Source organism: Neltuma alba, unplaced genomic scaffold (assembly GCF_004799145.2).
Source record: "Neltuma alba isolate B1F8T4 unplaced genomic scaffold, ASM479914v2 tig00005827_pilon, whole genome shotgun sequence".
Classification (NCBI taxonomy): domain Eukaryota; kingdom Viridiplantae; phylum Streptophyta; class Magnoliopsida; order Fabales; family Fabaceae; genus Neltuma; species Neltuma alba.
The window spans coordinates 1-68283 of NW_021634245.1; the positions used below are offsets into that span (position 1 = coordinate 1).

The 68283-nt window shown below is 35.0% G+C and overlaps 12 protein-coding genes, 1 non-coding gene and 3 pseudogenes across 16 annotated transcripts in view; 2 read left to right on the plus strand and 14 right to left on the minus strand.

The window, feature by feature from the left end:
* Positions 1-1744: 1744 nt before the first annotated feature.
* LOC114748818 (tetratricopeptide repeat protein 38) lies at positions 1745-7347 on the minus strand. The gene is made up of 12 exons (XM_028937274.1): positions 7252-7347; positions 7006-7158; positions 6820-6918; positions 5949-6050; positions 5150-5293; positions 4589-4683; positions 4380-4506; positions 4186-4290; positions 2762-2868; positions 2630-2681; positions 1904-1998; positions 1745-1822 (listed from the first exon to the last, which is right to left on the minus strand). Exons 1-12 carry the CDS (start codon positions 7345-7347, stop codon positions 1819-1821), a joined length of 1179 nt encoding a protein of 392 aa, XP_028793107.1. The 3' UTR covers positions 1745-1818.
* Positions 7348-10149: 2802 nt separating this feature from the next.
* LOC114748805 (glutathione S-transferase U17-like) lies at positions 10150-11211 on the minus strand. Its single transcript, XM_028937259.1, has 2 exons — positions 10878-11211; positions 10150-10788 (listed from the first exon to the last, which is right to left on the minus strand). Exons 1-2 carry the CDS (start codon positions 11193-11195, stop codon positions 10402-10404), a joined length of 705 nt encoding a protein of 234 aa, XP_028793092.1. The 5' UTR covers positions 11196-11211; the 3' UTR covers positions 10150-10401.
* A 174-nt stretch (positions 11212-11385) lies between these two features.
* Positions 11386-14635, minus strand: LOC114748808 (glutathione S-transferase U17-like). Of its 3 annotated transcripts, XM_028937265.1 has the most exons (4): positions 14586-14635; positions 13172-13512; positions 12680-13082; positions 11386-11433 (listed from the first exon to the last, which is right to left on the minus strand). In XM_028937265.1, the coding sequence occupies exons 2-3, from the start codon at positions 13487-13489 to the stop codon at positions 12696-12698; spliced, it is 705 nt and encodes a 234-aa protein (XP_028793098.1). In that variant the 5' UTR covers positions 13490-13512; positions 14586-14635; the 3' UTR covers positions 11386-11433; positions 12680-12695. The 3 variants fall into 3 exon arrangements, with proteins under 3 accessions (XP_028793098.1, XP_028793096.1, XP_028793097.1); XM_028937263.1 differs by lacking the exon at positions 14586-14635 and having other exon boundaries at positions 13172-13585; XM_028937264.1 differs by lacking the exon at positions 14586-14635 and having other exon boundaries at positions 11403-11427; positions 13172-13585.
* Positions 14636-14858: 223 nt separating this feature from the next.
* On the minus strand, positions 14859-15918 carry LOC114748807 (glutathione S-transferase U17-like). The gene is made up of 2 exons (XM_028937261.1): positions 15495-15918; positions 14859-15403 (listed from the first exon to the last, which is right to left on the minus strand). Exons 1-2 carry the CDS (start codon positions 15810-15812, stop codon positions 15017-15019), a joined length of 705 nt encoding a protein of 234 aa, XP_028793094.1. The 5' UTR covers positions 15813-15918; the 3' UTR covers positions 14859-15016.
* Positions 15919-17446: 1528 nt separating this feature from the next.
* On the minus strand, positions 17447-18551 carry LOC114748809 (glutathione S-transferase U17-like; annotated as a pseudogene).
* Positions 18552-19250: 699 nt separating this feature from the next.
* LOC114748819 (glutathione S-transferase U17-like) lies at positions 19251-20108 on the minus strand (annotated as a pseudogene).
* Positions 20109-21883: 1775 nt separating this feature from the next.
* On the minus strand, positions 21884-22865 carry LOC114748806 (glutathione S-transferase U17-like). Its single transcript, XM_028937260.1, has 2 exons — positions 22513-22865; positions 21884-22423 (listed from the first exon to the last, which is right to left on the minus strand). Exons 1-2 carry the CDS (start codon positions 22828-22830, stop codon positions 22037-22039), a joined length of 705 nt encoding a protein of 234 aa, XP_028793093.1. The 5' UTR covers positions 22831-22865; the 3' UTR covers positions 21884-22036.
* A 4353-nt stretch (positions 22866-27218) lies between these two features.
* Positions 27219-28332, minus strand: LOC114748810 (glutathione S-transferase U18). Its single transcript, XM_028937266.1, has 2 exons — positions 27984-28332; positions 27219-27891 (listed from the first exon to the last, which is right to left on the minus strand). The coding sequence occupies exons 1-2, from the start codon at positions 28299-28301 to the stop codon at positions 27514-27516; spliced, it is 696 nt and encodes a 231-aa protein (XP_028793099.1). The 5' UTR covers positions 28302-28332; the 3' UTR covers positions 27219-27513.
* A 1562-nt stretch (positions 28333-29894) lies between these two features.
* LOC114748817 (glutathione S-transferase U17) lies at positions 29895-40980 on the minus strand. Of its 2 annotated transcripts, XM_028937273.1 has the most exons (3): positions 40925-40980; positions 31125-31421; positions 29895-30513 (listed from the first exon to the last, which is right to left on the minus strand). In XM_028937273.1, exons 1-3 carry the CDS (start codon positions 40949-40951, stop codon positions 30148-30150), a joined length of 690 nt encoding a protein of 229 aa, XP_028793106.1. In that variant the 5' UTR covers positions 40952-40980; the 3' UTR covers positions 29895-30147. The 2 variants fall into 2 exon arrangements, with proteins under 2 accessions (XP_028793106.1, XP_028793105.1); XM_028937272.1 differs by lacking the exon at positions 40925-40980 and having other exon boundaries at positions 31125-31466.
* On the minus strand, positions 35995-37626 carry LOC114748816 (glutathione S-transferase U17-like). Its single transcript, XM_028937270.1, has 2 exons — positions 37288-37626; positions 35995-36536 (listed from the first exon to the last, which is right to left on the minus strand). The coding sequence occupies exons 1-2, from the start codon at positions 37609-37611 to the stop codon at positions 36168-36170; spliced, it is 693 nt and encodes a 230-aa protein (XP_028793103.1). The 5' UTR covers positions 37612-37626; the 3' UTR covers positions 35995-36167.
* On the minus strand, positions 37982-38052 carry TRNAG-GCC (transfer RNA glycine (anticodon GCC)). Its single transcript has one exon. It is a non-coding gene; the product is annotated as a tRNA-Gly (tRNA).
* Positions 39568-40966, minus strand: LOC114748815 (glutathione S-transferase U17-like). Its single transcript, XM_028937269.1, has 2 exons — positions 40628-40966; positions 39568-39978 (listed from the first exon to the last, which is right to left on the minus strand). The coding sequence occupies exons 1-2, from the start codon at positions 40949-40951 to the stop codon at positions 39610-39612; spliced, it is 693 nt and encodes a 230-aa protein (XP_028793102.1). The 5' UTR covers positions 40952-40966; the 3' UTR covers positions 39568-39609.
* A 1927-nt stretch (positions 40981-42907) lies between the features above and the next one.
* On the plus strand, positions 42908-43907 carry LOC114748814 (uncharacterized; annotated as a pseudogene).
* Positions 43908-48086: 4179 nt separating this feature from the next.
* On the plus strand, positions 48087-50441 carry LOC114748811 (LRR receptor-like serine/threonine-protein kinase FLS2). Its single transcript, XM_028937267.1, has one exon. The coding sequence runs from the start codon at positions 48273-48275 to the stop codon at positions 50202-50204; it is 1932 nt and encodes a 643-aa protein (XP_028793100.1). The 5' UTR covers positions 48087-48272; the 3' UTR covers positions 50205-50441.
* A 134-nt stretch (positions 50442-50575) lies between these two features.
* Positions 50576-54980, minus strand: LOC114748812 (uncharacterized). The gene is made up of 9 exons (XM_028937268.1): positions 54612-54980; positions 53620-53700; positions 53080-53508; positions 52499-52634; positions 52193-52355; positions 51952-52080; positions 51650-51844; positions 51072-51194; positions 50576-50948 (listed from the first exon to the last, which is right to left on the minus strand). Exons 1-9 carry the CDS (start codon positions 54802-54804, stop codon positions 50838-50840), a joined length of 1560 nt encoding a protein of 519 aa, XP_028793101.1. The 5' UTR covers positions 54805-54980; the 3' UTR covers positions 50576-50837.
* An 11800-nt stretch (positions 54981-66780) lies between these two features.
* LOC114748820 (chromosome partition protein Smc) overlaps positions 66781-68283 on the minus strand; it is a 2465-nt gene continuing 962 nt past the window's right edge. Inside the window, exons 5-10 of the mRNA XM_028937275.1 lie at positions 68172-68283; positions 68010-68066; positions 67622-67758; positions 67462-67521; positions 67297-67374; positions 66781-66858 (exon numbers count right to left, since the gene is read on the minus strand). The exon at positions 68172-68283 is cut by the window's right edge and continues 63 nt beyond it. Coding sequence (XP_028793108.1) covers positions 66781-66858; positions 67297-67374; positions 67462-67521; positions 67622-67758; positions 68010-68066; positions 68172-68283 — 522 coding nt within the window. The remainder of the gene's footprint in view (positions 66859-67296; positions 67375-67461; positions 67522-67621; positions 67759-68009; positions 68067-68171) is intronic.

The window sequence follows — 68283 nt, forward strand, 5'->3', positions numbered from 1 at the left end:
AGAGTGACGTGTACAGCTTTGGGGTGGTGTTGCTGGAGCTGATTTCCGGTTGAAGGCGGTGGATCAGAGCCGGGACAAGCGGGAAGTCCGTTGGCCGATCTGGTGGTGGTCTCCAGAATCCCACATGGGTCACTGAATCAGGTAGTGGACCCCGTTTTGGCGAAGGAAGAAGTGATGACGCCGTCGCCGCCCGGCTGGCGGAGCTGGCCTCCGTTGCGTGGCGGCGGACAAGGACGACCGCCCGGACTCAAAAGAAGTGGTGGAGGAGCTGAAGCGCGGGTACGGATCCAGACCCAGCGGGGCTTCGATCGGCGTCGAATTCCCACGCAGGTGCTGCCTGAGGGTTGTGGATTGTGAGATTGGATGGGCCCAAAATGCCCTGTGGTGTTTGACTATCTCAGTTCACTTTTGTCGACTAGTCAAACGGACCCCACGAGAACGATAATTCCACGTTGGACTTACTCGCACGAGGGATTTGTTTGGTTGGATGAAAGCGTCAGCGGCCCCTCCGTACGGTTTGAGAGGTTTTAAATTTACACCAGAGCCTTCTCCAACTCCTACCTCATGTCACCTCAGAATATTTTGTGAGTAAATATCTTGTATTTCCACTCTCTGTGCTTTGGAGATCAAGCACATTTCGTCTTTGTAATATATGCCATGCTACTCTTCAAGCCCTTTTAATTTGCAAATTGTAAATTGATGGGCGAGTTTAAACCATTTTGGGAGGAGCATACAGAATGAGATCCAGAGCAGCGGGTGACTAAGAATAAATGAAATATAATAATGAATAAACTTTGAAAATACGAACGTGAAACTCTCACCCACCATTTAGTTTTCTTGCGCAAATGTTAATAAAAACTCGTACAGAAGTCAGAACCTCTCACATGTTTACGTAACTCGGCCGATGCTCTTTGACCCCAAAAAAAACCCAAAAAAACAACTCGGCTCATGCTCATTAAAGCCCTTTGGTGTCTTGCGAGAGATATTATTATTTATTATGACACCATTACGCTGTAAAGAGAATGAGGCTGCGAAAAGTGGAAGTATTGGAGTTGGTGACTGGTCAGCATTTCGTGCAGCCCCGGGCAATGCAAATTCATGGCGTGTCGACAACGCAAATAAGATATCTATCTCCATGACCTTCCCGTGATTTGCGCTAAGAAAATGACCCGACAGGGCTACCATGTGTCAAAGTCAATAAGAAACACGGCACTGCACATGCCACAAGGTTTCACAGCCTCCAAGGATGCAAAGCTACAACTTTTTCATTCTTTTTTATAAGTTCTATGTTTGCATTACACAATAACACTCTTTTTTGCATCGACCATTGCAGTGCACTCTAGGATACCTCAGTATTCATTCAACAAGCATAGTTTCATGTAAAGGAGGCGATTATTCCTTCGTTAGAAGTATGCACTCTCCAACGCCCTGGCCTTTTCTTTGCTTTGCCGCTTCTGGCCTGTTCGCTAGTCTGTAGCTTTCTGCTCTCCTGATACAAAATTTGAAGTAACAGTAATGATTATAAGAATAATCATGGTTTTGAACAGTCATTAGCTTTTGGCTCTCTACTATAGGCAAGGCAATTGGCAAACTGTACCAGTAGGCGCCACATGAATGGAACACCTTCCCTTTTCTTGATTTGCTTCTCGATCACCTCGATTGCTGCATGTTAGTTACCATTGTTAAGCATAACTGAAAGGTTTGAACTTTTAACTTGCAGTGGAGTTCGAGACTATACCCTTCCTGTTTCTCCAGCGTTCAGTAACATCGTGTACCAAACTTGATTGAACACTTCAAGTTGTTCATCTGACGCTCCGATTATCTTTACATGACAAAGGAATTGGAATCGTCAGATGGAAAACAAAGCTAAAAAGAAGCATCAGTAAAGTCTAATCATTACAACCTTGTAATTACAGGCATCAAAATCAGAATCCAGTAACTCCAGTCCTTGCCTGTCGTTACCTCTCCCATATGCATAAAGAGCTTCTGCGAGCTGATCTAGAAAGTATCAATAGAAGGGAGTTTCAACTGTAAAAGAATGATAAGAGTTCACTCGCAAAGTCGCATGAGCAAAGGATCCCATGTTTGTAATAATTTCTACTGACGTTAATCATGGAAGTTTGGGAAGGGTTGTCATAAGCAACAATATGGACAAATTATGCGCTTCACCATATACTTGAATGATTCTAAGAAACGGATACCAGGCCAGTAAGAATTAAGTAGGATTTATGCTAAAGAGGCGAGAGATGGCGATCCAAGGTAATCCATATGAATTGTAGTCCTATTTGTCACATATTCAGCCAGCACCACATGATGACTGTTGCTTCAAGCACCTAACTGATTGTTCTGAGTAAAACATCCAAAAGTGAAGGATGACTACAATTTACGGCAATCTGGCCCACATTTAATGGCTGCATTGCCCAGGGGAAGAGCCTCAAATTTTTCCTTGATACATATTCTGTAACACTACTGGTTATTGTAATGAAAAGCCTAATTCACAAATCAAAATTGAGTGCAACAAAATCGGATTGTCAAACATCAGAAGAGATTCACAACAAGCAATTAGGGATCATGAATACAAGAAGGCAACATTTTCACGTGGTCGTGGAAACAGCAGCCTAGGGCATACCTGCATTCCCTTCTGCATTGATTGTTGCTTCTTTGTGCCCATTCTAGAAATCCTACAGTAAGAAAACTTGATAAAATAATGCATAACATATCTCTACAAAAGTTTCTCTAGAAGATAAGATGATGCTTCTACCTGTATTTTAACTCATTTAGAAGATCCTCAGCTTTAGAGAATTTTCCAGTCTTTGCTAAAGCCCAGACGGTCATTACATCAAGGTGCCACTCTATATTCCAATTTGCCTAAACAAGTCGTGCGTACATTCATAAATTGCAGAATTGAAGTTATTTCAACATTGTACTTTTTTTCTTTTTTTTTTGGCCAAATTTCAACAATGGACTTGAAGCACTATATAAAAGCCATATGAAAAGCATCATTAATGGACATGGAAAAGATACGTCTCAGAAAAGTAGTAACTTGTAAGAGAAAAATACATTTTCACCAGCGATTCATAAAATTCCTTAATAACTTAAAATATATCCTGACAGAGCTGTATCTTTTAATCATAATTTTTGGCATCTGGTATTTGCACCCCCCATTACAAAATCTTGATTTACTGTAGAGACATAAAATTCCATGTTTCATACCACATTGTGGAAATATCATTAACGATAAAAACAACGATTTCATTTTAAAGAAGTTCCAGTCCGAGATAGAATCCTAACAAAAATCAAGGTTCTCCTGATAGAAAAAGTTACAAAATAAAGTTACTTCATTACTAAACTTGTGTCAAGTCTACCTTCTCATGGGACAAAACACCCTAACACCTGTATATCACCCAGGACCATAGTAGCTGTTCCATCACCAAAGCAATGGTTACTACGGTTCACTGGTTGTGCTTAGCATGTTTCTGTGATCATCTATTGAATGAGTGCAAACAATTAGTGAGTTAGACCTAAATCTAGCCAGGGACTTAAAAATTGGTTTAGAAACCTGAAACTTTTAACAAGCTTATTTCAAATTATTTCTTACGCTTCAGACACTTAAGCTTCTATACATAACACATTTGGTCCATGTTAGCAAAAAGTTTTATGCTTTAAAGCGTCATCAGTCCTAGACTACATGAAGGCACACACGATAATAGCATCAAAGATACGCAGGCAACAGTATTGGTCCTTCGGTATCTGCTTTGTTAACCACTTTGACACTAAAAGATACTATGGACACAAAAGTGTTTAGTAGACCTTAGAACTTCTGATGTAAAAACTTTAAATAGGATTACCACCTTTGTTTTCATATTGGAATTGTAAAAATTTTAGTAAAATTATTTTTGAGATCATTACAGTATTCCAAATTTTACAAGAACCCTTCTAATTTTCAATACCAACACAAATTTCCCCGGCACGAATCCCCAAAGAAACTGCCATGGATTTTCTTGAGTGTTCACACTTTCTCTGTTCAATGGAGGTTTATGTAGAATAAGGCAATGAACTAGAGGTTGATGTAAAGATCCAGTTCAAGGTTGCAAAAGGAGGTCTACATAAATTCAAAAAAAGTCCGTGACAAAATCAAGTATTGCATTTTGAAAATTATAAATGTAGAATTTTTTGGGAACTCACTTGGTCACTTAGGCATCCTGCTAGTATCTCGAGACGATCCCCAAGGACATCAAGCTCACCATGAACATGCAATCGCAAAAGAAGACCCACAGCATTTAAGTAAACCTATGCGCAGATTAAGTTAGAATTGACAATAAAAGGAATGAAGAAAATTTAAAGCTATTGATTGCAGTAAAGTCGGCCAAATAATATACCTCTCCGGCAGCATCAGCTCTTTCTAACTCTTTCCATATATGATGGTCATATAACTCAAGGACTCTTTGTGCTGGGGCATTACCTTCTAAATAACAAAGTGCTACATGCCACCAATTGTGGGTCAGCCTGGAAAGAAAAAAAAAAAAAAAGTTCTAGCTCACTATGACAAAGTGGGATGAAGCTTTGTAATAATGAAAAATATGCTTACATAAATGACAAACAAGAATTCCATGAAGACGCACATCCTTCCATGAACTGAACTGCTTCTTTAAATTTGCATTCATACTGAAAAACATGGCATAACTGCAGAACAAAATTTGATGGTTTCAATAGTCATCTAGGTTATAACTAATTAGAGGTTCTTGAAGCAAATACACTTGACAGTAACTTGTGTTTATATATGTTACTGATTATAAATAAATTATATCTGAAACAAAAACATGAAATGATTGCTCAATCAATGACTGAATTGCCGGTGATAATTGAAGCCTAGGTGCCTAGCAAGCAGGAAATTTAATTTCCAGAGCACTGGGGAACCTATTTATAACGTTTGGATATGACAAATATGAACATTTTAGAATTGTTAAGTGCTGTACAGGATGTGTGTTAGTATTTTGTATAAATAGTTTCCTATGGTCTTGACAAATTCGATTTCCACAAGCAAAATGCCGCCTCATTGTCAATTGAGTAGCATGGGAAAAGGAAGCATGTCCTGTATAATAATGACACGGTAAAATATTTCTAATGTTTAACAAATACATCAACCTACAGCATGCTGCGCCCAGACGTCTTCCTTATTGATTTCAAGTCCCCTTTTGGCAGCTTTCTCAGCATCTCGCATTTGTCCAACCTCTAATAAAGCAAAAGAAAGCATGCCGTATACGTAATTATCTCCTTCATTTTCAGGAAGAACCTGCACAACTTAGAAGCATAAGGAATTGAAATGCCCTTGAATAGATAAATGATGTACTCCTCCAGTCCTAAATATAAGACCCACTTTGTACAAAGTGGGTCTTATATTTAGGACTGGAGGAGTAATTGAAAATCATCTAGGGATTAAAGAATTAAATATCTGGATTAAAGAAGAGTGTGATTTCCAGTGAGCACTAGGCAGCAAGCACAATGGTGTTTGGTACGGTAACTTAGAATGGTGGAAAGATAGTGTTTGAAATAGCTAGGGGGAATATGAATTTATCCACCAGGCACGAGATTCATAGCCAATTTCAATTACTTGATGCAAATGAAACAGAACAAGCAAAAAACCAACAGAATACATTCTGGTTTGGTGATTCATTCTCGACCTTTGTGCACTTCAATTTGGTACGAGTCATAAAATTCAGTTCTGTACTATATGTCAAATGTTAATAAAAAAGCTATTATATATCTATATTGGCAATTTTTCCATTTCTTTAAACATGATGAAAGATTGCTGCTAATAAACCCAAGGTTTTCATATTCCACCTAAAAAGGTGCAAGAAAGTTTTTCATGACCAATGAAAAAAAAAAATTGCTGTTTACATGAAAATTGTTGCAGAAAGAAGCAAAACCGTTTCAGATAAGAAAATAACCTGGCGAATAAGAGACAGAAAAAGATCAGGTTGACCCATGTAGAAGCACAGAACTTGAGCTCTCTTCAGGGATGCCAGATCTCTTGGGAACTCTTTCAGAACCTGCAAAGCAAACGGACGTTGTATAAATCAAAAAGGCATGAGAAAGCATTATAAATTAATTTCAAAAGTAGTACAGGCACTAGAACTGGGGAAGTATCTGCAGCATCCAATTACTTTTCTCCAACTTTAACAAGAGATTGTACAAGCCAGCATTAAATTATTTGACTACATCCTTAACGCCTTCTAAGTTTACTGGTTTGGTTCACATTGTGTTCTCTAGTATTTAGGTCTTCCAGTTAATGCCAAAGTAACCAGCAATTATCACCTCAAGACTCGTAAGAAAAATGAGAACTTTTACAAAGAACTTTAACGGTGCTTTTATATTTTGAATCAATCATGTCTTACAAAATATACCTATAACTTCTTTAGATATACTGATTATTACATTGATATGCAAGAAGGAACTAAGATAGTATATACAGATTGGTTTTTAATAGATTTTGTGTTAAATGCAAAGGTTTTGGGCCCATTTGAAGCTCCAATAAAAAAATTTAGGCATTTATGCAAAGGAAGTGAGGAACTGCCAGCAAATTCTACAGGATGGGAATGTGTGTCAAGGTGATATTCCATACAAAACTATTTGTTAGCAATTCACGTAGTAATGAAGTTCTGAGATATTTATAAGAGAAGAACTTGAATTTAAAAGCCAGGGGATAATTCAGTATCTATTGTTGTCACCAAACTCCCACAGACCGTAATGATAGATTGAAAAGCAGAAGTTTTGGGCAAAAGGGGGGGGGGATAGCATCCATTAACGAGGGCCAATCACCTTAAGATGTAACTCAACAGCGACATCATCATCTCTGTCTTTAGAACCCAAATAACTGACGGCATCGAAAACTAGTTTCTCATACCGAGTAGCTTGTTCCTGTCACAACTGAGCTCCAATTATGCACAAGAAAGAAAAATTGAGGCAAAATCATTTTCAACGGTAGCCAAGTTAATGAAAGATTACAAGGTTGGCCTTGGCAGCTTCAAGAAAAGAAGGAGCTCGTGAAGGATCAGAGAAGTTAAGGAGATGGGCTGCCAAGATGTTGGCCAAAACGCAGTCTTTATCATGAGCTGCGGCTTCCAGAATCACACACCGATCTCTGCCATACCCGAGAAACTTCCCGGTCCCAAAGACACCAATTTCAGAGAATTGAAGTTCCGAGCACAGAGTAAAAGAAAACAGCGAACAAGAGAGGAGTTAGAAGCAGACCTGATCGTAGAAGGCGTTGATAGATGAAATGCAGTCCTCGGAAGAAGTTCTCACTTCGTATCCCCATTTGTCCAGTTTGACCCCTCCTCCTCCCATCTTTTCCCTTTCCTCTTTCATTCTATAATCTGCTTTCTCCGTGGATTGTGAAAATCTAAAAGAGCGAGGGTAGAATAAATGGTCTCAATCTTGTCCGAGGCTAACCTCCCGTACGAAAATATCAATCATCAATCAATATTATCAATGTATACTTATCATAAAGATCCTCGTCAGCATAACCGCAAGAAAATGTTGATGTCAATCATTGTCGTCATCTACTTGTTGATTTGTGGGCTTGCCACCGAGAGTAGAATTTTCATTTTTGGCACTGTTTGGTAGGTGGTTTCTAGATATTTTACGGACAATCAATGGCTGCCAAAGTCATCATTCATCAATTTACCACGCACCGTTGGAGGGGATTGGGGGGGGGGGGGGGGGCGAAGGAAGCTCGGCATGCCAAAGCTTCATAGTTTCAATTTGGATTAATACAATGATTAGTCCTTATACTTTTCATTTATTTTGGTTTTGGTCCCTGAAGTTTGGAACCTCCAGTTTTGGTCCTTTAAGTTTGCTCCGTTTAAAATGTTAGTCCTTATATTTTTAAAAGGACTTGGTGTCACCTTTAACACTGTTAAATATGCTGATATGTTCCTAACTCTGTTAAATATGCTCATATGGAACTAAGTGGATGAGCTAAGGTGGCTTATAAAAGATTAAAAAAAATTTGACAATTAAAAAAATGGTAGAGAAAGGAACAGGCGGTAAAATGTAATACCCAAGTCGAAGGCCAAAACCATTCTTTGCAATCGAAAAAAGAAAAGGAGAGGGTTAGGTCAAAAGCGGTCCCACTTGGTAGTCGCCGGAGTTGAGCTGGCCGTTGCCGGAGGTGGGGAACTGACCGATCAAGGTGCGACGACAGTGAAGGAGGAATCGCATTTGACAGCAAAAAAAAAAGTAAGCTCTTCTCAGACAATCACCGCGCATTCTAACTCAAAGCTTATTTTCAACTATATTCTTGAATATATATTAGAGAAATGGTCTTCTCGAATACGTATTTGAGAACTGGTCTTCTTGAATACATATTCGAGAACTGATCTTTGGTCTTCTCTGCTTTGTCCTCTTCTCAGACTTCACATGCGCCCCACCTCGCTTTGCTTTGCCCTAGCTCTCAATGTCGACGATAAAAGCGACCTTCAATGACAACATTGACCTTCAGTCAGTTCAAGAATATAGCAGTTTCCTTTGTGATAGCGCGGTGATTGTTTGAGATGAGCTTACTTTTTTTTTTGCTGTCAAATGCGATTCCTCCTTCACTGTCGTCGCACCTTGATCGGTCAGTTCCCCACCTCCGGCGACGGCCAGCTCAACTCCGGCGACTACCAAGTGGGACCGCTTTTGACCTAACCCTCTCCTTTTCTTTTTTCGATTGCAAAGAATGGTTTTAGCCTTCGACTTGGGTATTACATTTTACCGCCTGTTCCTTTCTCTACCATTTTTTTAATTGTCAAATTTTTTTAATCTTTTATAAGCCACCTCAGCTCGTCCACTTGGTTCCATATGAGCATATTTAACAGAGTTAGGGACATGTCAGCATATTTAACAGTGTTAAAGGTGACACCAAGTCCTTTTAAAAATATAAGAACTAACGTTTTAAACGGAGCAAACTTAAAGGACCAAAACTGGAGGTTCCAAACTTCAGGGACCAAAACCAAAATGAATGAAAAGTGTAAGGACTAATCATTGTATTAACCCTTTCAATTTTCATAAAATAAGGATAAATTGATTGTCATACCTTTTTCAAGATGTAGCTTTTTTTTTCCGCAAAAAAGGTCAATGGGGTTACAACTCATAATTCATCTATCTCTCGACTGTCATCTGCCTCATAACTTTACATTCTGTCGTACCCCCGGAATCTCTGTAACTTATCGATGCCAAATTGGTCAATTTCTTTTGCTCCTAAAAAAGGGAGGCTTGGGAGGTAGGCTTACTCATAAAGTAAACTGAGCTTTACTGGTTAAACAAATTTAAAGAATTATGACAGCAGAGCTTGATTCTCTTTTCCGCAAATATTGATGGATCTCTAGGTTGCAAACTGAAAAGGCCTTATATATGCCTATATGGTTTTAAAGCATCGTGCTGAAAGTTTGAACATTAATAAGGTTTCGGATCTTATGTTACATAGCCCTACTTCTTGGGAGGCAACATGTTGAAATATACCTTTGGTTCGAAGTCTGTATGATTTTGCTACAAGTAATGAAAATTTTTGAAGATTCCTTTGTCTTTCTGCCAATCACCAGACAGACTGATTTGAAATCAAAGTGCTAGCGGTGTGCTCTGTTAAGAAAGGATTTGAACTCTGCGTTAAAACAAATGACCCTTCATTGAATGCTGATACTGAACTTCGTGATCTGCTATGAGAGTAACAGCTGCCTTTCAAGCAATTGTTAATCAGCAAAATGTTCATTCTCATTATTATGTCTTTGGATGTCAAGTTCAAGAATCATTGGAAGATGTTTTCTGCAATTGCTCTGATGCAAAATCCATTTTGTTTGGAGCCCATTACATGTCATCTACACAGATAGGAGAGGGAGGGTTGCTCCATTGGATCCTATCTAAATTTCCTTTATCATATAAAAGAAATCAGATTCATGTTTTAAAAGGCGACATCATTCTCCTGCATCCATTTGGAGAAAAAGAAATATTGCCTTTCATCAAGAATTCAAAGGAAGCTTTCATTATGTTAATGATGTCTGTTCATGGTCTCATTTCCCGGAAAACAAATACAGCAGAACAATTCTTTTGTCCAAGAAATTTGCAGTAACTTTGGATTGTGAAGAATTTCTTGAATCAGGGTAATGTCAAGAATCAACGTGGGATCATTTGCTACCAGAAGAAACATATTCATTGACTTTTCGTGCTGGACATTATTATCCAACGTGCGCTTCGTCTCTCAAAGAATTTTGATTCATATTACTTAAAAAGTCAACGGTGAATTCAGATTAGGCCAGAAAAGAAACTGCTTATTATTACGCTCCCAAAAGCTCATCAAAAGAAAATTATTTTAAAGACCAAATGCAGTTCGTCATCTTGTTACAGAATTGTAAACGAGTTCGATTACTTCGCAGAAGCCGCGGCAGCTTTCCATCTCATATGAAGAGCCTCCACATATTCAATGAGTTTCTCAGTTTCAGGCATCAAACCCTTCACGTTAGGATCAGACCCGAATCTCTCTGCCCATTTCACCAAACCAGGATGTTTGGCTTCAATCATCAACTTTCTTCCATTCATAGTCTCTATCACACTCAACCAACGCAGCAAGCTTCCAAAAGTAATATCAACCAACCCAATTTTCTCTCCTCCAAAAAATCCCTTTCCTTCTTCTCTGCAACATTTCTGCAACTCACCTTCCATTGTCACAAGTGCATCTTCTACTTCCTCCAGGTATGACTTCCTTGCTTCTTCGTCTTCTTCACGAACAACATTTCTCATCGCCACAGTACACTATCCCCAGTGAAACTCATTAGCATTAACCAAAAGGGATCGGAATAAGAGTAAAGATAAAGTGTGAAGAGAAATTAAACGTTTGATACCTTGTCATCGATGTAGGCAGCCCAGAAACGAGCCATGGCTCGATCGTAAGCATCTGCAGGTAGGATGGAGGGACCGGAGTTCCAAACCTCGTCTATGTATTCGACGATGACTCTGGATTCACAGATGGGTCTGTCTCCGTGAAGGAGGACTGGGATTTTCTGGTGAACAGGATTTGACTGGAGAAGAAGCTGGCTTTTTGGGTTCAAGGTGTCCTCAATGTTTTCATATTCCAGAGATTTGATGTTGAGGGCAATCTTAACCCTCCAAACGAATGGACTGAACCATGCACCCAGAAGCTTGAGGCTAGTGTTTGCCATGAGTAACTAGTATAAGCTATAAACTGTGAAGGAGAAATAATTGTGAAGGCAACACGCGTACAAGCAAGCATGAGGTGTTTATGTAGGAAAACGGGTAAAGTGGGAATCACCAAATTCAACAGAGGACACCTACCGTATATTATATTAATTCACCGAGCAGCCTTGGCCTTAAGGGCGGAAAACAGTGGGCAAAATGGAATTGACAATTGACTCTGTGACACCGACGAATAGTCTCCGCCTTGTAATTAAATTTTAATATTAATTATTCAGATCTTAAATGGAGTACAGGACAAAAGATTATCATTTTTTTTATTTTTTTAACTTCAAGAATTAAAAATAGAAATATAATAAATTGTAATTTGTTTAAATAAAATTAGAAAATAGAATTTACGGTCAAAAATTTTTTTTGCAGCACATAAAATAAATACATAAAAAGAGTTTTATTTTGTTGTATGTAAAAGTGTTTACCAAAAACTCTCTATCTCACTTTTAAGAGTGTTTGGGTAGAAACTAAAATCATAATTTGAGAGTTTTACAAGAAAAAAAAATTCATAATTTGGGAGTAAAAACCAGGATTTTGAAAAAAGTAGCTGAACTGCTTATTTTTTCTCAAAATTAATTGAAAAACTTGGTTTGGATATGGAAAATTATGGTTTTCCAAATCGTTTTTTTTTTTGGCTTTCAAGGGTAGAAAATCATGGTTTGGTGTGTAATAATTTAAATATGAAACAGTAATTCTCATAATAATCATAAACATTTTCAATTTGTTAGAATTACTTTTTTTCACATAATCTATTTTGTTAAAATTTATTCTCAAAATAATTTTTTATTATTTTTTAGAAACTATTCTCTAAAAACTAATCCAAACATTAAACACGATCAAATCCATTACAGTTGTTTGCTACTGCAAATGACAGTACAGCCCAAAAGAGAAGAAAATTCAAGCAAGCTTGCAAGAAACACTCAGGATAGTAATACTCAGGACAGTAGGTCATCATTTTATTTATTAGCCATACAACACCGTAATAATCAATCAACATCAAAATAAAATATATTGATATTTTTTATATATCTGAAAAAGTGAAAATGTCTGGTTTGAGCCCAAAGTCAACCTGAGCGGCTTTGACTATTTAACTGTTACTGTCCATTTCACATCATGACACTGACCCCAAAAAAAAAAAAAAAACTGCTTTCGGGAGTATTTGTTTTAAAAACACGGCGTGTTTAGATAAAAATTAAATTATAATTTTAAAAATAATTTTATAATATATAAAAGAAATATTTATTTTAATTTATAAAAAAATATTTTTAAAAAGTATTTTAAAAATTACCAAACACCCTCGCTAAATAAAAGAAGTTTATTCCGATTGCAGAAAAGTAAAACGTACTTTTTATGCTACTCAAACATCCCTGTCATTACATCCCAAAGCTTAGAAGAAATTTAATGCAAAGACCAAATGCAGTTCATGTTTATCATCTCTTACAGAAATCTTGTTCATTTCACTCTGCAGAAGGCGCAGCAGCTTTCAATTTCATCTGAAGAGCCTTTGCATATTCAACGAGTTTCTCAGTTTCAGGTATCAACCCCTTCACGATAGGATGAGACCCGAATCTCTCTGCCCATTTCACCAATCCAGGATGCTTCGCTTCAACCATCAACTTTCTTCCATTCATAGTCTCTATCATACTGAAGCAACGCAGCAAGCTTCCAAGAGTAATATCAACCAACCCAATTTCTTCTCCTCCAAAAAAACCCTTTCCTTCTTCTCTGCAACATTTCTGCAACTCACCTTCCATTGTCACAAGCACATCTTCTACTTCCTCCAGGTATGACTTCCTTGCTTCTTCGTCTTCTTCACGAACAACATTTCTCACGGCCACAGTACACTATCCGCAGTGAAACTCATTAGCATTAACCAAAAAGGATGGGAATAAGTGAAAAGATAAAGTATGAAGAGAAATTAATCGTTTGATACCTTGTCATCGATGTAGGCAGCCCAGAAACGAGCCATGGCTCGATCGTAAGCATCTGCAGGTAGTATGGAGGCACCGGAGTTCCAAACCTCGTCTATGTATTCGACGATGATTCTAGATTCACAGATGGGTCTGTCTCCGTGAAGGAGGACTGGGATTTGCTGGTGAACAGGATTTAGCTGGAGAAGAAGCTGGCTTTTTGGGTTCAAGGTCTCTTCAATGTTTTCATATTCCAGAGATTTGATGTTGAGGGCAATCTTAACCCTCCAAACGATTGGACTGAACCATGCACCCAGAAGCTTGAGGCTAGTGTTTGCCATGAGTAACTAGTATAAACTATAAACTGTGAAGGAGAAAAACACAGGATAAGAAATAATTGTGAGGCCAATAGAAGCAAGAGGCGTTTATGCCGGAAAACTGGTAAAGTGGGAATCACCAAATTCGGACACCTAGCCTATATTATATGAATTCACTGAGAAGCCTTGGCCCCAAGGGCGGAAAACAGTGGAGAAAACGGAATTGACAATCGACTCTGTGACACCAACGAATAGTCTCCGCCTTGTAATTAAATTTTAATATTAATTATTCAGAAAATTATCATTTTTTAGTTCAAGAATTAAAATAGAAATATAATAAATTGTAATTTGTTTAAATTAAAATTTGAATATTTTAAATAAAATTAGAAAATACTCTACCAAAAAAAATAGAAAATAGAATTTACGGTCAAAAATAATTTTGCAGCATATAAAATAAATACATAAGAAGAGTTTTATTTTGTCTTATCTAAAAATGCTTACCAAAAACTCTCTATCTCACCCTTAAAGATGTTCAGGTAGAAACTAAAATCACAATTTGAGAGTTTTACGGGAAAAAAAAATCATAATTTGGACGTAAAAACCAGGATTTTGGAAAAAGTAGGAAGACCGCTGATTTTTTCTCAAAATTAATTGAAAAACCATGGTTTGGATATGGAAAATTATGGTTTTCCAAGTTTTTTTTTTTTTGCTTTCAAAGGTAGAAAATCATGGTTTGGTGTGTAATAATTTAAATATGAAACAGTAATTCTTATTATAATCATAAACATTTTCAATTTATTAGAATTACTTTTTTCACATAATCTATTTTTATAAAAAAATTTCTCAAAAAAATTTTTTATTATTTTTCAGAAGTTATTCCCTAAAAACTAATCTAAACAACGCAATCAAATCTATGACAGTTGTTTGCTGCTACAAATGACAGTAGAGCCCAAAAGAGAAGAACATTCAAGCAAGCTTGCAAGTAACACGTAGGTCTCAGGACGGTGGGTCATCATTTTATTTATTAGCCATACAACACCGTAATAATTAATCAACGTGTATTGGCAAAAAAAATAAATAATCAACATCAAAATAAGATATATTGATATTTTTTATATACCTGAAAAATTGGAAATGTCTGGTTTGAACCCAAAGTCAAGTTGAGCGTCTTTGACTATTTAATTGAGAGTGTCCGTTTCACATCATGACAGTGACCAAGAAAAGAAACTGCTCGCGGGGTGTTCGTTTTAAAAGTATTAATGTTCATATACAAACCGAATCATAATTTTAAAGATAAATTTATAATATATAAAAAATATATATATAAAAATTTATCTCACTTTATAAAAATATATTTTTAAAAAACATTTTTAAATATTACCAAACACCGCCCAAAGAAAAGAAGTTTATTTCCACTGCAGAAAAGTAAAACGTACTTTTTATGCTACTCAAACATCCCTGTCATTACATCCCAAAAGCTTAGAAGAAAATTTAATGCAAAGACCAAATACAGTTCATGTTCATCATCTCACTACAGAAATCTTGTTCATTTCACTCTGCAGAAGCCGCAGCAGCTTTCAATTTCATCTGAAGAGCCTTTGCATATTCAATGAGTTTCTCAGTTTCAGGTATCAACCCCTTCACGTTAGGATCAGACCCGAATCTTTCTGCCCATTTCACCAATCCAGGATGCTTCGCTTCAACCATCAACTTTCTTCCATTCATAGTCTCTATCGCACTCAACCAACGCAGCAAGCTTCCAAAAGTAATATCAACCAACCCAATTTCTTCTCCTCCAAAAAATCCCTTTGCTTCTTCTCTGCAACGTTTCTGCAACTCACCTTCCATTGTCACAAGCGCATCTTCGACTTCCTCCAGGTATAGCTTCCTTGCTTCTTCGTCTTCTTCAAGAAGAGCATTTCTCATGGCCACAAAACACTATCCCCAGTGAAAGTCAGTAGCACTAACCAAAAGGGATCGGAAAATAACAGTAAAGTTGAAGTATGAAGAGAAATTAATAGTCTGATACCTTGTCATCGATGTAGGCAGCCCAGAAACGAGCCATGGCTCGATCGTAAGCATCTGCAGGTAGGATGGAGGGACCGGAGTTCCAAACCTCGTCTATGTATTCGACGATGATTCTAGATTCACAGATGGGTTTGTCTCCGTGAAGGAGCACTGGGATTTTCTGGTGAACAGGATTTAGCTGGAGAAGAAGCTGGCTTTTTGGGTTCAAGGTCTCTTCAATGTTTTCATATTCCAGAGATTTGATGTTGAGGGCAATCGTAACCCTCCAAACGAATGGACTGAACCATCCACCCAGAAGCTTGAGGCCAGTGTTTACCATGAGTAGCTAGCATAAACTATAAACCGTGAAGGAGAAAAACACAGGATTGTGAGCAACAATTGTGAAGCCAATAGAAGCAAAAGGTGTTTATGCCGGAAAACTGGTAAAAGTGGGATCACCAAACTGTATTATATTAATTCACCGCGCAGCCTTACCCGAACCGGATAGGGGCCGAAAACAGTGTGGAAAGGATAATTCACTCTGCAGAATAGCAAGTACGTTTGAATTGGAAATAGAAGAAGCAATTTATTTTTAATTTAATTTTTTAAAAAAATCAGATTAAGCAATGTGATTTATATTTAAATATTTTTATAAATAAATTAGTTTATAAAAATAAATTATTTAAATTATGATTGAATAAATAATTTTATTTTATAAAAATATTAAAATGGGTATAATTTTTATTAAATAATAAAAAATAAAAAATATCAATTTATATAATATAATAATTTTAAATTATTTATAAGTTCCTGCTGAACTCATATATATATTTTTATCATTTATTATAAGAATATATTTAAAATAAAAATATATTTTTAACTTATTTATTACTTTCAACTAATTTTAATTGATTTTTGGTTATTTATAAACTAATTATTTGATGTTTATAATAAGAACAAGATGAATTAGTAAATTTTTTAACTTTTTCTTTTTTCATATTTTAAAAGCCATAAGCAAATAATTTCTACTTGTAGCTTATTACAATTTTTTATGTAAAAATCAGATAGCTCCATGACGGGCTTATGGTTAAAAAAAAAAAAAGGGAAGTAATTTATGGACCTCCACTCATTTTCCGGATTTGATTTGAGCATTTTACCCACGGTGCTTTATGTTTCATTGTGATGATCTGAACGAATTTTAGGAACTTTTTAATACATCAAAAATTAAAAATAGAGATTTCATAAATTCTAATTTGTTTATATTAAATTAAATATTTTAAACAAGATTAGAAAATAGAAAATTACAGTCAAAAATCTTTCTTTATTGTGTATGAAATAAGTATATAAATAATATAAATATACCAGAAGAGTTTTATTGCGAGCGTCTCCATTTGACTCTTCCAAAACACTTATTTGTTGCTACAAGTGACAGTACAGCCAAGGCAGAATAAAATTTAAGCAAATTTATAATCTGTTTGAGACAGTATTCAACAATATTTTTAAACACATTTTATGTAAGTGGAAACAAAATTTTTGTCATATATTTACCTTATATTCTATAAACTATAACTAAAAAATTATTTATAAACTATTTCAAATGAGATTACAGCAGTTTGTCTTTTTCTCGTGAACAGTAGATCATCATTTCATTTAGCCATACAACACTGTAAGAATTCATATTAAATGCCAACAGTGAATTCATATTATTATGAGCATCAAAATAAATTATATAATTACCGATATTGATATTTTTTATATACCTGAAAAAAAGTGAAAATGTCCGGTTTGAACGTGAAGTCAAGTTGGGCGGCTATGGCTCGGAGTGTCCACTCCACATTATGACATTAACCAAGAAAAGAAACTGCTTCTGATTACATCCCAAAAGCTTAGAAGAAAATTAATGTAAAGACCAAATGCAGTTCATGTTCATCATCTCACTACAGAAATCTTGATCATTGTGAACGACTTCTTCCATTACTTTTCAGAAGCCGCAGCAGCTTTCAGTTTCATCTGAAGAGACTTTGCAAACTCAATTGAGTTTCTCAGTTTCAGGTATCAGCCCCTTCACGTTAGCATCAGACCCGAATCTCTCTGCCCATTTCACCAAACCAGGATGCTTCGCTTCGACAATCATCTTTCTTCCATTTATAGTCTCTATCACACTCAACCAACACAGCAAGCTCCCAAAAGTAATATCAACCAACCCGATCTCTTCTCCTCCAAAATATCCCTTTCCTTCTTCTCTGCAACATTTCTGCAACACAGCTTCCATTGTCACAAGCGCACCTTCCATTTCCTCCAAGTACGGCTTCCTCACCTCTTCGTCTTCTTCAAGCACAGCTTTTCTCATGGCCACAAAATACTAACCCCAGTGAAATTCATTAGTATTAACCAAAGAGAATAACGCAACAGTAACATGATGTGTCGAGAAAAATTAATAGTTTAGTACCATGTCATCTATTTAGGCTGCCCAGAAACGAGCCATGGCTCGATCGTAAGCATCTGCTGGTAAGATGGAGGGGCCAGAGTTCCAAACCTCGTTTATGTATTGGACGATGATGCTGGATTCACAGATGGGTTTGTCTCCATGAAGGAGGACTGGGATTTTCTTGTGCACAGGATTTGACTGGAGAAGAAGCTGGCTTTTTGGATTCAAGGTCTCTTCAACGTTTTCATATTCCAGAGATTTGATGTTGAGGGCAATCTTAACCGTCAAAACGAATGGACTGAACCAGCCACCCAGAAGTTTGAGGTTAGTGTTTGCCATGGCTAACAAGTATAAACTGTGAAGGAGAAAACCACAGGATGTGAGAAATAATTATGATGTCAACACAAGCAACTGTGAGGTGTCTATGCAGGCTAATTATTGAATGCCAATCATCAAATTTGCTACATATCAGTGGTGGAAAATAATAGGTAGACCAACCTTTTACCTATATTAATTCACCGAGCCGCCTTAACCCAACAGGATAATTAAGGGCCGGGAACAGTGTGGAAATCTGTTGATGATCTGAATGAATTTTAGCAACTCTTTTATTAACACTTAGTATTAATTGTTTATATCTTAAGTGAAGTGAAATACAAAAAATAATAATTTTTTTATTTTTACTTTAATTTAATTAAAAAAGAAATATAATAAATTCTAATTTGTTCATGGTCAAAAATCCCCCGGGGAAACAACCCATGGGAAGAAAAACAGGCACAGGATTATACTTGACGTGCACGGCACAAGTGATGATTTCGGGTCATGTCAGTCTGCATGATCTATTAAGGGGGTGTTTGGCAACCTCCAAATCATGGTTTTAAAAGCACTTTCTGCAAAACAAGGTAAATTTCTTTGTAAAAATATTTATGAAACCATGATTTGGTTTCTATCCAAACACTCTTAACTTCATCGGTGTCTTTTGTTGAAGGGAGCTAGGAGGTCGTGCAATGCTGCATGTTGCAGCTAGGATAATTCACAATGCTGAATGCCCTCAAATTTCTGTAGCCTGGAATGGCCCTTTTTTCTTTTTTTGACCAGAATAGTGGCCTAAACTATCAGAAAATGACCTGAGAAAAAGATCCAGTATTACTCAGATTTTGAATTTCAAGTAATGGAGCAGCGTTTTGAAAAGTATTGCAGAGATACTAGTATGTTATTTGACTCTGAAATCATCTGATCAAATCCAAAGCACTTAATTGCTGCTACAAATGAGAGTATAGCCCAAAAGAGAAGAAAATTCAAGCAAACTTGTAAGAAACACCCAAAACAACATATCATTATCCTATTTAGCCATACCACAACACAAGAACATTTACATTTTACAACAGCAAGCCGATAATTCTACTTCTTGGCAATTGCAGTTCTCCATTTGATCTGAAGGAACCTGGCGGGCTCTATGAGTTTATCAGTTTCAGGTATGAGACCATTCACAGCAGGATCAGCGGCAAATCTCTCAGCCCATTTCACCAGAGAAGGAGCTTTTTCCTCCACAAGAAACTGTTGTCCATACAAAGTTTCTACAACACTGAGCCAAACCAGATTGCTTCCAAAAGCAATGTCAATGAATCCAATCTGGTCTCCACCCAAAAAGGGTTTTCTTTTGCTGATTTTCCCAAACGCATCCTCCATCCTCCCAACCACTTCGTCCCTTGTCTCATAGCGTGGCTTTCTTGCCTCCTCATCTTCCACAGTTATGATGCTTTTCATTGAGGGAAACCACTACCACAATTAGAGATCCGACACAACTCCTATTCAGAAACGCAGAAATTGATGGAAAATACACAATTTTTTCCTCGAAAAGTTAAAATCTGTTACCTTCTGGTCGACGTAAGCAGCCTATAATCGAGCGTTTGAGCGATCATAAGCATCGGAGGGGAGGATGGAGGGGCCAGACGACCCCGTCTCGTCAATGTATTCGATAATAATGAGGGATTCACAGATGGGTTTACCATGGTGGATAAGAACTGGGATTAGGGCGTAAACTTGGTTGGATTGAAGAAGAAGATCGCTCTTGGCGTTCATATGCTCTTCCAAGTATTCATATCCAAGATATTTGATGTTCAGAGCAATCTTCGTCCTCATCGAGAAAGGGCTCGACCATCTGCCCAGAAGCTTCAGCTCACTCCCCGCCACCAGGATCGACCCAAGTTGGTTCGATCATAATCATTTGTTATAGGATATATTAACCCCGAAGACTCATTTTATAATGGAAATTATTTACACTCCAAATGAGTCTCATATGATAAGTTTTAGACGCAAATTTAATTGGTTTATTCTCAAGTTCTTTGATTCTGGGGATATCATTGGCTTCGTCGCCAGGATCACTGCACCAAGCGCCATGGAGATGATTAAGGATTTTTCTGAGTGCTGATAAACACATTTTACCCAAGTTATGATTAAAAAAAATTTCATATACTTACTTTATATTTCATAAATCACGATTAAAAACTTATTTATAAATCATTCCAAATGAATCCTACTAAGTAATTTATTTTATGCTTGGTCCTCATATCATAACTAAAAAGCATATTTGTTGAGAGGGATAAAAATCCTTTGCACTTGTACTCTTTGATCAAATAAGAAAAAAGAATGAGTCTTCTCATCACCAGATGATCAAATGTCTGATTGCATGACAACATTGGTCAGTATTACTTACACATAGTAATTTCTTAATTGATGAAAGCATGTAATTGGTTTTAATGGTTTTTTTTTTTTTGTCAAGTGCGCCATCAATGAAGCACGCAATAAATAATCCAACGGTCACCTTCGATCACGCAATCATTAATTCAATAATTCACATTTATCCCATTTAAAATTATAGTGCATTTACTGTTTTTGCGGTTATAGTCTGGTTCTTATGGCATTGGAGGAACCGCTCTCTTTTTGAGGAAGAGTTTCCTGGCTGACTAATCCTGCAGTAATAGTAATGAAGTAAACTGAGCTTTACTAGTTAAACAAATTGGTCAATTTCTTTTGCTCCTTAAAAAGAAAAAAAAAAAAAAGGGAGGCTTAGGAAGTAGGCTTACTCATAAAGTAAACTGAGCTTTACTAGTTAAACGAATTTAGAGAATTATGACAGCAGAGCTTGATTCTCTTCTCAGCAAATATTGATGCATCTTTAGGTTGCAAACTGAGAAGGCCTTAGATATGCCTATATGGTTTTAAAACATCTTGCTGAAAGTTTGAACATTAATAAGGTTTCGGATCTTGTGTTACATAGCCCTACTTCTTGGGAGGCAACATGTTGGAATATACCTTTGGTTCGAAGTCTGTATGATTTTGCTACGACTAATGAAAATTTTTGAAGATTCCTTTGTCTTTCTGCCAGAGACTAATTTGAAATGAAAGTGCTGGTGGTGTGTGCTCTGTTAAGAAAGGATTTGAATTCTGCGTTAAAACAAATGACAAGCACTTGTTAATCATCTAAAGGTTCATTGTTATTATTGTGTCCTTGGATGTCAAGTTCAAGAATCATAGGAACATATTTTCTGCATTTGCTCTGATGTAAAATCCATTTTGTTTGGAGCCCATTCCGTGTCATCTACACAGATAGGAGAGGAAGGGTTGATTCATCGGATCCTATTTAAATTTTCTTTATCATATAAAAGCAATCAGATTCATGTTTTAAAAGGCGTCATCATTCTCCTACCTCCACTTGGAGAAAAAGAAATATTGCCTTTCATCAAGAATTCAGAGGAAGCTTTCATTATCTTAATGATGTCTGTTCATGGTCTCATTTCCCGGCAAACCAATACAGCAGAACAATTCTGTTGTCCAAGAAATTTGCACTAACTTTGGATTGTGAAGTATTTCTTGAATCAGGGTAATGTCAAGAATCAACGTGGCATCATTTGCTACCAGAAGAAACATGTTCATTGACTTTCGTGCTGGACATTATTATCCAATGTGCACTTCGTCTCCAAGAATTTTGATTCATATTATTTAAAAAGTCAAAAGTGAATACACATGAGGCCAGAAAAGAAACTGCTTATTATTACTCCAAAAGCTCGTCAAAAGACAATTATTTTAAAGACCAAATGCAGTTTGTAATCTCATTACAGAATTGTAAACGAGTTCGATTACTTTGCAGAAGCCGCGGCAGCTTTCCATCTTATCTGAAGAACCTTTACATATTCAATGAGTTTCTCAGTTTCAGGCATCAACCCCTTCACGTTAGGATCAGACCCGAATCTCTCTGCCCATTTCACCAAACCAGGATGCTTCGCTTCAACCATCAACTTTCTTCCGTTCATAGTCTCTATCGCACTCAACCAACGCAGCAAGCTTCCAAAAGTAATATCAACCAACCCAATTTCTTCTCCTCCAAAAAATCCCTTTCTTTCTTCTCTGCAACATTTCTGCAACTCACCTTCCATTGTCACAAGCACATCTTCTACTTCCTCCAAGTATGACTTCCTTGCTTCTTCGTCTTCTTCACCGAGAACATTTCTCATGGCCGCAGAACACTATCCCCAGTGAAACTCATTAGCATTAACCAAAAGGGATCGGAATAGCAGTAAAGATAAAGTATGAAGAGAAATTAATCGTTTGATACCTTGTCATCGATGTAGGCAGCCCAGAAACGAGCCATGGCTCGATCGTAAGCATCTGCAGGTAGGATGGAGGGACCGGAGTTCCAAACCTCGTCTATGTATTCGACGATGATTCTAGATTCACAGATGGGTTTGTCTCCGTGAAGGAGGACCGGGATTTTCTGCTGAACAGGATTTGACTGGAGAAGAAGCCGGCTTTTTGGGTTCCAGGTCTCTTCAATGTTTTCATATTCCAGAGATTTGATGTTGAGGGCAATCTTAACCCTCAAAACGAATGGACTGAACCATCCACTCAGAAGCTTGAGGTTAGTGTTTGCCATGAGTAGCTAGTATAAGAAAAACACAGGATGTGAGAAATAATTGTGAAGCTGATACTAGTACAAGCAAGCGTGAGGTGTTTATGTAGGAAAACTGGTAAAGTGGGAACCACCAAATTCAACACCGACCTTGCTTTTGATTGAAAGCGATAAACTATAATTATCATTTCTTGTATTTAGATACAAACAACGTTTGTGTTCTTAAATTTTTATAACAAATTTTTTATTTTGCTCCACTAATTATTTAATGTTTAATGTATTTATTGTTTTATTTTTTAAATTATTATCTCTCTTCATTACACATTTTTTTAATAATTCTTTTTAAGATAATAAATTTTTTATTTTTTTAATACTCTCTCCATATTTTGGTAAAAGAATTTCTATTTTTACCTACTTATTATCTTTAATTAATTTTTTAATCTATATAATAGAGTCTTATATTGTTTATAATAAAAGACGGAAGAGTATTAATTGACTGAGCAGCCTTCGCCGAACGGAATAAGGGCCGACAACAGTCCAATAGTCTCTGCCACTCATTTTCCGGATAAAACTTGGGCATTTTACTTGCAGTATTACCCCGGTCCTTAATATAATTAATATAAAAATTTATTTGATTTTTATTTTAATATTAAATATATAATCCAAATTTATTTTATCTTTTATATTTATCTTTTTTTTGCAAAATAGTCATTATAATAATAATAGTTCTAACCAATATACTTAATTAGTAAGAATATTTTAGGAAAAACAACTCTTATTTATTATAAATAATTAACTTAACTAATTTTTTTAGTCTACTCAAATTAATTAACTAGCTCTTATATTAAGAACTGGAAGTAATACTTTTTGTTTCAGTATTTCATCCTGATGATTTGAACAAATTTTAGTAACTTTTTAATAAAAATTATCGTTTTTTTAATTTTTTTACTTCAAGAATTAAAAATAGAAATATAATAAATTATAATTTGTTTAAATTAAGTTTAAATATTTTAAATAAGATTAGAAAATAGAATTTATGGTCAAAAATTTTTTTTAGACAGTGTATAAAATAAGTACATAAAATGAATTTTATTTTGTTTTACGTGAAAATGCTTACCAAAAACTCTTCATCCGACTCTTGGGAGTGCGTCGAGAGAGAAATTAAAATCATAATTTGGGAGCTTCACCAAAAAAAAAAAAAATCTTAATTTCGGAGTAAAAACCGATTTTGGAAAAAGTAGCCAAACAAGTAACTTTTTTCACAAAACCACTTGTACATTGAAAAACCATGATTTGGATATGGAAAATAATGATTTTCCAAAAAGTCTTTTTTTTTCTTTTTTTTTTTGCTTTCAAGGGTAGAAAATCATGGTCTGGTGTGTAATAATAAGAGTCTCAAATATATTATACTCAAAATGTAACGTCTTAAATATTATTTTAATATAAAAATTATTATTTCAAAAAATAAAAATAAAAAATTAATTAAATAAATAAAACAAAATAATACTCCCTCCGTTCCTTATTATAAGAGACATTTGGTGCTTATGGCATGTTCCTATATATAAGAGACACTTAAAAGTTGTCTTTACTTTTTTGTGTTGATTTCCTATTTTACCCATATTTATTGTCTCCAACTCACACTCTCTCTCCTTCCCACTTCTCTTTCTTTTAAATAATTAAAACAAAATAATAATATTTTAATATTATAAAATAATAATATTTTATTTTAAAAAAATACTAATTAAGTGGAAAAGCTTGAGGGCATTTAAGAAGAAGAAGAATTTGGGAGAAGGAGTCATTTATTGATGAAAGAAATTTGAAGAGTGTGGTTAATAAATGAAGAAAGAAAAATGAAGGGAAGACGGTTGAGTGGGAAGAATCAATGGGAGAAGAAGTGATAGACGGAAGAAAAAGAGAGAGCGAGAGGCAAAGAGGAAAAGAGAGGGCAAGCGTGTTGAGCTACACCGTATGTGATAAGCTCTAAGGATCATTTGGGTATGTAAAAATACTTCTTTTTATTAAATTTTTTTAATAAATATTTTCTACATATAGAGAGCTTTATGATAGGTCTCTTCAACATTATTATATTCCAGGGATTTGATGCTGAGGACAATCTTAACCCTCAAAACGAAGGGACTGAACCAGAGCCACCAAGAAGCGTGAGGTTAGTGTTTGCCATAAGCATAAACTGTGAAGAAGAAAAACACAGGATGTGAGAAATAATTGTGATGCCAACACAAGCATGATGTGTCTATGTAGGAAAATTATCGGAAAAAATGACATTAAAGTCCCACATAAGTAAATATACAACAAAAAAATTTCTTGAAATGTGACAATTCTTCTAAAGTCTCAAAGGGATTTGACTGCAATTTTCAGAAAGTTAAAATGATTTTATTGCCCTACCATATCAGAAACAGAAGACGCTAAGGTCAATTTCCCGCGCAGTGTGGCTCTGTTATGACTGAGAGAGAGGGCGTGGAAAAAGAAGGAAGGAGCCATTAATAATAAAGTATCTTCCCCATTATCATTAGTAAACTCCAAAGAAGTTTCATTTGAATCTCCATAAATCTTCAAGTCAAGAAATTTCTTTCCTCTCCTCTCTTGGAACATTTTTCTCGATAGATTGATTATGTTTGGGAATGAGAAATCAGAAAATCATTTTTGCCTTTAGTACTGTAAATTTTTTTGTTGTCTAAGATGAACAAGTAAATCAAGGAAAAAACTGTGTTTTTGGTTAGTGTGTGTTAGTGATTTAAGTTGGGTTTGTAGGATAATTATGGGTGTCATATTTTTGGATGTATTGTGGGTGATTTTGCTCTGTTTTGGCGTTAGTTCAGTGACAAAAGAAGAAAAAGATGAAGGTTAGGGTGGGTAGAAGCCTTTAGTACAAAATGGGATATTGTGTTGTCAATCAAACCACGATAGTTGTCAAATATGTGCCACAACAGTTGTCAACGTTGCTGCTTGACTTGTCAATAACAGTTGCGTGATTTTTTATGCAGGTTTATATTATTGATGGTGAATATGCCTAGAAAGCATCTATTGTACTTTGTTCATATAGGAGAAAAATTTATAAATGATGGAAAAGATGATATGAGATATGTGGGAGGTAGTATAAGAACAACAACTATAAAAGAGGAAACAAGTTATGAAGAATTGAAAGAAATTATATTATCAATTGTTAGAAAAGAAAAATTTTAAAAAATAAAAAAATTTCAAAAAAAAAAAGAAGAAGAAAATACTAGTTGGAGGTTGGCTTTTCATTATGCGAGGCCTTTTTAACCCGCATCGCCTAACCCTAACGCGTCACGGGTCAACCTGCAACCCACAATTTGACCTATGTTACCACCCCTACTCATCAGTGTCTTCCTTTTTTCTTCTTTTTTTTTCCTTGGTAAACAAGAGGGCTAGAGCCCATACAAGCTAGTACAACTTGATCCCAAACACTCAACATCAAATAAGGTCCTCAAACGAGAAGGACAGGTAGCAAAAAGAGAAGATTTGGATAAACCTCCCTTGGCCAAAGCATCAGCAAGCTGATCTTGCTCTCTTGGAATATATTTTAATTCAAGGTCCCAAGCATAGGACATGTATTCTCGTATTGGAAGGCAGAGTAAGCTCTCTGAGTTGGTGCGCGGCTCCTTCTTGAACATGTATATCAATCGAACTCTTTGAATCAGATTCTAGAATTACCTTCTTGAATCCAAAATCCCAAGCAAGTTTGAGACCCTTGAAGATAGCCCACTGATCAGCTTCGATGGTAGTGCAATTACCGAGAAAACAGGAGAAATCTACTATCCACATACCTTTACAGTCTCTTAGAACACCCCCCTACCCAGCTTTACTCAAAGATGAAGTCATAGCACCATCCACGTTAACTTTTATCCAACCTAAGTATGGAGGTTTCCAGGAACCCCCACTTGTATTAGACAGGTTTGTTCTAGCATCATCCTGGATCATGACATAATTTCCCCGGCTATTTTCAATGACTACTGCTTGATCAGGAGGCTTTTGAAAATCAGAGCCAAACACCATCTCATTCCTCCATAACCATAATTTCCAGGTAGTGACAGCCCATTTTAAATCCCAATTACTATCTTCATGTATACCCAAGTCTCTTTTCAGATTTAAAGCAAACCAGTTTTTCAAGGGAGAGTTGAAGAATTGCGCGTAATACTTTGGACTGATAAGCTGCCTCCAAAACTGCTCAGCATAAGCGCAATCTCTGAGAATATGCATGGCACTTTCCTACTCATCAGTGTCTTCTATTCTTGCAAGTTTGATGTTTTTCAACCCCACGCTCTTGCGAATATTGCAGCTAGGATAATTCACAATGCCCTCAAATATCTGGAGCCTACAATAGCCTAAAATATCAGAAAATGACCCGAGAAAAAAATCCAGTATTACTCAGATTTTGAATTTCAAGTAATGAAGCAGTGTTATGAAAAGTACATTGAGGAGATACTAGTATGTTATTTCTTCAAATTGGCAGCAAGAGAAGACAACCATTGGACTCTGAAATCATCTAATCAAATCCAAAGCACTTGTTTGCTGCTACAAATGACAGTGCAGCCCAAAAGAGAAGAAAATTCAAGAAAAACTTGTAAGAAGCACCCTAAATAATGTATCACCATTTTATTTAGCCATACAACAACAGCATAAGAGCATTTACATTTTACACCAGCAAGCAAAACACAGCCGTTAATTCTACTTCTTGGCAATTGCAGTTCTCCATTTGATCTGAAGGAACTTGGCAAGCTCTATGAGTTTATCAGTTTCAGGTATGAGACCATTCACAGCAGGATCAGCAGCAAATCTCTCAGCCCATTTCACCAGAGAAGGAGCTTTTTCCTCTACAAGAAACTTTCGTCCATACAAAGTTTCTACAACACTGAGCCAGCCCAGATTGCTTCCAAAAGCAATGTCAATGAATCCAATCTGGTCTCCACCAAAAAAGGGTTTTCCTTTGCTGATTTTCCCAAACGCATCCTCCATCCTCCCAACCACTTCGTCCATTGTCTCATAGTATGGCTTTCTTGACTCCTCATCTTCCACAGTTATGATGCTTTTCATTGAGGGAAACCACTACCACAATTAGAGAAACAAATTTCATTCAGAAAACCCAGAAATTGATGGAAAATACACACTTCTTTTCTCGGAAAGTTAAATTCTGTTACCTTCTGGTCGATGTACGCAGCCCAGAATCGAGCGGTTGAGCGATCATAAGCGTCGGAGGGGAGGATGGAGGGGCCAGAGGACCAATTCTCGTCGATATATTCGACAATAATGAGGGATTCGCAGATGGGTTTGCCACGGTGGATAAGAACTGGGATTAGGGCGTAAACTGGATTGGATTGAAGAAGAAGATCGCTCTTGGGGTTCATGTGCTCTTCGAAGTATTCAAATTCAAGTGATTTGATGTTCAGAGCAATCTTCGCCCTCATCGAAAAAGGGCTCGACCATCTGCCCAGAAGCTTCAGCTCACTCCCTGCCATCAGGATGGACCCAAGTGGGTTCGATCATAATCATTTGTTAGAATATATAAACAAGAAGTTTTAACTCTCCCTTGTCATTTTCAAATATTACGAGTCTGGGTATATCATTAGCTTCGTGGCCAGCTCAGCGATCCTATCGATGCACCAAGCATCATCAAGACGATGAAAGTAATTCATTTTATGCACTGAGAATTAAAGAATGGCTCTTCTCATCGCGAAATGATCATCTGTCTGATTATATGATAATAATATCGGTCAACATAACTTATAAACATTGATTTTATAATCACCGGCGAAGACAATATTACCTTTTTCGCAATAGTAATTTTATAATTGGTGAAAGCATTTAATTGGTATTAATGGTTTTTTATTTGTCAAGTGACATCAAACACACACAATAAATAATCCAACGATCCCCTTCAATCGCACAATCATTAATTCAATAATTCATATCTCTTCCATTTAAAATTATAGTATGTTTAATAATATAAGGCAATTTTGAATTTTCAGAGCGTAATTAACAAATATTTTTTGAAAACTATTAAAAATAAAAAATAAGTCATTCTCATAGAATAAACATAAAAAGAATGGGTATTCTCTAATGACATTAGTTGGCGGATTGATAACATAAATGAATTAAAAATGTCTTTGTAATTTTAATGATAAAAATATTATTTTACCATATATAATCTGTTTCTGCTCTTCTTGACCTGCATTCATGAAGGGCCAACATCATGTGATGTTGCAATTTCCGAGAAGATAAAATAATTCCCTGAGCAATGTCGTCTTGATATTAGAAACTTTGGTCATAGAATTTTTAAATTTCAGGATATTATAAGAAGCACAGCCTGCAATCTTATATGGCGCGTTTGGTAAGACTTATAAGAAGAAATGCATAGAAAATATTTTATCTCGATTTACATAATAAAACATGTTTATAATCATGATTCCAAACGAGGTTTATATGAATTGTCAGGCCTTTAGAAATTATGAGTTTAAACTTTTTAAAAATGCTTCAATGGATGGGTAAATTAAGAGGGAGAAAATCTTAAATGAGAATCTTTTATTGCTCAATTTATTTGTGTCAACGAAAAGTAATAATTTCAGCAAATGATTTTGTTGAACTCTCTCTCATCTCATGAGGTTGAGTCCTTACATCGATTTCCATTCTTGGTTGGAGCAATTTTTCATGAGTATTTGCAAATACATTAAGTTAAAATAAATTTTTTTTCGTATACTTATTTCATATTATGTCTATAAATCATAATAGAAAAATTACTTTTGAAAGCTCCAATGCCCGTTCTAAACAAGGTTGAATTCATTAGAGGAAAATACCACCATACCCAACTCACGACGCAAATTCAGTCATTCCACTAACAACTGACTATTTCCAAAGCACAACTGTGTCTCTAATTAGTTAAATACCTCAAATTTAAAATATCCCTCAAATAAGTCTCGAATGATCCGTATAAGCCTCACTTCCTCTCCCTTCCCCATTATGGATTCTTCAGATTCATGTGTTAAGTCACAATGAAGCTGTTGTTATTTGGAGGATATGGATATATCTGCAGAATGAAAATGAAACAACCAGACTATGATAAAATACTACCAATATAGTTTTAAATATCAACTCTAATTTGCATTACAAACTACTCCTCGGGTGCTAAATATATAAGAGTCTTATATTTAAGACGGAGGAGTATATTTTATGTTTAGAATTGAAAGAAATATTATAAATGGAAATTTTATTAAGAGAGGCAAGACGCAGACAAAGCCAAAGCCTCAGTGACGAGGCAAAACGACAGACACAATGAGACACAAGCCATTGCATGGATCTGCAGCGCAACTAGTTTGATGCCGTTTTAGCCATAAGTAACTTGGCGAACTCGCGAAGCTTGTCCGTTTCAGGCATGACGGGCTTAACGGCATCATCCGCACAGAATGTTTCGGCCCATTGGGCGAGGCCCGGTGTCTTGGTATGGTCCAACAACTTGAGCCCAATATGCGACTCGGTTACCCTCAGCCACCCAAGGAAGCACCCCAATGCAATATCCAGATACCCGACCCGGTCACCACCAAAGAAGGGCTTGCCTTTGCTGATGTTGTGATAGGCACTCTCCATTAACGCTAATCCTTCCTCTAATTGCTGTATCAGAGCCTTCCCCTCTTCGTCTCCTCTTGCACCAGCAATAGCTTTCATCGCAGGGAACCACTACATACACGACACGACAATTTCATTGTCAACTTGTACTAAATCCATTTCTAATTACAAAACTTTATTTATAGTTTACAAACAAGATCTCATAAATAGGACTTAGTATATATACAAAATCATCCTAATAGCATTAAATTTTCAATTATATTTATTTACTTTTCTCTCAACTTGATATTTCAAATTTCATCACCCAACGGCCATGCTTATATGACTTGGGGTTTTTAATATATAATACTAAAGTTAGTTGAATTGAATTTGATTTTAAATATAAAATCTCAGTCTACTTTATTTTCTAAAATTATAATACATTCTCCAAAATATTCTTATTAGTTACACATATGAAACGATTCTATCAAAGAATAGTGATGATTAAAAAAATATAATTTTTTTTAAAAATTAATTCATATTTATTATAAATAATTAATTTAATTATTTTTTTTATTCTACCCAAGTCCCCAATTTGGTCGCACCAAAAGCACTTAAAAATATATTTTCATACAAATCGAGATAAAATTATTTTCACATGCGCATCACAGCATCACTTCCAGAAAGCTAATGTAAACAAAGGAACTCTTAAGAATCGGAGTGAGCCTAACGAAGAAAAGTACCTTGTCGTCAAGATAGGCAGCCCAGAAACGAGCAACGGAACGATCGTAGGGATCAGAAGGAAGAATAGAAGGACCAGAAGAGAAGACTTGGTCGACGTACTCAACAATAATGAGAGACTCGCACACAGGCTTATCTCCATGAATCAGAACTGGGATTTTCTTATGAACAGGATTGGACTGAAGCAGAAGCTGGCTCTTGGATCCCAAAGTCTCTTCAAGAAACTCATAACTCACAGACTTAATATTCAGAGCTATGCGAGGCCTCATCACAAAGGGACTCGGCCATGCACCCAGAAGCTTCACTACTTTTTCTCCCTCCGACATATCTGATCGATCAATGTGTTTGAGTTACAGATTTACAAATGACATGGCAGGTTGTGGTAGGGGGTACATATAAATACAAGGGCTGCTGTGAAATTAAAAACCTGCAGAAACGGTTTGGCAGGTTGGTGCATCATAGCGTGAAAAGAGTCTAATGGTTGGATGAAAGAGGAGAGTGGGGTCATTAATGGCAGAACGTAAATGTGGAAGAGGGTCGGCGACTTTTTGTGGTGGAGGGGGATGCACCAAGGCCATCGCTTTAATGCATACTTGTTGCTATTAGTTGTATTCACTAATTTCGTATGGCAATGCCACCGGTCTAATACGGACTTGTGCTTTTTATTACTTGCTAGAGCTCAGTTCTATTTTAAGTCACTAAAAAAAAAATTTATTTTTAAAATAAGTTTCAAATAACTAATTCACGAATATATAATAAATAATTAGTTAAAATTAGTTAAAAATAATAAATAGATTAAAAATATTTTTTAAAAATATGTCCTTATAATAAATGAGAAGAAAAATAAAAAAATATATGAAAAAAATGATAAGAGAGAAATAATTAAGGACAATATTAAAAAATAAGCATTAAATGTTAAGATAAATTAAAATTGAAGTTTATAAAATTGATGACACACAGTCCCTAATTTAAAGACTATAAATTACTTATAAAGTAGAGAAAATGACCGAAAAAGGACTGTTGAAATTTGAAATGACAAAATGAGTATATAAATAACTGAAATGACCAAATGGGCATGGGGTATCAATCTGGAATTTTGTTAATTCGATAGAAAGACTAAAATGCCCTAAACCTCTCTGAAGATATGAACCGCAAAGAAAACAATAATATACCAGAAGAGAGAGAGAGCTGAGAAGACGAAGCTAGAGCAAGGGTCGAAATCTGGAAAGAGGGAAAAGGTAAGCAATTTTTCCGTTAAAACGCTAGTATCACCTGATTTCTTAACTCGCTTTGTTGCTGTATGCTCGAATGGGGATGGGTCTGTGAGTGTAGAAGGTTTGGATAAAGAATTTGACCAGGACGAGAGAGTGACATGTTGGAAATGGAAAAATGGTGACAAACAGTAAGCATGAGGTGGTTAGTGTTATTAAATTCATTAGTAAAATTGTAAAATCCTATATTTAAGTTGTCAATGGAGTAAGTGGGTGTGTGTATTTTTTGGGTGTTTCGAAAGATAAATGAAATTGATTATTGGGGAACTAAAATATTGATTTATGCTTATTTGTTGCAGGTTAGCAGGCTTTGATGACATTTAACATTGGGTCTAACATTGAGGAGTAATTTTTTTGGTGTAAATAGAATAACTTTTGAACCCTTAATTTTTTTGGGAGAATAGTTGACAGAGAGGTTATCCTTTTTGTAAATGATGTTAACTGGGTAGGATATGTTTGTAATCTGAATGACAAGGAAACATTAGGTGGTGGTTTAATCTTAATGTTAACTTGTCATTTGAATACAAGTTATGTAACTTCTGTCATAAACGTACTGGTTTTTGGTAAATATTATCACTTCAGTAGTCAATTCCATTATACATGTAGTAAAGTCTGAATGTTAATATAAACATATTATGATGTTCTTCAGGTGTACTTGTATGCTATTTTGTCAACACATTTTTACCATTTGCTTAATTCTTCCAAGGGAGATGGCGGAAGTTGCCAATGGGCATGACCGGAGTGGTTAATTTGATTACAAATGCTGTTATTCACATTACAAATGTTGTTATTATCATTATCGGGGTAGTGAAATTGGCTGAAAATAGATGTTATTTGGGTTTGAAAGAAATGAGTTAACAAATGGCAATAGCGAGATAGTAACTCTTATTACAAAAGTTGTAATTCACGTTACAGATATTATCATTATCATTATTAGGGTAGTAAAATTGGCTCCAAATACATGTTAAATTCATTTCACATTAACCAGTTGCAAATGGCAATAGCGAAATGGTAACTCTCATTACAAAAGTTGTAATTCACATTACAAATTTTGTCATTATCATTATCGGGAGTGTGAAATTAGCTCCAAATATATATTACTTGGGTTTGAAATAAACGAGTTGCAAATGACAATAGCGAGATGATAACTCTCATTACAAAAATTGTAATTCATATTACAAATGTTGTCATTATCATTATCGGAGTAGTGAAATTGGCTCCAAATACATGTTACTTTGGTTTAAAATAAACGAGTTGCAAATGGCAATACGGAAGTGGTCACTTTCATTACGAATGTTGTTAATCCCATTACGTGTGTAGTGAAATTTGGGTCCAAATAGATGTAATTTGGGGTACAAATAATTGAGTTGCAAATGCCATGACAGAAGTTACAACTTTCATTATGCATGCTATAATTATCATTACTTGTTTAGTTAAATTATTCCAAAAAAGATTTAAATTAAGCCAACAAATATCATAACTTACAACCTACAACCATAAGTCAAGTATTTTGATAATATCTGAACACTACTTTCACAAATACTATATGTTTAATTTACATAATCTTTACTACTATCACAGATGCTGTCTTTTGGTCAATGTGGTGGCTTCATTTGATGAAAACAAGCTCAATGTTTGTCATGTCTTGAATTAAGGTCATGATTCACTAGCCACCACACGAATGCATAATTCAGTAACTTGAAACTGATTTTTCAGCTCCTACTTTGAGCTCACAGGCTTGAAAACAATCTGATTCAAACAGTACAATCATAATTCAGCACTTAGAGACATAAATCATTATGTCATAATCAGTTTTTAATCTCTAGAGCTCTTCAATCCTCAAACCAACAGTTTTTTTTTTAAAAAAAAGAAAGGAAAATCAGTTTTATGCCTCGATACTTTAATTTCACAAGCATCAATTCACAAGCAATAACCCACATACTCATATATATACAAATATTTTACAAGTATTGAATTAACTTTTAACTTTCAAAACATTTCAACTAGCAGTAATATATAATCTGTAAATTATTTTCACTTTCAAAACATGCTAATATATAATTCAGATTCATTAAACAGTCTCTGAACACCATTATATCAGCTTCTAAATTTCCAAAACTTGAATCCCGCAACCTCAAGCATTAATAGCCCCAGCAGCAATGAACACACACACATGCTTGTAAGATGACATGCCATAGCCACTCACTACCCTAATAATGATAATAACAATTTGTAATGTGAATAACAACATTTGTAATCAAATTAACCACTCCGTCATGCCCATTGGCAACCGCCATCTCCCTTGGAGGAATTAAGCAAATGGTAAAATGTGTTGACAAAAAGCAAATGGTAAAATGTGTTGACAAAATAGCATACAAGTACACCTGAAGAACATCATAATATTTATATTAACATTCAGACTTTACTACATGTATAATGGAATTGACTACTGAAGTGATAATATTTACCAAAAACCAGTACGCCTATGACAGAAGTTACATAACTTGTATTCAAATGACAAGTTAACATTAAGATTAAACCACCACCTAATGTTTCCTTGTCATTCAGATTACAAACATATCCTACCCAGTTAACATCATTTACAAAAAGGATAACCTCTCTATCAACTATTCTCCCAAAAAATTAAGGGTTCAAAAGTTATTCTATTTACACCAAAAAAATTACTCCTCAATGTTAGACCCAATGTTAGATGTCATCAAAGCCTGCTAACCTGCAACAACGAAGCATAAATCAATATTTTAGTTCCCCAATAATCAATTTCATTTATCTTTCGAAACACCCAAAACACACACACACCCACTTACTCCATTAACAACTTAAATATAGGATTTTACAATTTCACTAATGAATTTAACAACACTGACCACCTCATGCTTACTGTTTGTCACCATTTTTCCATTTTCGACGCGTCACTCTCTCATGCTGGTCAAATTCTTCATCCAAACCCTCTACACTCACAGACCCATCCCATTCGAGCATGCAGCAACAAAACGAGTCAAGAAATCGGTGATACTAGCGTTTTAACGGAAAAATTGCTTACCTTTTCCCTCTTTCTAGATTTCGACCCTTGCTCTAGCTTCGTCTTCTCAGCTCTTTCTCTCTTCTGGTATATTATTGTTTTCTTCCAATTCATATCTTCAAGAGGTTCAAGGCATTTTAGTCTTTCTACCGAATTGACAAAATTCCAGATTGATACCCCATACCCATTTGGTCATTTCAGTTATTTGCATGTCCATTTTGTCATTTCAAATTTCAACAATCATTTTTTTGTCATTTTCCCTATAAAGTAATTAATCATATTTTTAAAACAAAAATAAGTGAAAACAAAGTGGGCCTATTTGCGTTGATTACCGTCGTGAGAGGGCAATGCCAATTGCCAACGACCGCTCTCATTCATAAAAAGTACAGTTCGAGATATTTTAATTTGACTAGGGCAGAACACAGGTTAGGATGAGACAGCGGAAATGTCCAGCCAATAAAAATATTACATGTATTTTGAGCAAATTGCCAGTCAAACACACAATCTTGAACAAACAGCCAGTCAACCCTTGTGTTGAAGGTTTGTTTATAAACTTGAGAAGAACGTACAAAACCCCCAATATAGTTTTAAAAGGTTAAGTGAGACTAAACCTCCTCGCCACCTACAAACTCATCAAGCTAACTCAAATATCTGAAATTGTAATTGTTCTCATACGCTATTTTCAATATTTCCGACATTACTCTCAAGAAAATACTAGGAATCATAAATAATATTCAAGCAGAACCGCCAAATTTTGCACGAATAACATGGAAGAACTCAACAAGCTTCTTCGTCTCGGGCATAACAGGTTTCACAGCATCATCTTCACAAAACTTTTCAGCCCATTTGGCCAGCCCCGGCGTCTTGGCCTCGTCGATCAACGCGGTGCCGGTGACCGTCTCCGTCACCCTCGTCCACCCCAAGAAGCAGCCAAATGCAATATCGAGGTATCCGATACGGTCGCCGCCGAAGAAGGGCTTGCCTTTGCTGATCTTGTTGTGTGCATCCTCCAGCAACGCCAACCCTTCTTCCACCTGCTGTATCACAACCTTTATCTCTTTCTCCCCTTTTGCTCCAGCCATGGCTTTGAGGGTGGGGTACCACTGCACAGACATACACATATATATAGTAACGCAAATTATTAAACAACATTAACAAATGCATTGTGTATTAACAAATCATCGTTTTAGACTTTTACTTATCATATTGTATGTTGATTTATTCTAAGAACATAAAATATCCAAATAATAAAAGATAAAATAACGAGAGTACTTTTGTTCCCATGCAGCTGCACAAGACCTTTCCGACCCTACAAACGGATACATTGAAAACTACAACTTGGTAGCAAATACCCAAGCAGTTTCACCCCATAAAAGAAAAAAACCCAAACAGTTAATTATACAAAGCATTTATACTCCAATCTGCCGTGTGTTATTAGAAGACTCTATAAAAGACATAATCATGATCGAATAATTGTCATATATATATGTCGTACTTAAGTACTGTACAAATTAAACTGATACTCCTCCGGTCCTTAATATAAGATATATTTAACTAATTTGAGTAGATTAAGGAAGTTAGGTAAGTTAGTTAATTATAAAAAATATGACATGTTTTTCCTAAAACACCATAATCATCTTCCTTAATATCCTCTATCCCTCTTCTACTTGATTATGATTAAGGAAGTATCCATAGAGGTAATTTAGGAAAAATTGATAAATATGACAAATAGGTCTTATATTTATGATTAAAATTAACTCAACAATTAGGTTTTATATTAAGGATCGGAAGACTAAAATGGCAACAACAAAAAAAACGATACGAAGAATGCTATACGCGTATTATTGTGCATACCTTGTCGTCGAGATAGGCAGCCCAGAAACGAGCAATGGCGCGATCGTAGGGATCAGAAGGAAGAATAGAAGGACCAGAAGAGAAGACTTGGTCGACGTACTCAACAATAATGAGAGACTCGCATACAGGCTTATGTTCATGGATCAGAACAGGGACTTTCTTGTGAACAGGATTGGACTGAAGCAGAAGCTGGCTCTTGGATCCCAGATTCTCTTGAAGGAACTCATACTTGACTGACTTCATATTCAGAGCAACGCGAGCCCTCATCACAAACGGACTCGCCCATACACCCAGAACCTTCACTGCTTCCTCTCCCTCCGGCATGATGATATGAGTTCTTCTTCTTCTTCTTCTTCGATTTGAGATCTCTGTGTTAAGTTACGATAATGACGCAGGTTCTGGGAGGATGCTATACATAAATACAAGAGGGAGAGTGAAAAATTAGGAAGCGTTTGGTTTGGTTGAGCAGGCTGTTTCATGCCGCATGCTGTGAGAAGGGACGGAATGAATGGTAGGTGAATGGGGGTTAGATGGCATGAGCTGCACCTGGCCCCTTCGTTAATAGTGCCATTGGTATGAAGTAACTAAGGGGAAACGCCAAAGCACTATATAACTTGTAGATATTTTATCTTTTTGCGTATTCCGAGCTACTAGATTTTACACAAAACAGTTTTTTGAAAAGGACCCTTTAACATGCACCAGCCGGGAATCGAACCCGGGTCTGTACCGTGGCAGGGTACTATTCTACCACTAGACCACTGGTGCGAGATGTGAAATGACCGACCATTTTTCCAGTCGTTTTGGGTCGTCGCGAGATTCATCTTCTAATTTCCATGCAGTAATGGAACCATCGGTATCTGAACTCTATAATGTAGTCTCTATCCTTTTTTTTTTTTTTTTGGACCAAGAATGTAGTCTCTATCCTTTAAACTATAGCATATCATAAAGATTGAAGGAGAATTTAAATTATACTCATGAGATTATATGGCCCTGGTAGAGTAAATATTTCGCTGTTTCAAGAGTATGTTTTGTTGCAGTTTATTATTTAAAGTGTATAGGGGAATGCTTTGTTATGTGTTTCATCTACATATAGCCTAGCAACTTCTTTGTAAGCAAGTCCGATTTTTTTTTTCCCGAAAATGAAATGTACCACTTCAAATGTCATACTTTTTTTTAAATTAGAAGGAAAAATAAAAAATTAGAATCATGTCATACACCATTTTTATGTAATGTTTTTTATTTTTTAAAAATAATTTAAGGAGACAAAAACAGAAAATATTTATCTTTGTTAACAAAGGCATAAGATGCATCCAAGATCTTCAAATATTTTTTCAAGTACATCTAACAATCTAAAATATTTTTTAATTCATTTATTATTTTAAAATATTTTTTTTAGGTAAATTCAGTACTTTAAATAGAATATAGCAGTTTTGATTTCGTTTATAATTCTAGACAATTAATTCTTACATATTTCTTTAATTAAAAAATTAAAAGCTTTTGACTCACTCTTGCACTTCACATTTCACTCTTGAACAAACAACCTTTCAACCTTGTTTGAAGGATGTTAATGATTAAACTTGAGAAGAACGTCCAAACGCTCCAATATAGTAGCAGTTTAAAGGGGTTAGGTAAGGCAAGGCTAAACCGCCCTACAACCTACCAAATCAAATTAAAAGAGTGTTTGGATGAACCCAATTCATGATTTGAAGAATAATTTCTGAAGAATAAATTTTGTGAAAAAATGATTCTGAGAAGTGAGAGTATTTGGATAATTGTTATCAGAAATACTTTATATATATATAAATTACTAAAAAAAACATAAGTTAATATGATAATTATATAAAAGATAGATTTTATGATATATTTTAATTTGAAGGAATAAAATTGTTAATAATATATTTTTTACCAACATAATTAATAATACATAAGATAATATAATTAATAAATAATTAATGTGTATATATATTTATAAGATATAAGATTAAATGTGTTTATAAAAAAATAATTGAGAGGTGTTAAAATCATATTATTGTTAAAATCTACTCTGACAGGCATAATCATATTATCCAATTTAAACCAGAAGCAGAATAGATTCACTTCTCCTGAAACCATGATTTTAGGTTCCAAAATCATAGTTGCGGATTATTTCTCCAAAATTGATGTTGTTTGAGTGACATCTCACCCAAACCATGATTTTGCCTCCCAAACCATGGTTTTGAGGCATCCAAAAGGTCCTTGACCCAAATTACTGAAATTGCCGTCATACATTACTTTCAATATTTCCAACGCTGCCCTCAAGAAAGATACTAGGAATTATAATATTCAAGCAGAACCGCCATATTTTGTACGAACAACATGAAAGAACTCGACAAGTTTCTCTGTCTCTGGCATAACAGGTCTCACCGCATCATCTTCCCAAAACTTTTTAGCCCATTTCGCCAGGCCCGGCGTCTTGGCCTCGCTGATCAACTCCGCGCCGGTGACCGTCTCCGTCACCCTTATCCACCCCAAGAAGCAGCCAAATGCAATATCAAGGTACCCAATACGGTCGCCGCCGAAGAAGGGCTTGCCTTTGCTGATATTGTTGTATGCATCCTCTAGCAAAGCTAGTCCTTCATCCACTTCCCGCATCAGAACCTTTATCTCTTTCTCTCCCTTCGCTCCAGCAATGCCTTTGAAGGCTGGGTACCACTGCATATATATAGTGGCACACATTAAACTAATTAATAAAATTATTGTAACACTTATTTTGAAATACAATATATGCATGAATATGTATATATGTATGTATAAAGTATAAACTGATCGTTCCCAAGTTAATAATATGCAAAATATCTATGCTTAATTTAATTAACTGATCCACCAAATTTTATTCCCGTACAGTACAAGACATTCCCGACTGCACAAAACGAATAAACACTACAGTGACTTGGGAGCTGGGATGAGTATAAGCGCAAGCGGAAGAAGAAAATCCAGTCTCAAAAAATTAGCCTATTAGGAGGGAGAGTCCCTGGAACTCCATGACATTCTCTTAATGAAAGCACTAATATGATGAGCATAAATCTAAAGAAAGAGTCTAATCCCAAAAGACGAGCATATTAGAAGAGAGTACCCTTTGAACCTATAAACCACACAATACTTGTGAAACTCTCAATGTGGGACTAATAACACGAGCAAATACCCAAGCAGTTAATTATACAACAATTATACACGCACACTCGAATATAATCTGATGCGTTAAGACTATATATATAAGATACGACGTATACTTGAGATACTGTACATATTAAACTGATACGAAGAATACTACTGCACATATTATATGTACATATATACGTACCTTGTGGTCAATATAGGCAGCCCAGAAACGAGCAATGGCACGATCATAAGGATGAGAGGGAAGAATAGAAGGAGCAGAAGACCAGACTTGGTCGACGTGCTCAACAATGATGAGTGACTCACAAACAGGCTTATCTTCATGGATAAGGACAGGGACTTTCTTGTGAACAGGATTGGACTGAAGCAGAAGCTGGCTCTTGTCTCCCAGATTCTCTTCAAGGAAATTATACTTGACTGACTTAATATTCAGAGAAATGCGAACCCTCATCACAAACGGGCTGTACCATACACCCAGAACCTTCACTGCTTCCTCTCCCTTCGACATGATGATGATATGAGTGCTTCTTCTTAGATTTGAGATCTATGTGTTCAGTTGCAATAATGGCGCAGGTTCTTGGAGGAGTTGTGTATATATGTTATATATATATATATGTACACACACACAAGAGTGATAGTGAAAAATGAGAAAGGGGTTTGGTGGGGTTTAGCAGGTGTGGCCTTTTGGGTGCATGCGGCATAGTGTGAGAACTGAGAAGGGAGTGAATGGTAGGTGAACGAGATGGAAGGCAGCTGGATGGACAGCCTGTACTTGGCTCCTTCGTTAGTAGTGACACTTTGAAGTGATTGGAGGGGAACACCAAAGCACCAGTATAATATTTGTATATCTTTTATTTTTTTGCGTATTCCTATGATGAAGTTATTGCACTTACCAAAAAAGAAAAAGCTGAAATTACATCACCAAAAAATAACAATCGAACCCGGGTCTGTACCGTGACGGGGTACTGTTCTACCAATAGACCACTTGTGCAGATGGGAAGGTTGGATTTTACTTATTGTGATGCAAAACTAATGCAACATTCATCTTTTTATTTCCTGGCAGTAATGTTCCTTTAAACAAGTATATATAGTAGAGATTGAAAGAGAAATTAAATTTACTCGTAGGATTATATAGCTTAATTATGACCCTGGTAGAGTAATATTTTCGTTGTTTCAAGAGTGTTTTGTTACAGTTTATTATTTAAAATGCAGAGGAATGCTTTGTTCAATTGTTGGGTGTTTTATCTTCATATAGCATGCTGAAACATTTTTTTATGTGTATCTAGTACTTTAAAGTATTTAATAGTTCATTTAATATTTTCAAATATTTTTGTAATAACAACAAAGGGCCAAACTTAACTTGAAGCCTATACTCATGGGTTAGCTAACCTAGCCCAAGACGGCCTAATACATAGAAAGAAATATCAACCCAAAAATAAGTGATTTTTAAACCGTTTACAAATTTTATGAAAAATATAATTTAGTTTATACTTGGCTATTATTATGAAAAATAGTTATTAGGATTTAACAATTTTAAGATTTTATGATGTCTTCGTGTATATTCGTATTTTTACAAGCACTCTCTCTTATATATAGTAGCCATTTAAAGTAATTTTTTCAAGTTACCAAAATTTCTCAAAAGTGCTTTTCATTTAAAAAAAAAAACCAATCTTGTCGTATAAACTGAAACAAACAGGCACAAAAATGACAAAAGATTTAAGTGTTTTTAATTGGAAAAAATCAATATATATGTGTGCATATTAGGAATAATCGGTCAAGTTTTTCTTTTCGTCAGGCTCTTTTTAAGCATAATAATGAATAAAAACATGCACTTTATGTAAAAAACACAAACTTAGAATTGTTCTGGTAAAAAAAAAAAAACCTTGAATTCTATGCCAATTGCCAAGCACAAACTTCTTAAAAGGACTAAATTAAGTAATAAAGTAAAATCAAATAAAAAAGGAACTCAGAGCGTACGAATCTGTTGGTCCGTCACTAAATGAGACTTGGATGTCTTCATTTGAGATGTGACGTGATTAATTTGCTCTTTTGCCCTATTTTGGACCTGTTTGGGTGCTCCAAAACCGTGGTTTCAGAAGTACTTTTCCGCAAAACGAGGTAACTTCCTTCACATATTTACTTCATAATCCGTAAAAGCACTTTTAAAACCATGGTTTGGTTTCTATCCAAACATTTCCTTTATATACCTTATTCATTACCATTCCCGAACCGTGAGGTGGACAGGACGGTTAAAGCTCATTCCTCGACTGAAAAAACCAGAATACTAGAATGCCACTTGTATAGAACAGAAAAGACCTCTTCTTCATTTTCACTCCCCAAAAAGGAAATTTTCATCTAGCCAGCTCTTTGATTCAGCAGTATAAATGATATCAGCACCAAACTTTTTAGCCAACCTCTTATTCTTCCTGCTTCATCTCTTTCCAATCTTTCCTCTAGAGAATCAATGGAAGCTAGGTATGCTTCAATTTCTCTTCTCTCCATTTTCTTCTTCCGGTTTCTTGCCAATTTGACCTCTGCTCAAATCTGCCACAAAACATGTGGCAATGAGGTTCTTCTGTACCCATTTGGCAGTTGCTCTGGTTGTGGCGACCCTCGTTTCCAACCACAAGCAACCAACAAAGGCTGTCCTTCACCACTCACACAGGGTCTTATCTTGTAACCTCAATAGACTACTACAGACAAGTCATATGTATCTCAGATCCTACCATGTCAACTTGCTCTGGGCTGTTCCCAGCAAGGGCTTTGGCTTAGATTGGGATGCACCCTTCACGTTGCTTTACTAGGCTTTTCCAAAAATTCATCATCTATTCACAGTTCTAAGCCTCTCTGTGATCAAGGAACACCAAGTTGCAGTCTTCTGAATTCATGCAGCCTTATTAATACCTTCAGTACTAACCAGCCCAGCTCTACGTGCTGCGTTTACACACCAGTCAATCTTGGGCCATCTTTTGAAATGGATTTGCAGAAACTACAATGCAGTTCATATTTAGGGTTTTACAGCCTCAATGGAGAGAAATCCAATCCTTTCAAGTGGAAATGCGGAATAGCTCTGAAGTACTACCTCTGGTTTTAATTATAAGACCTCGTTTCTAAACTACAAACAAGGTCTTATGATTAAGATTGGAGGTAGTATAAATTTAGTATGACAGATAATTATCCCAGCTCATGTATTGCTTGTCAAAGAAGCAACGGAATATGTGGGTACACTGGAGATTTGAATTCATTTTTTTGCTACTGTCCTAATGGGATTAACACAACCCCACATTGCTTATTTGCAGCACATTATGATGTTGGATTTAGAAGTGGTATGCAACTTTACCTCCCGTTCTTCCCAACGTGTCAATTGCATAACTTAACCCTGAGATTGTTTTGGTTATTTTGTTTCAGGGGTTGCTTGGCTGTTGGTCTTTATGGCTTGGTCTGTGGTTGGGTTCTTCTTGTAACTTAATATGGAAGATGACGAACTTCAAGTCAACCTGATGGTCCAAGTAAGAAATGAAACTTTTGAGGCTTCACTACTTCGTTATCCTTGGGATTTACAAGATTCTGGGGGAATATATTATTATGTACCAATTTATTACTTAAAAATTTAGGCCGTCAATTTCTGATCTCACTGGGAGGCAAAAGTGTGTAAAACTGTTACTTCCTCTGACATCAGACAAGTTCTGCAATCAATGAGCTCCAAAAGGGGATTAATCTTTTCTGAAATGTATCATAGAATGGCCATATGTTACATTAAATTTCTGTTCAGATCATAAAGGTTATTGAATAGCTTGTGAAGGAGAAAGCCTTGTGGGTTAACATCGGTATTGAATTTGTGATGCAGCAAGTTAAAATTAAGGAATAGGCAATAGGGTTCCAACCCATTGATCTCTATTCATTAACAGAGAAACCCTTTGTGAAGAAGTCTTTCACATATCTATTAGATATTAGTGAAGCTGGTGGTCAGCACGCTCTGTACCTAAAACTACAGGTTCATGTTCGAAGCATTACCTCAGTGGCATCGTATCACTTTTGAGAACCCCATAAACACAAGTTTGAATATTGAACTGAAGAAAACAGAATCGATTGATTAATTCACAAGGTTAGAAAATGCAGAGTTATTTTGAACTCCACCTCAGAATCTCATACTTCTAACATGGAATCAAGTTTCGTACTTTACAACGGTTAACATTCCACCACCTTCTACAACTTTGACATCATAGACGAGAGCGAGGGGAGAAAGGGCTCTATAACTATAGGACATAGCATTCCGCAGGTAGTAACTATTAAAAGAAAGAGCCAGTTTCATTAACCATTGCCAACTCTTACAATTGGTCCCTTTTTAAACTCAGCATGTGAATTTCAAGTTGTAAGATGTCAAAATGTCTCTCAAACCCAAAATAAATAAATAGAAGGACGAGGAGGAGGAGATGAGTATGAAATATAAAATCTCTAACAAGTATTGTCCAAAAATCGTGAATAATGCTGTTTATTGTTTCAATATAATATCTAATAATTGGTAACAAGAACTATCAAAGTTGCCAAGAAGTAAGTTAGAACTACTTTTAGGCTTATTTATAGAAAAAAAAAAACAGCTTATATTTAACTATAATTTATTTCTTACAAATAGGTCGTGAGGTAATATCAAATTGTTGTCTAGTTTCATCGCTTTTGTCTGTTTTGTTTATTTCTCCCTAATGCAGGAGCCTGCCTTTTTTTTCTTTTCTTTTTTTTATTGGCTTCTATCTGCTGCCTTCTCCATTCGCTGCCCTCTTTTACGTCGCATCATGCGTAATATAATGCTCCGTTTGCTGGTCTCATTCATTTGCATAAGCAGCGCACAGTGAAACGTCTACAATTTTATTAAGATTTGTATTTACCATCTGTTAATTAAAAGTTTAATTGTAAAAATATAAATAGTTATATACTATATATTACTCTCCCTCCCGTTTTTAATATAGGAACCAGATGACTAGCTTATAAATATTAAAAGTATTTATTTTAATTCAAAATATATGAACTAGTCTATTTTATCTTCTAAATTTTTAACTTCTTTTTCTTAAACTATTCTTATTGAATGATAGTTCAATGTAAATGATGTTTAAAAATAATATTTTAGGATGACCACCACACATTTTTAATTAGTTAACTTAATTAATTTTTTAATATCTATACATTAGTTACCTAGTTCTCATATTAAAAACACATGGGAAAATAATATATAGTATATAGCTATTTATATTTTTATTATTAAACTTTTAATTAAAAGATTGGTAAATACGAATGTTATTAAAATTATATAAGAATTTATTAATAATCATATTATGATATAATTATTTTCTACTCTTCCGATTCTAAATATAAGACCTCTTTTATAGTATAATTTACATTACGAAAAGGGTCTTATATTTAGAACATCAGGAGTATTACGGATTGCTTGGGAAAAGTGATGCTTAATTTATGGTTATTTGCACACTCGTACGTTTCGTTGTGCGTCGCTTACTCGCTTATGCAAATGAATGAGAGCAGTGAATGGAGCATTATATTGCACTTCACACATGATGCGAGGTCATTTTCTAGGTAAAGGACGGGAGGGGATGGAGAAGGGAGTGGAGAGAAGCCAATCCCCTCTTTTATATATATCTATATATCTATCTATATATATATATATATATATATTTTTTGGGTGTTAAACCACTAGTATTCGGAGAATCTGGATACTGAGCTTTTCTGGTCCAGTATTTTTTTTGGGGGGATTTTTGCACCCGATATCTCAAGTCAGTCTTTATTCACGGGAAACTCAACAGGCCCGAATTAATTCAGATTCGGGTTCTATTAGCCTTGTATAGGGGAGACCCTAGCCCCATGTGCTATTGTGTTCCCACGCCTCGAACTCAAGACCCATGATTAAGACAAAACAACTCTGATTAGTTGATCTAAATGCTCAGGTTTCTAGCCCAATATTTTTGTCCAAGCAAATGACTCGAAAGGGTATTGAAGGGTCAAACCTACCTCTTCTATTAAGTGTGCTTCTTAAAATTCCAATTTATTTTCTTTTTATACGGCAAGTTGATGCCACTCCAACCAACCACAGAACCACTCCCCCCACCCTCACCACAAAAAAAGGGTGACCATTTAAAGCTTTGCTTAGAGTCGGGAAAACGGGCCGAGTCCGTTTAGATTCTGAAATTATAAGGGCCGGGCTTGATATTTTTCCTTTTAAATGGAAAATAAATTCTGGAGAGCCGTGGGCCGCAGGCCGGCCCGTTTAAGCCCATTTATAATTTTTTTTGTTTTTAAAATTTGTTATATAATTCTAATGTTATTAATTTTTTACATTGTTAATAATATTTCAAATATTTAGTTATTATTATCATTTTAAAATTTAATTTAATTTTAGAAATAATTTATCAAATTAAATTTTTAAAAAATAGGTTAATTTGGACTTTAATAATAATTTGATTTATATTATATGTGTTGATATTTTTAAACTATATATATATTTGACAATAGAGTATTTTTATACTTATATAACTTATGATTCTATAATTTGAATTAGAAATTCATGAGTTTTAACAACAATGTTTCTCACATTAAAGTAAAATAATAGCTAGATTGCAAAATTTAAAAGTAAAATTTCTATAAAGAAGAAAAACTTGATATTTTTGTTATAAAAAAAAAAAGCATACTTATGAAGAAGAGTAATTAATTATAGTGATGATGAAATTTCAAAATATTAATGATAGTGTTTATTTATTACACAATTGCACTATAGATAAAACTTTTGGATGTTATCTTATTAATAAATATTTTAGATGTTCTTGAATGTTGATGGATATTTATATATGATGATATTTTATATTTGTGACTTAATTTTATTCATATTTATGTCTTTTATTAATAATTTTATTGGTTTATTTTTATTTTTTTATAAAAAATATGATAAATATAAAAAATAGTTTTTTTTTTAAACGGGTCAAAAGCCGGCGGGTCGGCTCCGAGTCCTATAACTTAAGGGCCGGACCTAGCAAATTAGGGTATTTTTAAAATTTCAGTCCTGGAAGGCCAGCCCTTTTAAGCCTGGAGGGCCGGGCCGATCCTGATTCTCACCTCTAGCTTTGCCCTTGAATTCCAAGGTCAACTATCCAGTCATGGCACACCAGCTTCGAAATGGTGTTTGTTTGCTGTGGAAGACCCCTCAACTTCGAAGTGGTCCTTGAACTGCTTATAAGATTCCAAAACTGAAACGAATCCTATGACTTTTGGACAAGAAATTTTATTCGCACGGGACTATTGCTCTATGCATCTCAAATTTTCGTTACTCTCAAAAGATAAGCTCCTGGTCTGCCTGAGCACATCCAAAGATATTAAAAAAGGATAAAAAATTTTAACATCTCAAATAGTACTTCAATTTTTTTAAAAAAAAAGTATAATGAAATTTTCAACCGATCCTTGACAATCGGGCAAAAAAGATTCCGTGACAATAACTGCCAACAGAGAAAGTGCACCTGCGCACACGGGGTATCAAAAACACTGTGGGGAGACGAGATTTGTGGCGCTTATCCAGATAATTATCAAATGGCCCATTCTTTGAATTCCTTGACACTAAACATTATTAAAGGCATCATGAGTAAGGGACAGCATGCTTTTGAGCGTCAAAACTTTAAAAGGAGAATAAAAAGATGAGCAAAAAGAAAAAAGTTGTACGTTTCTGAGCAATGCTGGTTGTTTTGTTCTTATCTATTGGAACTATTCGTCAGAATGAAACACAAACCAAAATCCATTAGTTCCTTTTCAGATAGAGCAACTCCATTTGCTAGCACAAAATGAAGTATCAGTTGATACGGTTTATAGTTACTCTGTTTATTATAATCACAAGTGGAAGCGTGAGAGGAAGTACGGAAGCTTGCAATGCCAATGACTTGGAAGGTTTAATGGGTTTCAAGAATGGGATTCAAATGGACACTTCTGGACGCCTAGCAACGTGGGTTGGCCACAACTGTTGCCAATGGGAAGGTGTTGTCTGTGAAAATGCAACCTCCAGAGTCAGTGAGATAAACCTCGCAGGATTCATTTCCACAGGTGATGATTTGTCTCAAACCCAGATGAAGGGCTTGCTTTCTCCTTCCATAACGCTTCTTACCTCTCTTAAAGTCTTAGATCTTGGTGGTTTAGCTGGTCTCAGTGGGACAATTCCACAAACAGTGGGTGTCCACTTGCAAAATCTCCAAAAGCTCCGCCTTTACGGCAACAACTTGACTGGTCCAGTACCAGAAAGCATTGGTGAGTTGTCAAATCTTCAAGAACTGGCTTTGCATGAAAATGGGTTATCTGGGTCAATCCCTTCAACCCTGGGAAGCCTGAAAAATCTCAAAAGGTTGCTGCTTTATACGAATCATTTTTCAGGTATAATGCCGGACTCACTTGGTAATTTGACTAGCTTAGAGGAATTGGATGTTCATGGCAATTCTTTAACTGGTCATATACCAGATAGGATCGGTCAGATGCAAGCTCTGGAGAAGCTTGATCTTTCTAACAATCTTTTAAGTGGCAATATACCTGCTTCACTAACCAATTTAACTGCCATTTCACTTTTATACGTGGACACCAACCTTCTCGAGGGGAACATCCCATTTCCCTCAAGATCTGGTGAAATGCCTTATCTGAAATTCTTAAGGCTCCATAGTAACCATCTCAATGGGAATATACCTTCCAGTTTTGGCTATCTAGTTTCCCTCCAGAGAGTTTCGCTCTCAAACAACAAGCTTGAAGGAGAAATACCTTCTAGTTTGAGCAATTTGCAATCTCTGACAGAACTTTATCTCAGTGACAACTTCTTATCTGGCCAGATCCCAAAATCAATAGGACAACTCTCTGAGCTTATAATGTTTAACATTTCCAATAATCTAATTGAAGGACCATTGCCTCAAGAGATGTCATCCCTTCAAAATGTGCAAACCCTTGATCTGTCTTTCAATCATCTGAACCTCTCTTCCATCCCAGAATGGCTTGCAAATATGCCATCGCTTTCTCGTATTTACTTGGCAGGTTCTGGAATCAGGGGTCGTATTCCGGACTTTTTGCAAACAGCCGATAGTCCAATTCAGGAATTGGACTTATCAATGAACTATCTCAGTGGAGCCATACCCTCCTGGATTGGAACCCTGGACCAGCTATACTTGCTAAATCTCTCAAGGAATTCACTTGATTCAAACATCCCTGATTCTATTTCAAACTTGAACGATCTGGGTGTTCTTGATCTTCACTCAAATAAGCTAACAGGATCCGTGAATCGAGTTTTTGAAGCACAAGGGGTTTCTGGGGGATCGCTGACATACATTGATCTTTCTGACAACAACTTCTCAAGTGGGATTGAAGATATTGGCGTGGGAGGGCAACGTGACATTCAGTTTCTGAATTTGTCTCACAACATTCTGAGAGGCAGATTACCAAGTTCTATTGGGAGTTTGAAATCAATTCAAAGTTTGGATTTGAGCTTCAACGATTTAGCCTCCAACTTGCCGGAGATATTGGCAAATCTAACCTCGTTAGAGAGATTGAAGCTGCAGAAGAATCACTTTACAGGCAACATACCCAGTGGATTTCTGAACCTGAGAAACCTGAAAGAACTGAATTTATCAGACAATTCTCTTGAAGGGGAAATTCCAGAGGGCAAACCTCTGATTGACTTTCCCGAGACTTCTTATTCTGGCAACAAAGGCTTATGTGGGAGGCCTCTCGTTCCCTGTAAGACCTGAGAATTGCCGGATGGTTTTTCTCTTTCCTTGCCAGAAATTGTCAGATAACATTGGAACGAAAACTTAAGGGTTGGATTGATTTGTAATGAACCATCATGTTTAAATTATCCAGAAACATTTTGATTTGGTTTATTTGTCGCGCAAAATTAGGAAGTTGAACATCCACTTTTTTCCCCTTGCAGAATGGAGAGAACTTCTGTAATTATATCTTTGGTTAATTTGATGATATTTGGTTAATGGGTCGAAGATTACTGTATCGACAATGCACGATGTTTTTATTAAGTTGCTTTCACACTGTAACGCGTCGAACTGCTAAAAAGAGGTTAACTTCTGGGATCCAAGTTTGACGAGCAAGACAAAGGAGAAACCCGTCCAGGCAAAAAACTTTTCTTTTTTATAACCCTACCCAAATGAATTAATTCATAACTAACAATAAGTTTGAAGTAGTTGAAGGCATGGACCCTCCTTGACCGTAATATCAGCAGCCATCCCATCATCACACGCTTGGATTCTCTATAATTGAAAGATGACAGGATTTTTTCTACCAACGAACACGAATGAAAACAAATGCATTTTCAAAACATGATTTTCTTTTAATGGACCACAACTCTGGGATTCAAACGTTGTTGAAGTTTACATTAGATGATCTTGAGTTACTCCAAGTTGCTGATATCTCTTGTAGTCAATTCCGTTTAGTCTAATACAACATAAGATCTGCTCTGGTAGCTCCTCCGGTTTGTTCCCCTGTTATTTAATCACGATTATCATGAGACTTAAAGATGATTTAGGTTCATCAAAAACACAAATTAATCCATGTCAAACATTTTTTCTGCCGCAAACTTCAGAGCCGGAAAACTAGTTAGCTACCTGAATTGTGAGACCAACGTCTAGAATGCAGATCGTTAATCTGTCTAGGAAAGCTTCAAAGCCTTTTCTGGAGATATAACTGAATCTATGCATATCCAAATCAATCTCAAAGTAATTTTCTCCCTGCAAAAATTTCATATCTGGGTTAGCTGATTCAAAAAACAGCGACAGCAACAGTTAAAGTACCACGCGTGTGTGTGGGTCTATGTCTGTCTTTAGTAGGGAAATGACACCACTTTAATTTGCGGGCCAAACTTAAAGGCGTCATAAAGAATCCACAAAAGATACTGCCAATCAAACAAGGATAAGGAGCCCACACACAAAAAATAGTAACTTGAATTTTACTTGTTCAGATTTTTGTCACGTCTTCAACTAGGAAAACAGTTTCCTTTCTGTGTCTTTTGCTTTATCCTCTTGTGAGAATGAACTGTTAAATTAAAATTAACCGGTGAAACATGTAGTTTCAAAAACAAAACAATACACAAAGCATTATCTAGGTCTGTTATAGATATTCTTAAGGACAGTCAGAGAAAATTATATTAGTTGGAGAAAATTATAATGGGTCAATAAAGGCATACCGTGTAAAACTCATGCTGAGGACGAGAAAGAACAGGTTTCTCATTATAAGCCTGCATAAGCTTTCGTTCTGCTGCACTCAAATGAAGATCTTCCACGTTGGCAACACGGCCTAAAATTTTCAACCTTTCTCGGAAGGGTGCAATTGTGTCTACGGGGAAGCCCTTCACCTTCTCAACTTCATCATCCATTAATCTCTACAAAAGGGCATGGATGGAATTCAGGTTCAGCATTCCCATCTCATCAGTACACAGTTGTTAGAAGGTTAAGAAAGAACGAAAGAAACTGAGACTTTGAGACATACTCTGATGTTTTCTTGGAAAGCAGGTGGAAGTTCCTTCGAGTAACTGTTAGAAAGCTTAAAGTACAACACAAAACTCATTCCTTCCCCATCAATTTCACCTTGAAAAAGCGTGGTAGGATACAGTGGAATCTGAAGAAATCCACAGAACATGAGTTTCAGAATGAAACGAAGGGTTTTCTATACGAATATAAACAATTCATAGGAATAAAAATATAAGAGAAATTTAGATGAAATGGTGCACCTGAACGTTGACAACAAGTATAGTTGGAAGTTTAGCAGAAGAATTCATGGCCGGAAGGTCCACAAACCGAGCTATATGGTGCACCTTTCGTGGGGATAAAAATACATCAACACCAAATGGATAATATGCAGAAAAGTTGGGAGCAAAGTCCTTCTTCTTATCCCTGCCATGAGCAACATCAATAATCAGGTGAAACGTAATTTTACCACAGATTGCACAGTTTATACCCTTCACTGATTTGTTTACATATGATGCAGGGCAGGGAAGTGAAAAAAAACGAAAGAAACTATAGTTAACGATGCTTACTTGAAATAATTCACTCCTCGTACTTTGAACGTGCTTGGGTCGATGTGTGACCAACAGTCAAGCATTTTCTTGTCCACTGGACAGAAGGGTACCTGCGAACCTGCTATTGGTCTTTGCAGAAGTGTCTTGGAGGAAACTGAAGACCAGAAATAGAACAGACAGATGAATTAGAAACATTATAATACTCTTTATTGATCCATTAAAACCTTTCTTCAGAAAAATCTAGTCCACTAACATCACTTGTTAAGAGACAAGAATGATACCAATGAAAATGAATAGAGACCAGAATCTAATAAAGAGAGCTTAAAATATCAGAAGCTTCTGACACTCTATCGAGAACAGATCAGTTTCATTTGACAACCTCATATTGCATTTTCATACTAATGAAATCATTTAATTATCCATTTTGGGCACATATGGAAAACAAATTTTCTTTCAGTTACTGCAGGAAACTTTAAAGGCAAACAATGACTTGAAGATATAGACTGAAAAGAAAGTCTCCTACATGCAATGTTGTGGCAAGCTATGAATGCAACAATGACCAGTAATGAAAAGTTGCGGTTCTGAGAATTTTAACTCACGTAGGTTAGCATTGCCAAGACCTTCTTTCCATTTAAAGGGTAGTTTTGTAGGAGCCTTTTTCCTTGTACTAGGAGGACTAGAACTCGATGATCTCCTTTTTTCAGTGGAAGGAATGGTCGATGCAAGACAGGGCAGACAATTGTTGGGAAGAATCCCACAGTGGTCCATAAGTCCATCATCCTTGTTGGAGTTAGCATCCACTGAGGAGATTTCATCAAGAAATACAGGTTGATTTACTTCATTCATATTTCCATCACGTTTACAATGCGAATCATTGTCATCTGAACTAATAATCCGAACATTAGAAGTTCCGGATGCTTCTGATAAATCCCCCAGTTTCTGAACCTGATCAGTTGAACCTCCATGGCTGCCATCTCTCAATTGAAAACCAGATATGGTTCCTACTTCAGTCCCATTCAGCGATACATCTACAAGATAAAAATTATACGTGATTGTCCATTTTCATAGGTAAATATTTCTGATCCATCAAACAGGTAAAAATCCACAGGTAATTAATTGGAAATTTTTCAAAATCATACCATCAGGAACACTTTTGTAGTCATCATCACAGTCAGAGTCAAATATTGCAGATGAGTCAAACCATGCCTCCTCAGTACTTCCTGGTGGTACACATAAGTATTCCATCAAGGGAAAGCAAGAGTAAGGATTATTATAAAATCCAAACTAATTGGTACGTAGACAGATACGTTGATCAAAAGAGCAACTAAAGAAAGAGAAAGTAAATGCAACAACCAACTGGTGGAACAAATCCTTCAAGGCCACTTATTCAGAGACATTACTGTGAACTAAAGTTTCAATATTACTAATCTACCCATAGCCTTGTTTTACCCTTCTTCATTCCAATAATTGGATTTCAACGCCTCCCTGACCTCATATAAAGAGGAAAATGAAAGCTCTTAGCGTTATTTATAGTAAGCAATGATACAGACAATAGGGACCACAAGCTATTTCCAGATTACTCTGGCTCAGATTTTCATGGAAATGAAGTTCCTGAGCATAATATCCATCACAGATGTTGACGTTACTTCCAAGTTCTGAATAAAATTAGCTCATTAAATTTCTGTTTCAGCTCAAGCTTTTATGATAAAATCTCATCTAACTTCAGCCTTACAGTAAATTAGATTCTATTTATCCATCATTATGACTCAAACAAAAATGCCGCAACCTTCAGAGCTTAGGTTAAACACTATACCGGTATCAATTATCAAAACCGTATCTATCTATGTTATTCAACTGTTTAACTCCTAAAGAAATAAATTAGCGTTAGTTTTCCACAGTGATTAAACATTGCATTACATGCCGAGACTCAGAGCAGAGGGAGATGAACTCCCCTGCTATGCCTGAGCTTACACTGCAACCATGCAGAGACATGAAACAGTATCAGCAAATTTCTTCAACAGAACAGTAAAAACATTAAGGAATTCCAATATTGGAACGCAATTGACAAGCTTTGAAGGTTTCAGCTGAGAATCATTTTGCCAGAAAATGGAGTGCGAAGAAAGAAATGAACCTTGGAGAGTGGGGTTGGCGAAGGAGCGATGATCAGGTAAGCCAGGCACGTCAGGTTTGTCCAATGATCCTTTGGCTAGCCGAGATGACACTCTTCTTCTGAATCCATCTCTTCTTCTTTTGCGAGTCTTCTTCTTGGAGGAACTCAACCTCCCTCCCACACAGCCCTGATGCGTTGAAGCACACGCGCCCATACCATAAATATCTCCTGCCTCAGATCCTCATCTCCATTGCAGACAAGGAAAAGGAAAAGGGGAAAAAGGGGTGGAAGCTACGGGTTTGTTTGTTGAGGTAGGAAGGAGAAAGACAACGTCATAATGAACCCCAATAAATTAAAAAGCCAACCCAGAAGAAGGAAAAGAAAAATTCAAAAGCGAAAAGAAAAAAAGAAAGGATTTTTCAACTTGAGAAGGCAACCAAATATTTTTACACAGTGACGGCACTTGTCGTAGTCGGTAGCAGCGTAACAAGGCATCAAAACTTGCTGCCATATGGGTGGGGAAGAAGCATGGCTAAGTGGGGCGAAGGAGAGGACCCCATGTAACACAGACGCAAGCCACGTGGCAAGACATGATAAGCTGAACGTGTGGGAAGCCTGGCTCTGAGGTTTGTGGACCACCTTAAATTATAGGGAAAATTTCACTGTAGGACCGCAGAAGACAATTAATCTCAAAGAGCCCCCAAAACTTTCTGAAATCTCACTGCAGGACCAAGGGGCCAATCTGATATTAATTCTACAAATGAAATGACGCCACTGCCTCTAGTAGGAGGGAACAAGTGCGGGAGAGTGCATTTGCAATGAGAACTAGCCAATTTGCAGAATAAATACATATGTTCACACGTGGAATCAGTCCGTTCACATGTGGACTGGTTCATCTGATGCATGCGTTCGTGAGGAAACAAGTGTGGGAGCTGCATTTGTAAGGGGAACTAGCCAATTTGCAGATGAAATACATATATTCACACGTGAAATCAGTCTGTTCACATGTGGACTGATTCACTTGATGCATGCGTCCGTGAAGGAACAAGTGCGGAAGAGCGCATTTGCAAGGGGAATTAGCCAATTTGCAGAATAAATACATATATTCACATGTGGAATCAGTTCGTTCACATGTAGACTGGTTCACCTGATGCATGCGTCCGTGAGGGAAAAAGTGCGGGAAAGTGCATTTGCAAGGGGAACTAGCCAATTTGCAGATGAAATACATATATTCACACGTAAAATCAGTCCGTTCACATGTGGACTGGTTCACCTGATGCTAAGGGTAGTGGCGTCATTTCGTTTGTGGAATTAATATCAGATTGGCCCCTTGGTCCTGCAGTGAGATTTCAGAAAGTTTTGGGGGCTCTTTAAGATTAATTGTCTTCTGCGGTCCTACAGTGAAATTTGCCCTAAATTATACATACGGTGAGGCTGCGGTCCTTTTGGCGTTTATTTGACGTCGTTTCACACTCTCATGTAAAAAAAGGTCATTATCGTTTTCCGATCCATATATGGCCACGCTCGTTCCAAATACTGTGTCTTACATTGCCAGAGTTTGCATCAGTATCGTTAAACTAAATATTTCTAATTGCAGACTCTGCTTAAATATCAGGCGTTGTATCTTTTATATATGGTTAGGGAACCTAAAAGATTGTGAATATTTTAGTAAATATTGTTGAGGTTAACGAGTGATTTGAGAGTTTGAGGAAGGCATGGTTTTCAGGAGCCAAGAGATGACGATGAATCATGTTCGAAAGTATCACCAAAGGGAAAAGGCACTTTTATGTACAGGTGTAGGTAGAGAGGGTCGTACAGGTACAGCTAATTGAAGAGACAACCCGTGTACTGAGACACAGACGAAGAGAGAGAGAGAGAGAGAGCGTGTTTTGACAAAGATAGTGTGCCAATCCCAAACGTCATTCTCATGTATGTTCATCTCACGACTCTTGAATTCAATCTTAGGAAGAAAATACGAGATGGCTACGTCTCTCGTCTCTCTGCTCTCTTAATGCGAGGTCCATGATCTTTCACCAAACCTTTTTTTTTGTTTTTTCAGCCCTATAACATCATTCTCAGTTCTCTTTATTTTTTCATTACAAAAATGTTTGATATTCAGAATCTATTAGGATCCAAAGTATATACTCCTCCGGTTCTAAATATAAAATCGTTATACTAATATGTATAAAGATCTTATATTGAAAACCGAAAGAGTATATCTAGAGAAAGTATCGAATGGGGATCGGAGTAACAAAAGTATGTATGTAAGAGAATTTGATATGATATCTTAACTCAATACCTTGATAAAATAATAAGTTTATACCAGAAAACACCCGTCTAATCTAAATACTGCACAGCCAAGCTTTTTTGTATATGATTCAAGTTCAGTCCACCATCTTAACTCTACATCTCTTGGCCATTTTCTTTTCTCTGGAAAAAAAAAAAAAAGGAAGTAAAGATGATAACGAGAAGAATTATCAGTGTGCGGCATTTGAGTGAGTGGTGGAATCTTTTTCTCTTTTGGCCATGGCCAGCAAAGTACGTATGAGGGTATTTGGATCGGGCAAAAGATATTTTTAAAAAGTGTTTTTATGAAAATTAAGACAATTTTTCTCACCTGCTTACTTCATATACTGTAGAATTATTTTAAAAATTATAATTTAGTTTCCACCTTAACACTCCTAAATATAATCTTTATGGTTTGAAGAACATCAAATGAATCAGAAATAATGAGACACTGCTAGGGACTCTCTTTTTTTTTTTGGTTACGTACTAGGGACTTTATTTTGTTTCCTGATTTATATAAGTTCTCATATTATTAAGCACCGGAGGTAATATTGTACCGTGGATCCCAACACCGTCCTTCCTGCGATTTAGTCCACAAACTAAGTTGACGTAGACTCAATAATTTTATACATGTTTTGTTTAATACGAAGGCGTGACTTTCTCTTGTTGTACTTTTGTGACCTCCGTTTTTATTTAAAAAAATGATATTTAAAAAGATTGTTATCAAGTTTTAAATTAAAGGACTAAGCAACATATATCTATATATTTATTTTGATTTGTGGGAGGCTGGGAGCCACGGTTTAGCTTGGCTCAATGCATTTTTGGGTTCTGTGTAATTTTGTCTTTTCGTATATTTAATGCAGGGATTAAGAAAACATAAAACAGCTAAGGTAGCATATAAGAATAATGGAAACTTCGTTTCAAGGGAGGAATCCCAGTTCAAACATATGAAATAAAGGGAAAGCATAATTTTAAAATATATGTTTTATTTAATTATTCCTCAGTTTGTCGATTTTGTCCGGTATATGGAACATTGGATTTATACTAAAATCTTCTTTTGATATGCTCCTCTATTTCTATTTACAAGGTAGAGTAAGAAGATTTTTCTTAGTCATGTTTATAAGTCATTTTATTAAATTTTTAGTATGAATATACTATTTTGCTATACATTAATTATAATGTAGATAGTTAATTTTTTTAAATGTGTATATATTAAATAAAGGTAAATTTAAAAAGTTATTAGATTTTAATTGAGAATCAATACAGTTTAAGATCTTCTTTTATCTGTGTAAAACAAGCTGAAAATTCCTCATAAGACCAAAAGAGTAATTAGACAAATATTGGCCATCAATTAAACAAAATTTTTAGTGCGAGAATAAGAGAAACGAAGCATATATTAACTAGCATAAAAAATTCGAAAATTATTCGAATATGAGATAATATGGGAATAAAATTAAACACTCTACAAGTGGGTTAAACGGATAAACCAAAAAAGAAAGAGACACTTATCAAAAGCCTTGGATATTTGATTTGTTTTATTAAAAAATTAATAATGCAACTATTTATTGTTATATTTGTAAATTAGTATATTTCCATCTGGCATCAAAGCAAAGCTGTGATTGGTCAAACTGTCAAGGGAAACAAAACTGTGAATCTGAGAAATACTTTGCTCAGAACTCTCTGAAGTCTTTTCGATTCCTGTTGGAAAATGACTTTGCACATTTGTTTTTTAATTAAAAAATGAAGCAAGTGGTAAAGAATATAAAAAACTAAATAAACAAAATGGCCTTCATTATATTCTCTTTAAATGGTTGTTTTTTAACATCATAAACTACCGTCAACATCAATCATCGATAATTCATGTTACATTCTATAATTAATTGATAATTGATGTACATACACATAAACGAATCTTGTTCTAACCATATTATTTTTAGCAAATTCGATTCTTCAATCCAAGCTTTTTGTTCTAGCCAAGTAAAAATCCATGCTTTTTCATTGGCCGAAAACGAATCCAAGCTTTTTGAAAATATACTAAATTACTATATAAAGAGTCCAAATGTTGTTTAATAAGCTCACATAAACATCTGTCCTTGGTTTTAGAATATGTCTTTTAGGTAAATTCAAATTTGCCTGACTAAAATACTTTTCATTAGAAAATATGTAAGAAAGTAGTTTAAAATTAAAGGCAAAAGTATCAGAATTAATAAAAATATTTTTAACGAAAGAAATAAATAAGATGACAAGAAATCATAGCGAAAGAATATATTCCTTTTTTATTAAATACTACCTTCACTCTTTAATATAAGAGCTAGTTGACTAATTTGAGTAGATTAAAAAAACTAGTTAAGCTAATTATTTGTAATAAATAGGTATTGTCTTTTCTAACATATTCTTGCTAATCAGGTGTATTAGCTAAAACTATCATTATTACAAAAACTGCTTTCGGAAAAAATAAATTAGAGTTTTATTATTAGAACCAAAATAAAAGTCAAACAAGCTCTTATATTAAGAATTGAAGATAGTACTTATATAAATTTTAAAAATAAATACAAATTACTTTGTAAGATCCATTTATATATATATATATATTTTACATCAAAGAGGTTTGATTATTTAATCTATTTTTTGAATTCATCAAACTGGGAGACAACAAGAAGAAGAACCTTGCAAAGCTAACGCATTTCAGATACTGAAAGCACAAACATATTCGATATATTAATTGCCTCAGCTACCAAATACAAACGCAATTGACCTTTCATTTTAAAAAAAGGGTAATTTTTCGGCTCTCTAGAAGCGTATATGCTTAGAATATAAAAAACATGTTTGAAAAGAATAATGAGTGGTTAAGATAATAAGAAGAATATTTGAAGAAGAGGTAAAAACAGTGAAGAATAAAAAGTCAGTCCAGAAGAAGGCAACAGTACAAGTAAACAAGACAGAATTTATGGAGGGTTTGACTGTCTTCTTCTTCTTCACAGACAAGGAAGAATATTAAATGCGCCAAACATGTCAATACAGTCTCTGGTTTCTGTTTTTCACTTGCTGGGTAAAACTGAGTTTATACATATAATTATATATTGGATCTTTAAATATTGGTTTCACAATTATTATTATTATTATTATTATTATTATTATTATTATATATTCTCCTAGATCAAACCAGTTCGTGACTTGGTCAATGCACAGGAACTGTGAACTGTGAAGAAACAGTCCCAAGACAAATCAATGAAAGTGACTAAATCAAGATTTTCCATAATTTTTGTCCCTGATCATCAGACGATGGTGAAGTATGTATGTATATTTTTTAAAAGTTAAATCTCTCGTAAAATTATCTTGTTCTTATCAATGTGGATGAGGTGAAATAGATAAAAGACAAGGATGAAATAATTCAGTAATGCTTAAATGATTAGTACAGAACATACAAGGGTTGTGGTCAAATTTTGAATGGACAAGTAACCACCGGGAGTGAATGGACATAATAACTATAATTAAATTGATTTTATTGTTGCGCTGATTATTGTGTGGGGGAAGCAACGTTAATTATTTGATGTACTCCACCAATAATAATAACAACAACAACAATAATAATAAAAGAAGGTCCAGAGAGGCTACCTCTTCGGCTATAAGTATTCTCATTACTCATTAGATATAGGCAATGCATGTGGTTCACAAAACAAATTAAATATGTGTTTGTGTGTGTACATTTTTTAGGGACCCAAAAACTAATATTATAAAACTAACTTCCTTGGACAAGTAATTGAAACAATCTTGACTTTTTCTTATTTTTAAATTCAGGGAGTTCCAAAAATTAATGCATGGGGATCTCCAATTATTTTTGAAAAAGAAATACATAACTCATAAAATATTAGTATTTAAAAATGAAACTTAAAAAAAATTAAAAAAATCAATTAAATGATTTTCACGTCCATAACTAATAAGTTACTACTTTAGTTTTCCATAACACTGTATCTGCTTTTTTATAAGGAAAAAACTTGGGTCAATTTTCTTAATATTCATTTTATCAAATTCTCTAATCATGCATGATGATGTGTCCTTTTTTTAATTTCATGTAGATTTATACTTAAATGCTGTTAAATGTTAATATTTAAAAAATAAGACACATAGTTATATGTGATTAGTGAACTTGACAAAATAGATATAAGTAACTTGATGTAAGTATTATCTTTTTTATAATATATTTGGATGAGAGATTTTTTTATTTTTAATTATTTATAAGATATCATATTGGATATTTGTTACATTTTTTCATATTACGCTTAACTAGTGTCGGTTTATATTTTCTAAACATACCTTTTGGACTTTTCAAATGTTAAATTTAATAGTAGCATCGGTCCTTAATATAAAATATTGTTTGATTTTATTTTAATCCTAAATATAAAATCTCAATCCACTTTGTCTCTAATATTTATACATTTTTTTCAAGATAGTCCTTCTAACAATGATAGTTCTAGCTAATATACTTGATTAGTGAAAATATTTTAAGAAAAACAACACTTATTTATTACAGATAACTAGCTTAACTTTTTTTCTTAATCTTCTCAAATTAGTCAGCTAACTCTTATAATTAGGACCAGAGGTAGTATTTATGTATTTTTTTCTAACATTGTCCTTCTAATAATAATAGTTCTAACCAACACCCTTGATTAACAAGAATATTTTAGGAAAGACAATATTTATTTATTATAAATAACTAACTTAACTTATTTTCTTAATCTTTTCAAATTAATCAACTAATTCTCATAATTCGGACAGAAGGTAGTAACAGAAAGTCGACAACCTGAAATATTAGCTAGTTCATAGATAAAGTTAATAGGTTTTAAACCTTATCTTAGTTACCAATGAAGCGCGTTAGGAGTTTTTCAAAGATATCATTGGCTGGGACCCATTAAAGATGTGCAATGAAATATACGCAAATCTTTTATGGGGAAAGAAACTAAAGTCCATTGCACAATCATTAAAACCAATCCATAAAGCAAAATCTTGCCCCTGCCAACTAATCAAACAAAAGAAAGCCAAATCCATTATTGTATTTATATTAGTTGGTAACTGAATCATGATGTTGTGGGAATAAATTTGATTAGCATCAAGACAAATCACATAGGTTCTTTATTATCCTAAACTTCACCCTGATTTTTGGATGCAAGCTTTAAACAAATCATTTTGTCCACTTCCTATTCAACTACATAACTAATCTTTACATCCGCTAGAATTGAATATAGTGAAAAGAGTTAGTTCCTAAAAAAGATGAATTAAGGTTCGAATCTCTATTTACAGAAATATCCATATTTAATACTCGACATTGTTTTGAATATAATTAACTTCAATAGGAGAATAGTTATACGTAGGGGGAAAAAAAAGTAACTAATCTCTATGTTGTCGGAAGAGCATTTTTAAAATATATTTAAAATAGAACTTCTGATATTTTATTTAATAAACCGGACCAGGCCCAAATCATTTTTCCTCTACAGCAGCGTTGTGCTTGTGGGATCACGAATGAAAATATTTAATTATCCATAGGCCTTAGCTACATGTAAATGCAGAAATTTCACATGTGAATACGACCAAGAAAATAATTTTGTTCCTTATTTAAGACTTAATTGTGATTCTCCCAATTTCTTTTACCGTGTGACAGTTAGATCTTGAAAGACCAGATAACAACTAGATAAAAAATTGTTAAAATAGACGCTGTAAGTATAAGTAAAGATAATAGCTGCTGGCAAAAAAAAAAAACAAAGATAATGGCAAACATATAAATCTCAGTTGTAAACCAGATATTTAGGTCTTGTATTATCATGTAATCGACACTTTCATATTTACACTTATATGAATTAATATTTATAAGTTATTTTATGGAAATTCTTTAAAACCCAGTTATAATTAAATTAAATTTAGGAGAATCACTGCGAGGTTTCAAGAAAAATATGATGATAAAAAAAGTTTTAATAACAAATAAGGAATTAGAATTTATTATCATTTTTTATACTGGAACTAATTATTACAAACTACTCAGTTGTTGTTACAAAATTTTTTGGTTAATATATTTATTTCTTAAGATTTTATCATAATTCTTTTATTAAACTTTAAAAAAATATTTTCTTTTGTTTCATTCAGTGGAGCTCAAAGATTGCGTGTTTTGACATTCACAGCGCACAAGTCACAACACAACGCTGTCTTTGGGAGAAAGTGTGGCTTCCTTCAAACTTCTATATCAATCTACTTTGGTAAAGTTAGGCAACTGATGCCCATTTAAGGAGCCCCACGTCTTGTGATATGAAAAGGGAAGAATGAATGAAATTGGGGGGGAAAAATAACTCCCCCTATTATACATATAACTATTACAAATAATTTTTAATGTAAAAAGGTGATTTTTCTAAATATACTATTGTTCATAGCTAGAGAGAGGACGAATGGGAGAGGAAAAATGAATAGAAAAACATATAAAAAAGGAAAACGCTTAATTAGGTGAAATTCATTATATTTATTATGTCAAGTTCTCCGATAATACATGATCGTGTCATTTTTTGTTTCATGTGAATTTATAATTAAATATTACTCCTCTGGTGTTAAATATAAAACTCATTTTGTAGTGTAAATTACACTACAAAGTGGGTCTTATATTTAGGACCGAATAAGTATTAAATAATATTTAAAAATAGGACACATAATCATGTATGATTGAAGAATTTGATATAATAAATATAAGAAACTTGATGTAAGTATTATCTTATAAAAAATTAATTGAAAAAAGAGATAAGAATAACATATACTCCTCTAATTCTATTTATAGGGCAAAGAGAAAAGATATTTTTTGGTCCTATTTATAGGACACTGAAAGAATTTTTTTACATAGATATATAATTTTACCCTTCATTTATTATTATGTTGATTTTGTTTGCATGAAGTACAATATATATTAAATAGAGATAAAGTTAGAAAGTTGTTGAATTTTAAATGAGAATCAATAAAATTTAAGGTTTTTTTTATCTATGTGAAACATGTTAAAAATAACTTATAAATAAGAACAGAAGAGTAATTATAGGACTAAAAATTAAAAAAAATTAAATTAAATTTTCGGACAAGTAATTCGGCATAGAAAAATAGGAGGAGGGAGCAGTAATAAATGGGCCGATGAGAGGAGAATCTGCAAACTAGAATAACCATGAGAGATCGGAGGGGGACGTTTTATTTTTTGGTAAGGTTCTGACCAGCATTAAATTCTGAAGTCCAAAACCAAATTCAAAACTCATCATTTGATTAATAGGAAGTCTGGGAAGACTCATCATTGCTTTCCTCTTCACTATACCCAAAGTTTTCCTTTGAATGTGGCCACCTCACTTTCATTTATTTAACTCCACGCTTTGCTGTCCTCTTTAATTGCAGTGCTCAAAGCGGTCAACCAGACAACCATCTTGATCACCCCATATAGGGCTTTAAATTTTCTCTCCATCTATGATTTTCTTTAGATTCCCCACAGATATACTTATCCAATCCTATTTAGTAAGTCATTTTTGTTTTCAATATATTTTATATAAATTAAGAAAAATATTAAATTTTATTAACTCTACTTTAAAGTTTAATAACTTTTTAACCTTATCCCTATTTAATATACATTATATCATATAAGAATAAAGTCAATACAATAATAAATGATAAGTAGAATTGTATATTCATTTGAAAAATTTCTTTCTACCTTGTAAATATGATAAAAAAAAATTTATTCTCTCTCTCTATCATATAAATAGAACTAGAAGAATATATACTATCAAATTAAACATATTTTTTACACACCTATAAAATCATTTATCACTCCCTCCCTCCCTCCTACTCCTCTGATCCACTCTTTTCTCTTCTTCCCCCTCAACTCACTTCGTTCAAGATACAAATTTAGTTTGATAACATGTAAAAAAAAAAATACTCTGGTTTTAAATATAAGACTTATTTTATAGGATAATTTATATTATAAAATAGATTTTATATTTAGGATTATAGTAATAAATTCTTTTTTTGAATACAGACGGGAACGAAGAACCTGCATTTCCCAACAAAAACCAAAGGCTATAAAAAAAAAAATAAAAAGAACTAAAAGGAAAACCTAGCTAATGCTCCTCTTCAACGTCTAAGAGCAGTAACATCTAAAAAGAAGTATTGTACTCCTTTCCATTAAATAGCACATTAATTATTTATTACAATTTTCTCCTCTTACATCTACGAAGTTGATATAGAAAAATAAAAGTGCCAGTGTGCCACAATAAATAGAAGATTATAAAAAATAGTTAATATAAGAAACAAGAGAAACAGACCATATATTCAAAATCAAATTATATCTTTCAATAAGGGCAAGTTAGAAAACTTCTTAAATGTTTAGTGATTTCCTTGATTTAAAAAATTGTCTTGGTTCCAATAAAATATTAAAAGTAGTTTATAAATGGGAGCAGAGGGAGTATACAGATATTTAAAAATTTATGGCATAAATCACCTCCAGCGCAGCAAATTTGTCAAACTTTCCAGAAACTAATCAAATTGGGGGATGGGATCATGCTTTATTTTGCGGGGTCTGATGAATCACGTGGGTAGACTTCACGTACTTGTATGGGTTTTCTATTCTTTGGAAGCAATTGGCAGTATTTGCAAGAGATTTCAAACATAGATCTTAAATCTCAGACGGCTCCCCCAGTCAAGTGTGTCCAAACAAAACTTGGATTGCTATGCAATATTTCAATTCTGCGGCTAACTTTCTTTTTTGTTTTCGCAAAGGCCAACTTATTTCCTTTTTGCAAAGAGTTGAACTTCAGCCTCAACATTTTTTGCATTCCCGTTAAATTATTCAAGGAACTTTTGGCATCTCATTTACCTGCATGCTGTTCAAGAAAAGAATTTCTTTCCTTCAATCGCTCTGGTCAACTGATCTGACATCAAAATCAATTGACAATCTTGAATACATTTTTAAAATCATACTAGGAAGAATATTTGACGAATCTCACATAAATAGCTAAAATAACAAAAATTTGCTGACAAATGTCAATTCAGTATATCTGAAGCTGAACCAGCCAAACGCAAAAAATGCAACCCCAGAAGAATTGAATATTTCACTTTGAAGGATAAATTATGTACTCTGACCGCCATAGTTCAAAGGAAGTAAGGAAGTGTTTCTTATGCATACATCTGCCATTCAAATGGATGGTAAATCACATAGATTTCTGTAGATAACTTGAAATGTTAACCTCCGACGACTATGCTAGAATTGAGAGAGGAAAAGCACATACATATCAAACCTGTATTTAAGAGGGTGATTCCACGGGTTCTTGATCATTCTCTTCTTCGTCTTGAGCTACATCTTCCATCCTTGGAAAGGAATTTCCACGTGAGAAGAATGTAACAATTGATTCTACTTATCCATAGCTTTAGAGCCATGTCATCTCTTGTTTCTTGCGCAAACTATACGTCAATTCTCACACAATGACCAATGAATTGTCTCTTAATAATCAATAACTCTGGACATATTAAACTAATTTATGACGTGAATTGTTATTTATAAGTATACATCAATATTCCAAATATTTATTTTCTACAAATTATTTACAATATATCAAAGCTAAAAGACAGGTAAAGCATATAAGGAAGATGCATTTGCTCATTGTGAAGACTGGAATCGGATCTAAGTTCCAGGTCCATTGACGCCCTCAAAATAACGCAAGCTATGTACAGGATATACCAATGAAAACCATGCCCCGCTTGTTCATATTAGACTGAAATTTCAGTACATGATACGGTGGGTCCAAATTTTGGCCACGCAGGCTTATAGGCCTTGCGAGTAAATTTGAATCTAAAGCTTAAAATGCAAACTCAAAATAAATTAGCTGTTACGAGCCAAAAATTGTCTTTACCTGTTTTCTTCAACCTCAATATCCATTCCAGACGCTTCATTATGTTGCAATATTGAACAGAATAAACTTTTGTCCTAGCGTAGAAATAAGCATTGTGCTTAAGAACTCATTGGAAGTAACGATATCTAGAGGGAATGAAGTAACAACTTTATAGTAAAATCAAAATACTTATCTGGTAACTATGCAGCCAAGGACACTATGTCACTCTATAAAGCACAAGAAGAATTTTACAACTACATTTTCCTTTTAGGGCCATAACAGCTACTTGTTTGAGTATACATTTTTCTCTAAGTGCTAGGTCCAAAAATTGAGTAGGGATAAAGATTTATTTCCAGCGCCATAATTTCCCGGAACACAATTGTCCTCAGGACACATTTGTAAAATACTCTAAATAGACGTAATTTAAGGGCATAATAATTAAATGCGCAACTTGAAATGCTTCATGAAATCCTAATGAGAAACGAATCTGAACAATCAAAATTTTGTACCAAAGTAACTTTGAATTATATTACCTCCTCATTCATATTTCTGACAGTGGCGTTAATCTTCTGTAGGACGAATCTTAAACTTCCAACTTCATACTGCAATGCCTGTGAACAAAGTATGTTCAGAGAAGTAGGGAAAATCTCCAGGATTGACAACTTCAAAATATATATTGAGAAAACTGAATGCGGAACCTCTTTATCTGAAATTAAGTTCTGTATCATCACGTCCTTTACTGATAAAGTTTTCTGAAGGTGAGGCTTGTTAAGACAAAACTTTAAAATACGCGGACAAAAGTGCATATTATTTTTCTGGTGTTTGGTTCCGATTGTCATTCCTTGCTGGTAAGGATATATCTTCAATTTGAGGTGGGCTATTGTTGCTGAGTTTTTCTGCATCTAGCTTTGCTTCTAACTCTGAGATGAATTTATCCTTTCTTCTCAACTCATCTTCAATCTTTTCCAGTTTATTTCTCGAGTCGGTGATATTCTCTGGGAAAATTCAATTTTCAGCTAATAAAAAACAGCTAATGTATCTGCTAGTTTTCTTTTTGAATTGCGCACAGGTGTCCTCCTATTCGAAGCAGTCCTATTCAAGGTATGATTGGACACTATATATGTTAGTTTTATTAATTCAATATGCATAAACAATTATTTTCTTTTCTTGTCTTAATAAACAACTATTATGTATAACACACTCAACATTCCACATATTAAGACGGGTGGGTAAAAATTTAAATTACCTACAAATGCTTTTTCAAATGTGGAGATTTGATCCATTTTGTTTCTCAACTCAGCCACTAAATGCAGGAAACATAAAAATGTCAATAGGCAGTGAAACTATAATTTGTCTGAGTGCCCTTAAATGAGAAGGCTTCTGAATAAGAGTTTGGAAAGCCACTTGCCTATTTTCTCTTTTTCATTGACAAGGCTGTGGACGTTATCAACAATTTGCTTGATAGAAAACACCTCCTTCTCTATTGAATTGAATAACAAGAGGTGGGCGTTTATCTTCTC

Excerpts from the sequence above, each read along its gene's own strand:
- LOC114748812 (XM_028937268.1), bottom strand. The coding sequence starts at position 54,804 with ATGGGCGCGTGTGCTTCAACGCATCAGGGCTGTGTGGGAGGGAGGTTG. Across the intron at positions 52,356-52,498 it reads CGAGGAGTGAATTATTTCAA|GGATAAGAAGAAGGACTTTG; the intron begins GTAAGCATCGTT and ends TGCTCATGGCAG. Across the intron at positions 51,195-51,649 it reads CTCAGCATGAGTTTTACACG|GGAGAAAATTACTTTGAGAT; the intron begins GTATGCCTTTAT and ends AAATTTTTGCAG.
- LOC114748807 (XM_028937261.1), bottom strand. The coding sequence starts at position 15,812 with ATGGTAAACACTGGCCTCAAGCTTCTGGGTGGATGGTTCAGTCCATTC. Across the intron at positions 15,404-15,494 it reads CTGCCTACATCGATGACAAG|TGTTTTGTGGCCATGAGAAA; the intron begins GTATCAGACTAT and ends CACTGGGGATAG.
- LOC114748816 (XM_028937270.1), bottom strand. The coding sequence starts at position 37,611 with ATGCCGGAGGGAGAGGAAGCAGTGAAGGTTCTGGGTGTATGGGCGAGT. Across the intron at positions 36,537-37,287 it reads CTGCCTATCTCGACGACAAG|TGGTACCCCACCCTCAAAGC; the intron begins GTATGCACAATA and ends ATGTCTGTGCAG.
- LOC114748806 (XM_028937260.1), bottom strand. The coding sequence starts at position 22,830 with ATGGCAAACACTAACCTCAAGCTTCTGAGTGGATGGTTCAGTCCATTC. Across the intron at positions 22,424-22,512 it reads CTGCCTACATCGATGACAAG|TGTTCTGCGGCCATGAGAAA; the intron begins GTATCAAACGAT and ends CACTGGGGATAG.
- LOC114748811 (XM_028937267.1), top strand. The coding sequence starts at position 48,273 with ATGAAGTATCAGTTGATACGGTTTATAGTTACTCTGTTTATTATAATC.
- LOC114748817 (XM_028937273.1), bottom strand. The coding sequence starts at position 40,951 with ATGTCGAAGGGAGAGGAAGCAGTGAAG. Across the intron at positions 31,422-40,924 it reads AGGGAGAGGAAGCAGTGAAG|CTTCTGGGTGCATGGCCGAG; the intron begins GTTCTGGGTGTA and ends AAAGTAGTGAAG. Across the intron at positions 30,514-31,124 it reads CTGCCTATCTTGACGACAAG|TGGTTCCCTGCGATGAAAGC; the intron begins GTACTTTTCTTC and ends TCGTGTATGTAG.
- LOC114748810 (XM_028937266.1), bottom strand. The coding sequence starts at position 28,301 with ATGGCAGGGAGTGAGCTGAAGCTTCTGGGCAGATGGTCGAGCCCTTTT. Across the intron at positions 27,892-27,983 it reads CTGCGTACATCGACCAGAAG|TGGTTTCCCTCAATGAAAAG; the intron begins GTAACAGAATTT and ends TAATTGTGGTAG.
- LOC114748805 (XM_028937259.1), bottom strand. The coding sequence starts at position 11,195 with ATGGCAAACACTAGCCTCAAGCTTCTGGGTGCATGGTTCAGTCCATTC. Across the intron at positions 10,789-10,877 it reads CTGCCTACATCGATGACAAG|TGTACTGTGGCGATGAGAAA; the intron begins GTATCAAACGTT and ends CACTGGGGATAG.
- LOC114748808 (XM_028937265.1), bottom strand. The coding sequence starts at position 13,489 with ATGGCAAACACTAGCCTCAAGCTTCTGGGTGCATGGTTCAGTCCAATC. Across the intron at positions 13,083-13,171 it reads CTGCCTACATCGATGACAAG|TGTACTGTGGCCGTGAGAAA; the intron begins GTATCAAACGAT and ends CACTGCGGATAG.
- LOC114748818 (XM_028937274.1), bottom strand. The coding sequence starts at position 7,347 with ATGGGAGGAGGAGGGGTCAAACTGGACAAATGGGGATACGAAGTGAGA. Across the intron at positions 4,291-4,379 it reads GAGCTGATGCTGCCGGAGAG|GTTTACTTAAATGCTGTGGG; the intron begins GTATATTATTTG and ends ATCTGCGCATAG. Across the intron at positions 2,682-2,761 it reads CTAAATGAGTTAAAATACAG|GATTTCTAGAATGGGCACAA; the intron begins GTAGAAGCATCA and ends TTCTTACTGTAG.
- LOC114748815 (XM_028937269.1), bottom strand. The coding sequence starts at position 40,951 with ATGTCGAAGGGAGAGGAAGCAGTGAAGGTTCTGGGTGTATGGTACAGC. Across the intron at positions 39,979-40,627 it reads CTGCCTATATTGACCACAAG|TGGTACCCAGCCTTCAAAGG; the intron begins GTACGTATATAT and ends ATATATATGCAG.